The sequence below is a fragment of the Pongo pygmaeus genome, chromosome 19 (genome assembly GCF_028885625.2).
Source record: "Pongo pygmaeus isolate AG05252 chromosome 19, NHGRI_mPonPyg2-v2.0_pri, whole genome shotgun sequence".
Lineage (NCBI taxonomy): Eukaryota > Metazoa > Chordata > Mammalia > Primates > Hominidae > Pongo > Pongo pygmaeus.
The window spans coordinates 92,547,858-92,600,000 of NC_072392.2; the positions used below are offsets into that span (position 1 = coordinate 92,547,858).

At 56.4% G+C, this 52,143-nt stretch overlaps 3 protein-coding genes across 3 annotated transcripts; 2 read left to right on the top strand and 1 right to left on the bottom strand.

Annotated features, from left to right (window-relative positions):
• The first annotated feature begins 1,959 nt into the window (after nucleotides 1–1,959).
• On the top strand, nucleotides 1,960–31,368 carry KIF19 (kinesin family member 19). The gene is made up of 20 exons (XM_054458338.2): nucleotides 1,960–2,131; nucleotides 4,148–4,228; nucleotides 17,379–17,489; nucleotides 18,132–18,219; nucleotides 18,527–18,663; nucleotides 19,726–19,851; nucleotides 20,265–20,459; nucleotides 21,843–21,989; nucleotides 23,240–23,362; nucleotides 24,646–24,811; nucleotides 25,864–26,038; nucleotides 26,170–26,368; nucleotides 27,324–27,594; nucleotides 27,676–27,797; nucleotides 28,278–28,411; nucleotides 28,653–28,758; nucleotides 28,951–29,038; nucleotides 29,682–30,079; nucleotides 30,328–30,487; nucleotides 30,728–31,368. Exons 1-20 carry the CDS (start codon nucleotides 2,093–2,095, stop codon nucleotides 30,856–30,858), a joined length of 2,997 nt encoding a protein of 998 aa, XP_054314313.2. The 5' UTR covers nucleotides 1,960–2,092; the 3' UTR covers nucleotides 30,859–31,368.
• A 605-nt stretch (nucleotides 31,369–31,973) lies between these two features.
• BTBD17 (BTB domain containing 17) lies at nucleotides 31,974–37,437 on the bottom strand. Its single transcript, XM_054458339.2, has 3 exons — nucleotides 37,304–37,437; nucleotides 35,529–35,805; nucleotides 31,974–33,288 (listed from the first exon to the last, which is right to left on the bottom strand). The coding sequence occupies exons 1-3, from the start codon at nucleotides 37,386–37,388 to the stop codon at nucleotides 32,214–32,216; spliced, it is 1,437 nt and encodes a 478-aa protein (XP_054314314.1). The 5' UTR covers nucleotides 37,389–37,437; the 3' UTR covers nucleotides 31,974–32,213.
• A 5,622-nt stretch (nucleotides 37,438–43,059) lies between these two features.
• GPR142 (G protein-coupled receptor 142) lies at nucleotides 43,060–48,154 on the top strand. The gene is made up of 4 exons (XM_054458340.1): nucleotides 43,060–43,303; nucleotides 45,002–45,168; nucleotides 46,061–46,219; nucleotides 47,283–48,154. Exons 2-4 carry the CDS (start codon nucleotides 45,075–45,077, stop codon nucleotides 48,152–48,154), a joined length of 1,125 nt encoding a protein of 374 aa, XP_054314315.1. The 5' UTR covers nucleotides 43,060–43,303; nucleotides 45,002–45,074.
• The last annotated feature ends 3,989 nt before the right edge of the window (nucleotides 48,155–52,143 follow it).

Sequence of the window (52,143 nt, forward strand, 5' to 3'; positions counted from 1 at the left end):
AGGAGAATCGCTTGAGCCCAGGAGGTTGAGGCTACAGTGAGCTGTGATTGCACCACTGCACTCTAGCCTGGGCCACAGAGTGAGACCCTGTCTTGAGGGGTGGGGAGGCAGAAGAAAAAAAAAGAGAAAGAGAGAAAGACCTTGTCTCAAAAAAAAAAAAAAAACACCCCACAAAAACAAAAATAACTATGGGGCATTCTGGGTGGGACTGATGCACGTGGAGGAATAGAAAAGAAAAAGAAAAATAGCGATAGCCCAGTTGACCAGGGGCCCGTTTGATTGATCCAAATAGGTTCTTTTCAGGAGCCTAAAATGCAAGCACAACACACCCCTAAAACTTACCTGATTCTCTTTCGAGAGGCTGAGGTGGGAGGATTGCTTGAGTCCAGGAGTTCAAAACCAGCCTGGACAGCACAGTGAGATCCCTGTCTCTACAAAATATAAAATGTTAGCCAGGCGTGGTGGTGCGCACCTGTAGTCTCAACTACTTGTGAGGCTGAGGCGGGAGGATCACTTGAACCTGAGGGATCGAGGCTGCAGTGAGCCATCCATGATCGTGCCATTGTGCCTCTGCACTCCAGCCTGGGTGACAGAGTGAAACCCTGTCATAAAAAAACAAAAACAAAAACAAAAAACCCGACCCGATTCTTGTCACAGCGAGCCCATTTGCAAACTGTCCAGCCTGCAGCTTAGGCCAAGGAACAGGACAAAACCTGGGATCCCCTGCAGGAGAGTTTGGTTTCCACCAAGCTTTACTTGGTTTATCTATTTATCAAACCCAAGGCTGACGACTGCTTCTTGCTGCTGTTTATTAATAACCATTCCCAACACAGGCTCCTCAGGGGCAGCCGGGGAAGCCAGTCCCAGGGCACAGGCTGGCATCACACTCTGCCTCTGAGGGACCCCAGGCAGTCTGAGGCAGCCCTGGGGACATGAGTGCTTCCTTTCCCAGCCCCTTCCCTGGAAAGTGAACCCCATCGTGGCTTCCTCTCCCAGTCTTGGGGCTGCCGGGCTCAGCTTCGGTGGGGGCAGAGGACACAGAGGATGGACATCAGAATTGGGAGGGGCTCCAACATCCCCCAGAAAACTGAGGTCCCAGGGAGGCAGGAAAAACCAGCTCCAGGTGGCTAGCCGAGTTGGAGGCAGAACTGGGACTAGAATCCTGTTTTTCCAGGGCCTCCTGAGGACAGGAACCTTTCCCCTGTGTTCCCTGGGAGTGCAACCGTTGTTATTGTCGCCAAGAATGGAGGCGGTAGCGTCAGACCTAGACTTTCTTGCACAGTATTGTGGCTCTTCCAGCAGCAGGCGGGGAGCCAGCAGGGCACACGGACCCAGCCATCATGACCTAGATTCTGGGTTCAGGGGTAGAGACTTGTTTGCTAGCGGGGCGCACTGAGTCAGGCTCTTCTGTAGCACACCCCAGGTAATAGAGGTGCTCGCTCCATACTACTGGGCAGGCGGCCTGAGCGAAGGGACAACTTTTTGCCACCCATGCCAGTGGGCAGTGGGTGCAGACACCCACACCAGAGGCACCTGCTGCGATGCACGCGGCGCCCACGGAAACCCGAGGCTACCAGCCGCCGCCCTGGAGACCCCAGAGACAGGCAGACGGGCGGGCGGCAGATGCGTGTGCTTCAAGGGGCAGCGTGGCTGGTGGGGCGCGCCCTAAAGGGCAGTGGCACGGGGTCGCGCCGCGAGCCGAGGGGCGCGGGTGGGCGCGCAGGAGTTAGCGAACCGACACGGAGGCGCCAGGCGGACGCACGGACGCACCGAGGGCCGCAGGGCCGCACAGCCGGGCACACATCGTCGCGCAGCGGCGCAGGCTCGGGGGCCTCCTCGGCGGAGGCGGCCAACTCTCGCCCTCAGCGCAGGGAGGGGCGGGAGCCGGGGGTGGGGCGGCGCCGTCCGGGCCCTCCCCCTGCCCCGCCTCCGGTCAGCGTCCTTAGCCGCTGGCGCGTTGTTGGTTTCGGGTTGTCAGGCAGCGGGCGAGGCGGCGGGCAGCTAGCAGCTGGCGGACGCGACCCGGAGGCGGTGGGGGTGCGGCTGGGCCATGCCCGGTGGCGCGGCCTGAGCCCCTCCACCTGCTGCAAGCATGAAGGACAGCGGGGACTCCAAGGACCAGCAACTCATGGTGAGACCCTTTTAGACCCTCCTCCCCACCCCGCTCCGAGGTCTACTTCAGTAGGCCTCCGGCGACAGAGTCCTGTCCCCTCGCCGCCACCCCACTGAGAGGACAGGCAACGGCCAGGGCCGGGACTCTTCAGAGCAACTTTCCCCAAGTCCTGCAGGATGGGTGTCAAGAAGGGACCATGGCCTTTTTAGACTTTCCTGAGCCTGAAAATTACCCCAACTTCAACCCCACCCCCACCTTTCCACCCTCCCATTGGGAGATCCCGCCCCCAAAGCGTATGCAGATGAATCTCGGCTCTCTCATCCAGAAATGTCAGGGGCAGGGAGGGCTTGACCTAACTGCCCCCAGAAGGAAGGTGGGGGTTTCCCAGTTAACCAGAGGCTGCTCCAGCCCTGGTGAGATCAGGAGTTTAAAGGGATTTGGGGATCACCAGTAGGAAGACAAGGGCCCCTAGTGTCAGGATGGGGCCCGGAGTGCCTGGTTCTTGGGCTGCAACACAGATGCTGTCCAAGTCCGGATTCGAAGTATTTCAGAGAAGTGTTAGATGGCCCCACAGAACCCTGGGGCCTGGGACAGATGGGGAGGTGAGAGTGGGGGCTGTGGAGGGGAAGGTGGAATTCCTGATCATCAGTGGTGCCTGGGCCAGAGCAACAAGGGAGATGACTCAGTGACCTCGAGGCCACCACTAGGCTGTGGGTCGGTGGGTGTCTCTCTCAGCAAGCCCCTTCCTCATCCCCTAATTTTTGAGATCTGGGGAAGGGCCCTCATCACCAGAAGGTGGGCAGTAAGGTAACTGGAGGATAATGGTGCTCCCAGAGTCCCCTACCTCTCAAGGGTGGGCTTGCTTCTCTGAAGAGGAGCCTCGGCTCCAGCCCCCAAGCAAGCCCTGGGCTCTAGGACATCCTCTCTGGCTTTTTAGAATGTGTCTCTTTGAAAATCATTGGCCTTGGCATGTATTGTGTGCCCCAGGGGGCAGGGATGAAGGGTCCTCCCCTCCCGCCAGTGGAATTTGGCTGAAGATGCCACTAAAGGTGACCCATCAGGCAGTGTAGGACCCTCTGAAAGTGCCTTTTTTTGTTTTGTTTTTCTTTTTTTGAGATGGAGTTTCACTTTCTCACCCAGGCTGGAGTAAAGTGGTGCGATCTCAGCTCACTGCCCCCCAAATTCAAGCGATTCTCCTGCTTCAGCCTGCCGAGTAGCTGGGATAACAGGCATGCACCATCATGCCCAGCTAATTTTTGTATTTTTAGTAGAGACGGAGTTTCGCCGTGTTGGCCAGGCTGGTCTCGAACTCCTGACCTCAGGATCCGCCCACCTCGGCCTCCTAAAGTGCTGGGATTACAGGCGTGAGCCACCACGCCAGGCCTGAAGGAGTCTTCACTCAGCCAGAGGGCCATTCGTTCTACCCCCACACCCAGCAGCTGTTTCCCTTTGATCAGCAGAAGACATGCTCCCCACTCCACCCTGTTCTTTAGGGAGATCCATGCACAGGATGAGACCCATTTCACACTGGCTGGAGGACAGGCAGTTGTGGGGGCTCTAGGTGACACTCTCCTCGGCATGGGAATGTGGTCACAGGCTGTTGGGATGATGGGAGACATTCCCGGCTCCATCCCACCTACCAGGCCTCATCCCAGAGCCGTGCCTGCATCTGCCCCTGCAGCACATAATTCACGGAAACACAGAGAGGCTGCTCCAATGCCAGGGCGCCAAGTTCAAGCCCAGGGGAGCTGTGAGTGTTTTATTTGGGAGTGAGGCTGAGGCAGGCTGAAGGAGCAGATGGCTCTCTTCCCTCGGGCTCTCCCGGAGGCCAGGGCTCCTGGGGAGACTCATCCACTCAGACACAGTCCAACACTCTGTGGACCTGCTGCCCTCTGACCTGGGCAGAGTTTTCCTTAGGACAAAGGAGGCCTGAGATGGCTGAATACTAGAGAAGCCAGGGGCTTGCCTGGGGTCTCTCTGAGGCCCAGCATGGTCCTCTCCCTCTAATCCCAGGGGCTTGGTTTTCCCTCCCAGGTGGCGCTTCGGGTCCGGCCCATCAGCGTGGCAGAGCTGGAGGAAGGAGCTACCCTCATCGCCCATAAAGTGGATGAGCAGGTATGCAGGGCTCTGCAGCAGGAGCTGCAGGGCAGAGGTCTGCTCAGATGGCTCAGCTCACCTGGTGAGGGCAGAAAGGGCCCCTGTGGCTTGCAGCACCATCCTTCCTCTACTCACTGAACTCTTGGCTGTGCTGTTGATGACACCACCAAGGAAGCCGGGGGCTCTTCTTCCAGGAAGCCTTCCTAGATTGATCCAAGCACAACTGGGAGCTTCCCTAGCCTGGATGGGCCCTGATCCTTTACCTTTCATATGCTCATTGCTTGACTTTCCCACCCTAATATGCCTGCTACCCACAGAGCACATATATATATGGTCGAGAGCTAAAGCTCGCCTCTAGGGTGTTACGTGTGGCAAAATCCTTGGCTCTCTGTTTGCAATCTTGGTCCTCATGTCACCAGGATGAGGAAGGCAGGGCACACGAGGCAATAAGTGTTTATCAAGTACCAGCAGCATGCTGGGTACTGTGCTAGAAACTGGGAAACTGTGGTGAACAGAAAAGGCCCTGTCCTTTCTCCATTACCTTAAGTCTAGTGTGGAGAGATGAGGCATTCTTCAAAGAATTGCATCACAAACAAACATGAGTTTGCAGCTAACAAGGGCTGCAAAGAAATGCTTAGTGGCATGAGAGTAGGTAAGAAGGGGATACGACCTAAACCTGGAGGTCAGGGAGGGCTTCCTTAAGAAACTGTGCTTGACACTTTGGGAGGCCAAGGAGGCCGGATCACGAGGTCAAGAGATCAAGACCATCCTGGCCAACATGGTGAAACCCAGTCTCTACTACAAATACAAAAAATTAGCTGGGTGTGGTGGCACGTACCTGTAGTCCCAGCTTCTCAGGAAGCTGAGGCAGGATAATCGCTTAAACCCAGGAGGTGGAGGTTGCAGTGAGCCGAGATCACGCCATTGCACTCCAGCCTGGGTGACAGAGCGGGACTGTGTCTCAAAAAAAAAAAAAAAAAAAGAGAAAAAAAAAACCAACTGTGCTTGAGCTGAAAACATAAGGGGTGAAGAAGAGGTCATTAGTAGCGTGCATGAGGGGAGAAATGTTGACCTGAGGGGCTTGCACGTGCAAAGGGCCTGTGGTGAGAGGGACCGGGATGCAACTGGGTAGCTGAGAAAAGGCCAGAGTGGCTCAAGCAGGAGAGAAAGGGGCAAGAGGTGTGAATGGGCTGGGCCAAGCCACATACTCTGTAGACCATGGCCAGGATGTTTGTTTGGGTTGGCAGTTGAGGACTCGTGCTGGGATGTGCACAGCCACAGTGGTGGGGGCAACAGGGGTGGGCTTCGTGCCCAGGTAGGAGCATCGTGCTGGTAGGATGTGCTAATGGCTCAGAGAAGTTGGGTGGCACTGTACAATGCAGAGAAAGGCACATGTGAGCACCTGATGGGCCTGGGCTCAGGTCCCACGGGCTGGACTCATGAAGCCCCGGGCCCAGGATAAGCAAACCAGAGGCAGATGGCACACTTCCAATGCCTGCTTGCCTCTGGGCTCCCCAGGGACAGGGGCCCACTCAAGCCTCTCTCTTCAGCAGTGATGGTGGAACTGTGGGCGCAGTAGAGCCATGGGTAGCAGCGTCCTCATTTCTTTGCCCATATTCCTTCTTGGAAAAGGGTGGGCTTCCTCAAAGACCTTGGGGAAAGCAGGGGATGACTGGGAAGACCCCATCTAAATGGGTCAGACCCAGCTGGAGCAGAATGAATGCACATAAACAGTGGTTCGAGGAGATTCTGCCATTTGCCAGCTGTGCAGCCTGGGGGGTTGCTTCCAGGAGCTTCAGTTGCCTCATGTGTAAGTGGAGACGGACGTCATGATGGCTTCTTTAGAGGGTCTTTGTAGGCTAATGTACGCACATGCTTACCCAGTGCTTGGCACGTAGGAAGAGTTTCATAGATGTCAGTTATCAACGTCTGTTAGAGACTGAAATTCCCCAGGGCTGCTGGATCGGCTCAGGAGAGGAGTCATAGAGTTCAGGAGGAGAAACCTCCTTCCAGGCGAAGCCACTGTGTTTGTCCAACTTGTCCCGAAGACATCAGGTCCTCGGGGTTGGGACAATGCTGACTCTCTCTCTGCTACTCCTGGCTCCTGGCCTGCGTGGGGGCTGCTAAATATTAACTGGTGCTGATGGAAACGCTCCCTGTCAAGGGGACAGCCCATTGTGTGCCCACACACGGCAAACACTGGTTCCTTTCTATCCCTGCGTGTGGAGCCGGAGGGGCTCCCTCTCTGGGTCTGGCCTAATCCAGCCAAGATACGCCTCCACTGCCTCCACCTCCAAGAAGGCCTCTGAGCTGGGCGGTTCTAACAGGGCTGCTCCTTTGTCAGCTGGAGGTGCAGAGAGTCTTGTCTGGGCTGGCACTGAGGAGGGCTCTCCATGCAAACTCCCTGTGGGCTTCTGGCCCTAAGCTCCTTCTGTCCCCAGTGAGTTCAAAGATTGGCTTGCACGAGGGATCCAGCCCAGCCCTTCTAACGGAGGACTGTAGTTTAGGAGCAGCCATAACTGCCAGGCTGGGACCATCCTAATAACAAACACTGTCCCTCTGACAAATAAATGCCTGGCGAGTAGGAGACAAGATACATGAACCCAGGAAGCAAAATGGACATGGACCCCCCTTACCCTTGTCCCCGACCTGAACAGTTCCCCCACCTCGTGACCTTCACCCGACACTAGTGACCCCACAGCTTGCCCACAGCCCTGGCCCAGAGGGAGGCTTGGGGGTCCAGTCCTCGTCAGCTTCACTGATGGGGCCAGCTGGCCCGTCGAAGCTCTGTCCTTCCTCCTAAGGCCTGGAGGCGCCATGGACAGGTGGGTGTATTTGGGAGCTGAGCCAGGACATGTTTGTCCTGAGTGGGGAGAGGTGGACTGGGGATACAGAAACCCGCTGGGCTGGGCCACTGTGAGGGGTCCTAGGATAGCCTTCTTTAGTCTACGCATTGTTCTCCTGGGGACACTTCGAATGAGGGAGATTGTGGCAACAAGGCTTGGCAGAAGGGGACATTCCCACAGGTGGAGAGTCCTCTGGGAGAGGAGCCCAGGGTGCTTGGATTCTGGGGAAGGTGGAGTTTGGATTTGGATTTTTTTTTTCTTGAGATGGAGTCTTTGTCACCTAGGCTGGAGTGCAGTGGTGCAATCTTGGCTCACTGCAACCTCCGCCTCCTGGATTCAAGCGATTCTCCTGCCTCAGCCTCCCATGTAGCTGGGATTACAGGCGCGTGCCACCATGCCCAGCTAATTTTTGTAATTTTAGTAGAGACGGGGTTTTGCTATGGTGGCCAGGCTGGTCTCGAACTCCTGACCTCAAGTGATCCACCCACCTCAGCCTCCCAAACTGTTGGGATTACAGGTGTGAGCCACTGTGCCCAGCCGGTTTGGATTTTTAATGGGGATAGTCCAGGTGCCTTGGAAGGCCAGTGATTCCAGGACCCCATTCAATTCCATTAGTAGTCACAATACCTTCTTTAGAGGGTCCCTGTGGCTAAGGTAGGCACAGTGCATAACACAGTGCCTGGCACATGTCTTCGTAGGGGTTAATAAATGTGAATGTGTCTCAAGGGCTGAAATATGGGATGGTTTCGGGTCCCAGAGGTAAACAAAACCTGGCCCTTGAGCCTTCCTGCTCCCTCTTCCTGTGTCAGAGCGCTCAAGACAGTTCCCAAATGAACACCTCATTTGGGAGTGTGTGTGTGTGTGTGTGTGTATTCCTGGAAGTATGGTGGGAGCTCCATGTCTTAGTAGCTCCTGGGGTGAGATCAGACCCTAATGCGTAAACACAGGAAGTGGGGAAGCACCAGGTGGGCCTGGTTTAATTTACCTCTGGGGCCCCAGAGGAGCCAGGGACAGCCTGAGAGGCTGGTGGGGCCCCAGCGTTCCAGGTGGGGGAAAAAGCTACAGATCAAACAGCCTCCTCCTCCATCCCCCATCCCTCCCAAAGCCTGCAGCCCATGGACCCTCCTCCTAGCTCTCCCAGGCTGTTTGTCTGCAGGAGTTAAGTCAACTGACCATGTGTATGTCCCATCATTAGCAATTACCTGCTACCACCTGCCTCTGCTCCCGGGGTGCTGTAGAGCCAGGTAAGGGCTCCCACCAGGCCTAGCTGTGAGGCCTAGGCCAGGAGGGCTGGGTGAGGGTGAGAAAGGAAAGAGGAGCGAAGGCAGAAGGGCCACCGGGGGAGATCTGGCCACACAGTGCGACTCCTGGGATGGAAAGGAGAAATGTAGGCAAGAGGAGCCCTGGGCTTCCGAGAACGGAGGCTATACAGCCTGGGACTCGGGAACCAGAGCACCCAGGATTTCTCAGCCCTGCCACGTCCTGGCCGCATACTGGTGGGCAAGTTGAAACTCTGCTTCCTCATCAGAAGACAGGAGAACAGGAAACCTGCCCCACCCACCCTGAGAGCTGTCGAGAGGATTAAAGGAGATAATGTAAGGGGGAGCGCAGCCACGCAACTGGGAGACTGTTGGGAAAGATAAATAAAGTATAAGGTGACAGATGTCAGCTGCCTGAGCCTGGGAGTGCTGCGGGAGCAGCTGTCTTTAGCCCACCTGCCTGCCTGGGGGCAGTGAGGTGGGAAACTCCCTGCACACTGACCATCTGGACGCTTCTTGGCCCTGTTTCCCCAAAGAGCTGAGCTGGTGGAGAGTCGCTGGGGGAGGGGGTCAGGATTCTTTACCTCTCCCTGCTTAGCCACCCGCCTGTGTCCCCAGCCCCTCCCAGCCCCAGGCAGCCACTAAAGTACTATCCATCTCCATATTGCCCCTTCTGGACATTGAATTGAATGGAATCACGCAGTATGTGGTCCTAATTTTCTTTCTTTTTTTTTTTTTTTTTTTTGAGACACAGTCTGGCTGTCATCCAGGCTGGAGTGCAGTGGCGCTATCTTGGGTCACTGCAACCTCTGCCTCCTGGGTTCTAGTGATTTTTCCGTCTTAGCCTCCCGAGTAGCTAGGATTACAGGTGTGTGTCACCACATGTGGCTACTTTTATATTTTTAGTAGAGATGGGTTTCATCATGTTGGTCAGGCTGGTCTCAAACTCCTGACTTCAAGTGATCCACCCGCCTTGGCCTCCCAAAGTGCTGGGATTACAGGCGTGAGCCACTGTGCCTGGCTGGTCCTAATATTTTTGAAGTTCAAGTTCATTCACATTATAGCTCCTATCAGAACTTCACTCCTTTTTTGGTGGGGGGATGGGGGTCTCACTTTGTCACTGCCACGTTGAATTCCTGGGATCAAAGGATCCTCCCACCTCAGCCTCTTGAGTAGCTGGGACTATAGGCACATGCCACAGTGCCCAGTTGATTTTTTAAATTTTTAGTAGAGATGTGGTCTGGCCATCTTGCCCAGGCTGGTCTCAAACCCCTGGGCTCAAGCAATCCTCCTGCCTTGGCCTCCCGAAGTGCTGGGATTGCAGGTGTGAGCCACTATATCCAGTCACCTGAACTTCACTCCTTTTGCTGGCTGAATAATGTTTGAGGTGTGGATTCGCCATGTTTTGTTTATCCTTTCATCAGTTGATGGGCATGTGGGTTGTTCTCACTTTTTGGCTCTTGTGCATAATCCTCTAGGTTGCAAGGATCCTTACACTCAGCATCTGGATGGATACAAGGAAGGGTGCTTGTTAACCTGCAGATTTATGGGCCCATTTCCCCACAGATTCTGACTCTGTGCCTGTGAGAAGTGCCTGAGAATCTGCATTTTATAAGCTCCCTGGGTGACTCAGGTGAAGGTATCTGCAGACCCTTTGAGAGACACAGCCCTAGTATATTCTTGGTTATACACACTCCCCATCCTAAGCCTCCAGGTCTCAGAATCCTATAGCCAGGCGGGGATCTGACCAGGACATCGGCCAGGTGTGGCTGTGTCCTAAGCAGCCAGCTGGGCTTTGGTGGCTTTATGAGCTCAGCAGGGTCAACTTTGGCCTTCTCCATCCAGCCTGAAGGCTGACAGGCCCCACGGACACCCTTCCTGGGATCAACGTTGCCTTTATTGAGGACTCCCAGGATGATATGTTTACAACTAGAAACATGGCCAGCAACAAACTCTCCTTTAAAGAAAAAAAAAAAAAAAAAAAAACCAGAAACAGCCTTACAAGGCCTAGAATCAGGATTTGTTGTGGTTTGTTTTTACCCATAAGAATGAAGGGGCTGTGGCCTGGCTCCCTGGGCTGCAGACAAAGCCAGAGCCAGATTATCTGCTGAGGCTTCCTGAGTAGGATACGGGTGTTGGTATAATATGATTTCTCCTCTCAAGGCTACAGCCCTGTTGGTCCTCCTGACTTCCAACCGGGAAAAACTTGAAGCCCAGAGAAGTGTTGGAGCTTCCTAAAAGTCACACAGCAATGTCAAACTGAGCCTCATTTGTGGCATCCCCTCCCTTGGAGATTTTTGCCACTAGCCTTGGAGGCTGCAGGAGGAATGGTCTAAGTCAGTGGTTCTCAACCGGGGCAATTTTGCTCCCAGGAACATTTGGCAGTGTCACAACCGGGGGAAGGGTGCGACTGGCATCTAGTGGGTAGTGGCCAGGGATACTGCTCAACATTCTACAATGCACAGAACTGCCCCCACAGCAAAGAATGATCCAGCCCAAAATATCAACAGTGCCAAGCCTGAGAAAGCCTGGTCCGTGCTCAGCCATTTGGAGGCCAGAAAGAATCCTGTTAAAACTGCAAAGCTGATAAATGCAGCTGCAGCCTAGTAGTGTGACATGCTTTGTGCAAAGTATTTCTCACCTAGGAGATGCTTGGGATGAGCCTGGTCCCCCGATGGGGACACAGCTTATGGATGAGACCTTCTCTCCCTGGCCTGAGGCCCCCACTTCCCTACGGGATCTTGAGTTTCCAGGCTAAAGGACTCCAACTCCGTCTGGAACTCTGGAAAGGTCAAAATCTGCATTGAACTAAGAGCAGGGCTGGGAGAGGAGGCCGTGGAGGTGGGGTCTCAAGCCAAAGCCTCTGCTGAGTTGGGAGCCTGGAGCTGCAGCGGCAGATGGGCTTGGAGGGACAGAGCTCTGGCATGAAGCTGCCCGCCTCCCATGTGAGCAAAGTTGCCATTGAAACCTCCCAGAGACAGGCGCCCAGTATGAGCATGAGAATGCATTCCCCGGGAGGCTGTGAGAGAGAATGCCCACGCTGAGCCCACCTGCATAAGGCTCGGGGAGGAGCTGGCTGAAGCCCCACCTGGGGTGTGGCAACACTCAGCTCCCTATGGCAGGTGAGACTGCCTTGGATGTTGTATTAGTTTGCAAGCTGCTGTAGCAAAATGCCACACACTGTGTGGCTTCAGCAATAGCCACTTACTGTCTCACAGTAGGTGGAAGTCCACAATCAACATGGCAGCAGGGAAGGCTTTGCTCCAGGCCTCTCTCCTTGGCTTTATGCTTATTTATTTATTTATGAAACAGAAGCTCACTCCCTGACCCAGGCTGGATTGCCGTGGCATGATCTCTGCTCACTGCAACCTCTGCCTCCTGGGTTCAAGCGATTCTCATGCCTCAGCCTCCCAAGTAGCTGGGACTACAGGCGTGTACCACCACGCCCAGCTAATTCTTGTACTTTTAGCAGAGATGGGATTTCGCCATGTTGGCTAGGCTGTTCTTGAACTTCTGACCTCCCAAAGGTCGTGATCCACCTACCTTGACCTCCCAAAGTTCTGGGATTACAGGCGTAAGCCACCATGCCTGGCTCCCTTTGTCTTTAGATGAGCATCTTCTCCCTGTGTCTCTTCCTAGCAGCTTCCCTCTATGCAGATCTGTGCCCAAATTTCCCCTTTTCATAACGACACTCGTCATAGTGGATAAAGGGCCCCCCTACTCCAATATGACTTCATCCTTCCTCAACTGATTACACCTGCAACAACCCCATTTCCAAATAAGGTCACATTCTAAGGCACTAGGCATTAGGGCTTCACAACATGAAATCTTGGGGGGACACAGTTCCACTTCTAACAAGCGGGTGCTCCCCACAGCCAGGCAGCTGTTTGTGCACTCATGCCCTTGGAGAAGCATGGTGGGTAGGCTGGGTTCTGAGACCAACAGCTCTGAATCTGCCCAGCTCTGCACTTTGCAGTGAGGCTTTGGGTAATTTACTTAACCCAACTGATCCTCATCTCCAGGAAAGCGATAATAAGAGTGCCCTCTCTTTTTTTATTTGTTTGTTTTTGTTTTTTTGAGATGGAGTCTCGCTCTGTCACCCAGGCTGGAGTGTGATGGCACAATCTCGGCTCACTGCAACCTCTGCCTCTCAGGTTTAAGTGATTCTCCTGCCTCAGCCCCCCAAGTAGCTGGGACTACAGGCGCATGCCACCATGCCTGGCTAATTTTTGTATTTTTAGTAGAGACGGGGTTTCGCCATGTTGGCCAGGCTGGTCTCGAACTCCTGACCTCAAGTGATCTGCCCATCTCAGCCTCCCAAATTGCTGGGATTACAGGCGTGAGCCACCGCACCCGGCAAGAGTGCCCACCCTTAAGCTGTCAGGGAAAACACACGCCAAGCTCTTGGCACTGTGCCTGGCACAATCACCACTCCCCACAAACGAAAGCTTTATTCAACAAACGTCCCTTGGATATCTGCTGTGTGCCAACCAGGGGGGGTTTTAGAGGGAGGCTCAGAGGATGTAGAGGAGCCTCCCTGAGTAGGGACTGCATGTGCTCACGGGGTGGGGGGTGCCTGGGTGGGTGGGGCACGCGTGTGCTGGCCTCTGTGGATGCACACATCAGTTCTTGGATCTGTGCAGTGAAGATCCTTGGCACGTTGAGTGGAAGGTGAAGCTCCAGCGCTCTCTTCCCGACCCAGTGTTTCTCACAAGAAACCCCAGTGATTTGAGCTGAGAACCAGTGCCACAGCCTGCCCATCGCCTCTTTGCCTTGCTCATGTAATTGTCCAAAATTCTCTCTCCACTCCACCTCTCTCATTCTTTAGGACTCAATGCTAGTGCCACCTCTTCCAGGAAGTCTTCCTCTAGGGGTAGGATTAGGTGCCTCCCTGTGCTCTGGCACTTTCCTGGTTATTGACATGATCCTTGAGTGTCGGAAGGCAGGAAACCTGGCCTCCCTTTGCACTCTGTCCCTGAGACCTTGCTCAGCAAGCATGTTGACCTGGCCTGAGCACCCCATGCTGGTCTCCCTGGCAGCTTAGAGCACCTGTCCCCACCCCTCCCCAGCTCAGCTCTGGCTCACCTGGCGGAGGGGCACAAGGGCTCCATTGTGTGCTAGAGGGGACAGGAATAGGGTGATGCTCTCGAGGGTGGGGTGGGGGCTGGAGCCCAGACAGATGGAACCCAGACAAAGCCCTCTTTAAGCGGGGATCATGGCAGCTGTGCTGACAGTGTACTACAGGAGCCTGGTTAGCTAAAGGAACCAAATGCCCAGGACGCTGTGAACTTGGCAGTGTCTGGAGGTTGTATGAAGGTCATGGGTGGGATGGGCATTGGTGCATGCCACTCACCCTCCCTAGTGCTGAAGGCCCCCCTCCCAGAGGGTGCTCGTGAGGCCACTGGTCCTGCCCATGTCCACAGGAACACTGGCATTGGGATGAGAGCAGGAGCAGCTGGCTAGGTTCTGGTTGTGTCCCATGGGGACCTGTACCGGGGAACTCGGAGCCAGGTTTTACCTTCAGTCGGGTCTGACACTAGAGCAGGGCTCATGCTGCTAGCTTTGGGGCCTGGGACAGGGGCCACATCCTAGAAGAGGCTCACTGTGACCACCTAGCTTCTGGCCAGCTGGCAGGGAGCCTGAGTGAGTGGCCTCATTCTTTTCCCCGCACAAAGCCCCCTGGTCCATCCTATCTAGAGCCCTCTCCTGTAACTGGCTGACCTGAAATCCCATCTGATTGGGAAAGACTTCCGCATGAGGCTGCCAGGGTCAGGCCTCCTGGAAAGCCACCTCCCTCTTCCCTCCTCCACTGAGAATCCCAGAAGGGGCCTTGCCAGATACCTGGTGGTCATAGGTTAGTTTTGATGTGTTGAGCACAGGTATGAACCTATCCCAGAAGTCCAGGTGGTGAAGGAAGGGGGTTTGACCCAGGGCATATGTAGAATGCTGGGGGAGTCTGGTGGGAGCCCCGGGGCTGTCATCCTCCTGGGACTGGGCATCCTAAATCCGCAAGCTCGATCTGGGTGGACCCAGAGGGACCCACGAGGATCTCCTGGATCCACGGAGCCCGGCTGTGCTCACAGCTCTGCTGCCTGCTGCCCCCTCACCAGCCTCTCCTCACCCCGGAGCGGCCACCCCTCATGCCTCGTCTGTTCCCAAGCCCTTTTTGGGACTGTCACCAGCCCTGGCTCCCTTGCTGACCCAGGAAGGGAGCATAGCCCCTGTCTCTGCTTCCATGGGGCACCCCTATGACAGCCCACCCTCCTCAGTGCCCTGCCCACTGTTAGGACTCAGTTTACCTCCTTGGACAGTATCTTATCCCCAGTTGAGTTAGGTAGGGCTAATGCACACTGTGGGTGTTGGGGTTTCCTGGAATTACAGGAACTACTGAGGGATGGGGCAGGAACTCCCCTACCTGCCCCATCCCACAAGGCCCCTCGTGGGAGTAGGGGTGGAAGTGTGTGCGTGAGAGGCAGTTTAGGAGGGTAGCCGGAATGCCAGCTGGGACCCAGACTGCCAGGCCCCAGTCCTGGCTCCGCCATTTCCTGGCAGCATGACTTTGTGCCCCAACTTCCCCATCTGAGAAGAATCATCATGATGATTCAAACTGAAGTGCTCAGTCACGATGATCCATTGTGATTATGTGCTGGGAGGACGGGGCTGGGAATGAAGGCTGCCCATGCCCTACCTCCCTCGCCCCTTTCCCTCCCACTGAAAGAGGGGACCGATGAGACACCCATTCCCTACCTCCCTCGCCCCCTTCCCTCCCACTGAAAGAGGGGACGCATGAGATGCCCATGCTGGCTGAGGCTGCTGTCACGCACTCCATTCAGCACCCATGGCCCCAGGGAGCATCCTCCCTTCTCATGAAGAGCACGGTGGTGGCTCATTTTCCCCTGGCTGTCACAAGCCAGGACCCCAGGGAGCCCAGGCGTCCCCAGGCACAGAGCAGCATTTAAAGACGCCAGCTGCCTCTCAGGGGGCACCTCCACAGTGCAGTGGTTGGGGGTGGTGCATGAGGACAGGGACTATGGTCCAAAGGGACCTCAGGCAGGTACAGGGCCCATGGAATCCCAGTGACTTTCTCCACGGTGAGGGTGGGGTTGTGGGTCTTGACTTGATGGTAGAGTCATGGGTGCGGGAAACAGGTGGCCACTCTCAGTCTCCACCTCTGCCCTCTTAACAGCCCCTTGAACAAAGACTGTTGAGCTCTCGGCACATGCCCAGAGCTGTGCCCAAGCACATTACACATTGTTCCAGGGTCTTCCCAGCCCTGCAGGTGGATCATGCTGCTGTCCCATCTGACAGAGGAGGAGACAGAGGCTCAGGCAGGTTACACCAGGCCCGACCGCCAATAAGAGGTCACAGGGGCCTCAGTGACTACCCTGATTCTCCTCTACTGCCCCTGATCCTCTCATCCTAAATCCTCTAAACTCAAGCCCTCCCACGCATCTTTGAATGTCTCCCATCATTTCCATGAATCTGGCATTGTCTCTATCCCCACCCATACCCTAGACTAGGGCCCCCAGCAAGGACACAGCCTCCTTCCTCTGCATCTCTGCATAGAGCTCGGGACAAGGCTGAGTACACAGCAAGTGCACAGGGGCAGAGGCAGGGGCAGAGTGGAGCAGGCCCTGAGATAGTTCTAGAAAATGGGCCCCTTAGTTACCTTTGGAGGAGGGGAAGAACCCAGCCGGGACCCTTCTGTGTCTCAACACACATGCCAGCAGGTGCACACACACACACACCCCCACACACACACACACAGTGCTGCCACTCCTGCCCTGCAGGGAGGGGAGCCCCAGCTGGGATTGGCCCACCCGTGCCCTGTCCTGGCTGCCAGCCCAAGCCCCTCTGCCTCCCCTTCCACTCCCAGCTCAGGCTCAAAGCTGCAAAGGGCCACTGGAGCAGTTCCCTCACAGCCCTCTCAGCCGCGAGCGGAGCTCCCCAAGCCCAGCGTGCTGACCTCATCCCTCACCCAGCTGCCTGCAGCTCTTTGCCCTGTCCCAGGCTCTGCTCTGGAGGGGTGAGGCGGGGAAGGCAGGGCTGTAGTGAGGTGGACAGGAGTCAGTGGACTTTGAACTCAGAGCCTGGTTGGCACCCTGGGTCTCCCCTTGCTGATGTGTGACAACCTGTGGGGTGTGACTCCTTTGGACCCTGATTTCCTCATCTGTAAGGTGGGAGTCATAGCTGGCCTTAGCCTGGGGTCATAGCTGGGGTTAAAAGAGACTGTGTGAGGCCGGGTGTGGTGGCTCATGCCTATAATCCCAGCACTTTGGGAGGCCAAGGCTGGCGGGTCACTTGAGGTCAGGAGTTTGAGACCAGCCTGGCCAACATGGAGAAACCCCATCTCTACTGAAAATACAGGTGGCACGCGCCTGTAGTCCCAGGTACTTGGGAGGCTGTGGCAGGAGAATCACTGAACCCAGGAGGTGGAGGTTGCAGTGAGCCGAGATCACACCACTGCACTCCAGCCTGGACAACGAGCAAGATTCTGTCTCAAAAACAAATAAATAAATAAAAGAGACTGTATGTGTGGGTGCTTGCAACAGGTCCTGATACAAAATGAGCCCTGACAGATGCTGCCCATTCTTCTGTTGCCCTCTTTGGCAGAGACAGCATGGGGGGTGATGTTGCAGTGAGGGGCAGGCTCCCAGGGTCTGGGCATGTGGTAGCCTGGGCATCACCTGTGTGTGCTCTGCTCCCCTGGGGCTGCACCAGCCTTGCAGAGGCAATTGCTCGTTGTCAGGAAGGTGTCCCCTTTGAGCATCCAAGGCCAGGTGATGGCGAGCTTGACCTGACATGGGAAAGCTGAAGATGACAGGAATGGGCTCTGGCTCTGAGAGCTACCTCCAGTGGGACCTGGGCCCTGGACTCCGGCCTCTGGCCCCTCCCATCTCTTGCCCACGTCCTGAGGCGACAAAGGCTAGGGTCAGAGCCCAGAAGGGCTTTGTTAACTCTGATCGACAAAGGGGTTAACTTTGTTAACCTTCCTGAGGGTTGACCTTATGGGGGCCCGGGGATCCCAGGTGACCATGGGCCTCCCTCCGGGGACCTTTGCAGATGGTGGTTCTCATGGACCCAATGGAGGATCCCGACGACATCCTGCGGGCACATCGCTCCCGGGAGAAGTCCTACCTGTTCGACGTGGCCTTTGACTTCACCGCCACCCAGGTGAGGGAGGGCCTGGGCTGGAGACATGCAGGAGCCCCTCCCCACCCTCAGCCCCACTCACGAGGGGCCCTCCAGGGCCCCTGCCTTTGAACCTCAGCCTCCACTCTACCTGCTCACCCTCTGTTCCTTGAACATTCCCCATTCAGGAAGGTTCTCATGCACACAAGGCACACACACCCGGCCTCCTGCACGGACGCACTGGGGTTGGCACTCAAACACCACCCTACACGGTACACCTCACTTGGCTCCTCCCGAGCTGGAAAAGGAACTTGAAGGCCATCTGGTGCAGGGAGGACAGGGGCAGAGGGTGGGTTCGGCGAAGCTGACACCCTCCTCGGGGACCCCCATCTCGCCCATCTGCGGGACGCTCCCAGGAACAGATGTGATGCATCCTCAGGGCTGGGGGCCAGGAGCCAGCTGTGCAGGGAGGCGTCTCAGGTGTCCTGGGCTCTCTTTCAGCCTGGCGTCCCCCACCGTGAGTGTAAGCAGAGACATCCCCTCCCCCACCCTCCACCCCCACTTATCTTGGGGCTGGGGCTCCAGGGACAGAAACCTCTCCTATCAGAGGTCAGGACAAGCCAGTGGGTGCCTATTCTATGCCCCGCCTGTGTCCCGGCCCCTGACAGGTTTCCTTCCTCACAGGAGATGGTGTATCAGGCCACCACGAAGAGCCTCATCGAAGGCGTCATCTCAGGCTACAATGCCACTGTCTTTGCCTATGGCCCCACAGGTGAGGGGAATGCCCAGACCGTGGGTGAGGACTGCAATGCCCCTGTAATCCCCGTCATCCTCCAACTAGTCTGACCCCAGCTGGGGCAGGAATCCAGGATGTGGTCGCTCCAAATCTCACCCAGGGCCCTCCAGCCCCAGAGGCCCCATCCCGAGCCAGGGGCGTCATCCTCCCCGCTCCCCACCACCTCCCTGGCCATCTGAGAGGGCCCAGCCTTGAGGACAAACCCCAGTTTCCAGGAGTGCCTGCCCAGCAAGGCCTCCCTCCCAGCCCCACCCTGGTCACCCTCCACCTTGTTCTGCCCCAGGCTGTGGGAAAACCTACACCATGCTGGGCACAGACCAGGAGCCCGGCATCTATGTTCGGACCCTCAATGACCTCTTCCATGCCATCGAGGAGACCAGCAATGACATGGAGTATGAGGTCTCCATGTCCTACCTGGAGGTGAGTCCCCCAGCCTAGGCTCAGATGGGGCTGGCCTCCCTCCCTGGGGCTGGTCACTGCGCAGCTTCCCAGGGCGCTCATCACTGCTGCCCTCCCGCACGCCTATTGTGAGTTCCACTTTACAAACATCGCAGGCTCATCAGAGAGGTTAGGCAACTAGGCCAATGTCACACAGTAGGCGAGGGAGCGGGGATTCAAACTCAGGACCCTGCAGCTTCAAGGCCAAGCTCCGCCCTGTGCCACGCTCGCCACCTCACCATCCTCATGGGCCCATTCCTTAGAGCAGACCCTGTCTGCCCTGCCAGGCTGCCTCCAGCGACTCTGTGTATGTGGGTACAGTGAAAACTGAACATACATGTACAGTCTGGAGCCTATGGGCCTTTGCCACCCAGCCACAGCCTCCTGGTGCCCACCCCATGGGAGTACTATCACCAGACAGTGATGGGATGTCAGGGGCTGGGGAAGCACACAGAGTCCAGAAGAGGTGGGAGGCTGGACTTCATCTGGCTCCTCCGGGAGCTGATAATCTCCTGGGTGACATCTTAAGGAGGCAGTGAGGCAGAGCACCAGCAACTGCTTGCCAACAAGGTGTTGATTCAGCCAGCAAGACTCACTTTATGGGGTGGGGGTGCCCCCAGAAGGAGCACGGGGGTTGCCTAGCAATGAACAGGGCTCCTCACTGGGTGGGGGAAGGGGGTTCTGGTCATTGGTCAGGTCCCCACACAACTAGGTCAATGTCACACAGTAAGTGAGGGAGCGGGGATTCACACTCAGGACCCTGCCCGGTGCCCAGCCTGTCTGGAAAGGGGTGCTCCTTGGTTTTGAAGCCTCCTGTAACCTTGGCTCCAGCAGCCCGGTGTTTCCTGTGGATGCTGAAGCCCCTGACCCCATAGGAAGGAAAGGGCCTTTCCTCCTAATCAGGGCTCTTCTGAGAAGAGCCTGGGCTCAGGAAGGGTGAACTCTTGTCCCTTTCTTGCTTGAAAGGAAAGGGGACTCGGCCCTGGCCTTGACCTCCTGCCCTTAGTCTCCCTTCCCCCACCCCTCCCCCACCTGTCCCATCAGATCTACAATGAGATGATCCGGGACCTGCTGAACCCCTCCCTGGGCTACCTGGAGCTGCGGGAGGACTCTAAGGGGGTGATCCAGGTGGCCGGCATCACCGAAGTTTCCACCATCAATGCCAAGGAGGTGAGTTTTGTGTGGCCAGCCTGGGGCCACTGAGAGGAAGCTCACTGTCTGAGGGGCAGGAGGGGTGGGGACTGAAGCCAGGGAGCTGCTGCCCACTCAGTTGAGGCTGGGACAGACAGGCAGAACCCTGAGTGGCAGCAAGGAGGGGATTCACACCTGCCCCAATGCCCCCACCACGCTGACCCTGGGAGCGTAACCAGGCAACACTGCCTCTCCATTTGCACAGAGACCCTGACCTCCAGAGAGCCGAGGTCCACCCCAGGCCTCTCAGCACACGGAGCCCAGCCCACCCCAGCCTGCCCTTTCCCAACCGCTCAGACGTAGGACCCTCCCTGCCAGCCCCCTCGGGGATTCCTCTCTTCAGGAGCATCTCCAGCAGTCGCTAAGAGCTGCCTCTCCTCCCTCCCACCCAGATCATGCAGCTGCTGATGAAGGGGAACCGGCAGAGGACCCAGGAGCCCACGGCCGCCAACCAGACGTCCTCCCGCTCCCACGCGGTGCTGCAGGTGGCCGTGCGCCAGCGCAGCCGGGTCAAGAACATCTTGCAAGAGGTGCGGCACGGCCGCCTGTTCATGATCGACCTGGCTGGCTCGGAGCGTGCCTCCCAGGTGAGGCTGGGACCTGGGCTGGGCAGAGGAGGGAGGGTTGACCCAGGCAGCAGCGGAGGGCAGGAACGGTGACTCCTATGCAAGGCCAGCACCACAGGAACAGGGGAGAAAGGTTGGGAGGTGGGGACAGGGACGCTGGCATCTCAGCTTCGTAGGAGTTGGAGCGGGGAGGATGTCGCAGCGAGGTGGAGGGGATGAGTGGAGACTCCCGAGTTAAGGAAGTGAGGAACGTTCCAGAGGAGCAGGGTAGGGGGGAATGGGGTAGGGCATCCCGGGAACAGCCAAGGAGCTCTTGTGGGAAGGGGAAGGAGGATGGGGGTTTCTCCAGGGAAGAAGACTGCGGCTGCCCTAGGGGAGGGATCCGGGAAGGCAATGAATGGGCCCAAAGGAGTAGTTGGAGGCAGGGAGAGACAAGCATCCCCTGACTGGGAGGACTTGGGACACCCTGGGAGAGGACCCAGCCAGTCACATCACGAAGAGGAGAAGGTCCCCGTCACCCATTTCTGGCAGCATCTTTGTCCCCTCTCATGAAGTCCTGCTTGCTGAGCTCTGCAGCCTTGGTGGCAGCACCACCCAGCTGGTGTAGGTCTGGGCTCCCTTGTGCAGGCAATCTTGGGGGTTTAATGGTCACCTGAGCAATGAGGCTGGGTGATGTCACCATTGCTGGCACTGGAACAAATGCAAGGGAAATGACAGCGCCAGAAAGAATGAACAGTCTTTCATCTTTGAACATGTGGGGTTGGATCTGAACAGGGCAGGTTCAAGAAACTCATCCCTCCCTTCCAGTAAAGCCTGGGAGGCTTTCTGGAAGGCACACAGGGGAGAGACCTGGGAGGAGAGAGAGTGCCCTTCAGCCACTGGAGCCAGCTGGTCCCGGCTTCTCCAGGCTGGGCAGAGCCACCTCCTAAGGGGAGCTGCAGGCAGGGCCTCCTCAGCTTTGACATGCTCCTATAGGCCCAAGAAAAGGAGAAGAACCTGCCCTCCGCCACCATGCACATGTGCACGTGCTTCCCTCCTTGCTCCCTGGAGCACCCTCTGGAGCACCTGTGGTCCTGCCGGCTCCCAGCTGAGCTGCCTGGAAAGCAACCTCCCTCCCGTCTCATCCATGGCACTGTGTGTCAGGCTGTGCCACGGCACCTGCCCTGGGGAGAACTGGCCATCTCAGCCCTCCTCAGAGGCTGTCAGCCCATCACTCTTGTTCAGAGGCCTCCGGGTCTCTTAACCTTCTCCAATGCCCTCAATGGCCTTGGCGGGAGGACGTCCACAAGGTCCTTGGGGGTTTATTACCCAGGATCACCAGGTCATTCATTGGTGGGGTGGCTGGGGAGAAACTCAGTCCCCTGCCTCATCAGGCCACACTTGTGCCCTTTGCTCGCCCCCTAGACACAGAATCGTGGGCAGCGTATGAAGGAGGGGGCCCACATCAACCGCTCACTGCTGGCACTGGGCAACTGCATCAACGCCCTGAGCGACAAGGGTAGCAACAAGTACATCAACTATCGCGACAGCAAGCTCACCCGGCTCCTGAAGGTACCAGCCACAGCTGGGCCTGGGCACTGGGCACCAAGGGTGAGGCTGCCAGATTAAACAAATGAAAATACAGGAAACCCAACTAAATTCCAACCTCAGGATACACAGCAAAATTTATTTTGTGTAAATATGTCCCAGGAAATATTTGGGATATTCTTATGCTAAAACAAAGTAATTGTGTATCTGAAATTCAAATTTAACTGGGTATCCTGTATTTTATCTGACAACCCTAACCAAAGGCTGGGCAACGGGAAGGAAAAGGAGCACGTGATACCCCCACCCAGGGCTGTGGGTCAGAGCCGTCTAGATTTGGGGGTGCAGGTGGGCAGTCAGCCTCATGGCCCCACAGGTCTGCTGTTTGGGGGTGGCTTCCTTTGTGCAGGGGTGTCCTTGGCCTTAAATTATAGCAGCATCACTAAGCGCCCACTCCTGGCTGGTCTCTTGAATTCAGTACTTCACTCTATTAGCTCCTTAGGTCTCGTCAACAACTCTATGAGTTTGAGGGATTACATTTGCAGATGAGGAAACTGAGGCACAACAGATTTAGGTAATGTTCCTAAGGGCTCACACTAGTAAGTGCTGGAAGTAGGATCCAGTCAGAGGCCCCCCTGGTCTAATATCAGAGTCACCGCTTACTTAACATTGCCAGCAGCTGCCGTCATGACTGCACCTAGAAGCCGGGAAGGTGGGGACAATTGCAAAAGGACTGACCCCTTAAAAAGCAAGGAAGGCCGGGTGTGGTGGCTCACGCTTGGAATCCCAGCACTTTGGGAGGCCGAGGCAGGTGGATCACCTAAGGTCAGGAGTTCAAGACCAGCCTGGCCACTATGGTGAAACCCCGTCTCTACTAAAACTACAAAAATTGGCCAGGCATGGTGGCAGACGCCTATAGTCCCAGCTACTTGGGAGGCTGAGGCACGAGAACTGCTTGGACCTGGCAGGTGGAGGTTGCCGTGAGCTGAGACAGCGCCACTGCGCTCCAGCCTGGGCGACAGATCAAGACCCTGTCTCAAAAAAGAAAAAAAAGAACTAAAGAGGTGAATGAGCTTTTTTAAGGTTACGCAGCTGGTAATTGCTGGAGCAGGGCTTTCTTTCTCCCAAGCCTCACACCATATGACGCTCAGCAGCCGGGTCCCTTGAGTGTAAAGAGACAGAGAGATTGCACTCGCCAGGGAGGGCATCTTGAACAGCCTGGCAGGAGGAAGGCCTGGGGAGGCAGACCCCGCTGACCACAGCCACCTCCCATCCAGGACTCTCTGGGAGGAAACAGCCACACAGTGATGATCGCTCACATCAGTCCTGCGAGCAGTGCCTTCGAGGAGTCCCGGAACACCCTGACCTATGCCGGCCGGGCCAAGAACATCAAGACGAGGGTGAGGGCCCCTGGACCGTCCACCAGGACACACCTTCCTGGGCTGAGATTCAAGCCCCTGGGCTGATCCCTGCCACCCCACCCCACTCTCTGGAACCAGCCACTGCTGCACTGGCCTCATTCCCTAGTTGATTGTCACCTGTACACTTTCCCTGCACCTCCAAACCCTGCTCCTCTGCCGGGAAGCCAACAGCTCCCAAGGGTCCCCGCTTCCTCCAGTCCCAGGACTGTGGTCCCCCTGCCTCATCCCCTCTTCTCTTCCCTTCCTCGTCTTCAGATGCTCATTTAGACCTTTGCATTTCCAAAGCACCTCTTCATGATGGTCATCACAGGAGGCAAGCTTCATTGAGCACTTGCTCTGAGCTGTTTCACATGCTACCTCCTTTGATCCTCAAAAAACAGCAGTGTTATTGCTGTTCCCATGTACAGATTAGGACAGCAAGGCTTAAGGAAGTTAAGTGACTTCCCAGCGGGCCAGTGATGGCGCTGAGAATGGAAACTAGATCTGCCCCGTTTCCAAGTCCGTGTCCTCACCTGTCTGTAAGCATGTCGGAACCCTTGCCATCCACTTAGAAATCCATTTCTGCCTGTTCGTGTGTGGAGGAGTGGGAGTGGATTCATGTATGATAGCATGTAGGGACACTTGCCAGCTGCTGCCCTGAGGGCTTTAAGTTTTATTCCAACCCCTCAGTCGGGGACAGGAGACACATTCTTGAAACAGCTCATTGATGGTTCAGAATATTCCTAATAGCAGGTAAATGATGCCAATGGTAGGTGCTGGGGCAAGACAGGAACAGGAGGCGGGGGTGGTCTGGTGGGGTCCAGTGGAACTCTCTGGAGACTGTGAGTGGGACCCTGAAGGCTGGGAGGACATTCCAGAAAGGTGGGAGCAGGGAGGGCACAGGTTCCAAAGGCAGGAAGGGGATGGCGTCTGTGGTGGGTATGGGGAGAGCAGGACAGGTCTTCAACCAGAGTGGGATGTTCATGCAGGAGCGGTGAGCCCAGAGAAAATCAGAGAGATGGGGGTGGCCCTTCAACAATGGGTGGAGGAATGAGGACGTTCCCCGCAGGCATTAGGAAGCCACTGAAGGTTGATGAGATCTAGCAGTGAGTGTGACAGGAGGTTGTGGAAGTGGAGGAAAGGAGGCCATTACTGTCACCCAGAAAGACTGGGGGAGGCAGGGGGAAGAAAGGCCCCGCAGGCAGGCCTCGGTGAGTGCACAGAGGCAGGGCCCGGCACCTGGGGTGACTGCATCCCCTCCGCTCCATTCGTGTTCCCTGCAGGTGAAGCAGAACCTGCTGAACGTCTCCTACCACATCGCCCAGTACACCAGCATCATCGCTGACCTGCGGGGCGAGATCCAGCGACTCAAGTGCAAGATTGATGAGCAGACTGGGCGGGGCCAGGCCCGGGGCCGGCAGGATCGGGGTGACATCCGCCACATCCAAGGTGCGCCTGTGGGTCTGTGTGAGTGGCAGCCCCCTCTGGGCAGCCTCACGTTGCTCTGGGATCAGGCCATGTTGTGTTCAAATCCAGAATCGGGCTCTTTCTGGCTGGGTGGTTGAGCTAGGCACTCACCAGCTCTGAGCCTCCTAGCATTCAACTGTTAAATGGGGTTGTGATCTCTGCTTCAGACGTTGCCACAGATCACAACCCCATTTTACAACCCCACCTTGGAAGAGGAGGTGGGATCCCACGAGGGAGAGGCACGTGAGCAATGAGCTGTGCAGGGCACACACTAAGGGCTGTGGCGTAGGGCTACGAGGTCATGCCTGCACCCCCGGAATGGGCTCCGTTTCCTCGTAGACCTGCATATTTGCTATGATGGTTTTCCAACAGACAGTAAAGCTTCTTTTTTAAAAAAAAAAATTACTAATATAAAGAGAGAGGCAGACAGTAAAGATTTTTTTTTCTTTGAGACAGAGTCTTGCTCTGTTGCCCAGGCTGGAGTGCAGTGGAGTGATCTTGGGTTACTGCAACTTCTGCCTCCCGGGTTCAAGTGATTCTTCTGCCTCAGCCTCCCAAGTAGCTGGGATTACAGGTGCCCGCCACCACACCTGGCTAATTTTTGTATTTTTAGTAGAGACGAGGTTTCACCATGTTGGCCAAGCTGGTCTCGAACTCCCAACCTCAGGTGATCTGCCCACCTGGGCCTCCCAAAGTGCTGGGATTACAGGCATGAGCTACTGTGCCTGGCCACAGACAGTAGTTTCTAGGGGCACCTTCTTATAGTTGGCACAGAGGTGCTGTAAGGGTTAGCAGGAGCCCAGTTCATACCAAGGAGCTGGGAATCGCTTTTGGGCAACAGCTTGAAGACTCAATGTGGGAGTGGGGTGTGGGAGGGTGTACTAATCTAGGGGGTCTTCCTGGAGGAAGCAGTTGGACAGGAAGTGGGAGCACTGAGTTGGGAAGAAAGGGAGGGGAGGGCCCCAGGTGGGCCCAGGCTTTGCTAGCTGAACTTGCTCCCCTCCTCTACCTTGCCTACCCTCACGCATTGGCAGCCGAGGTCCAGCTGCGCAGCGGGCAGGGTGAGAAGGCCGGCATGGGACAGCTTCGGGAGCAGCTCGCCAGCGCCTTCCACGAGCAGATGGATGTGCGGAGGCGCCTGCTGGAGCTGGAGAACCGCGCCATGGAGGTCCAGATTGACACCTCCCGACACCTGCTCACCATCGCCGGGTAAGCCCACCCCCCAGGACCCTCCAGGCCCCACCCCTGTGCCTGGGACAGAGGAGCACGACCTGTGGCTGTACACTGTGCCCTGCCCCCATGGCCTGAATGCCCTGTCTCTCTGGGTGGGGCTGCGGCAGCTGGAAGCACGAGAAGTCCCGCCGGGCCCTCAAATGGCGGGAGGAGCAGCGAAAGGAGTGCTACGCTAAGGACGACAGCGAGAAGGACTCAGACACAGGCGATGACCAGCCAGACATCCTGGAGCCGCCCGAGGTGGCCGCAGCCCGGGAGAGCATTGCAACCCTGGTGGGCGAGCAGAAGCAGCTGCACAAGCAGAAGGTGTCCAGGGTTTGGGGGAGCAAGGAGAGTGGGTTTAGGGGACAGGGTGAGCAGGTTTGAGAGGCAAGGCGGAGGGGACGGGGTGGGAGTAGCCGTGAGACTTGGGAACTCAGGCCACAAATGCTGTGTGACTTTGCTAAGTTCTGTAACTTCTCTGTGCGTCACATTCCCCACCTGTAAAATGGGAGCAGTCCACGGTGCAGCCCTCATGGGGTTGCTGGGAAGATTACATAAATGCCTGGCACATACCAAGGACTCAAAAAATGGTAACTAATGTTATAATTAGGGTTTTTCAGGCCGGGCACAGTGGCTTACACTTGTAATCTCAGCATGGTGGGAAGTTGAGGTAGGCAGATCACTTGAGGCCAGGCGTTCGAGACCAGCCTGGCCAACATGGCGAAATCCCGTCTCTACTAAAAATACAAAAAAAAAAAAGCCTGGTGTGGTGGCTCACGCCTGTAATCCCAGCTACTCGGATGGCAGAGGAATAAGAATCACTTGCAACCCTGCAGAGGTTGCAGGGAGCCGGGATAGCGCCACTGCACTCCAGCCTGGGTAACAGAGAGAGATCCTGTCTCAAAAAAGAAAAATAATAAGAATAATTAGGGTTTTCCCAATAACAGATTTTTGCCTTCTGTTCTGGGACATACCCAGACCAAGGGGGCTTTAGGGTATCATGAGCCCTGAGAGGGTCACATGGGCTGGGGTTGAGCAGTTATCCCCCAAGCTGGTTCCAGGGGTGGGTTGCCGTCAGGATGGCAAGAAAGTGGACACTGAGGGGCCACCTTGGAGCAGTCCCTGATTGTAAGGCCCAAGATTCAGCTTTTAGGGTTGGCCTCAGCCTGGAGCTCCAGACAGATGTCTGGAGTCCAGGCGCTGGAGGGGCGAGGACGTGCTGGGCAGGCGGATCGGACCCCTCTCCCCGCTGCCAGGTGCTGACCTGCGCCTCCTGCAGCTGGCGCTGGAGCAGCGCTGCCGGGAGCTGCGCGCGCGGGGCCGGCGCCTGGAGGAGACGCTGCCGCGGCGCATCGGCTCCGAGGAGCAGCGCGAGGTGCTCAGCCTGCTGTGCCGCGTGCACGAGCTCGAAGTGGAGAACACTGAGATGCAGTCGCACGCGCTGCTCCGCGACGGTGCGCTCCGCCACCGCCACGAGGCCGTGCGCCGCCTGGAGCAGCACCGCAGTCTCTGCGACGAGATTATCCAGGGCCAGCGGCAGATCATCGACGGTAGGGCCCACGCCCCCGCGCATCTGAGCCACCCGCGGGGGGGCCGCTGGCACTCGCTGAGCCCTGCCCCTTCCCCGGCAGACTACAACCTGGCCGTCCCACAGCGCCTGGAAGAGCTCTACGAAGTGTACCTGCGGGAGCTGGAGGAGGGCAGCCTGGAGCAGGCCACCATCATGGACCAAGTGGCCTCCAGGGCCCTGCAGGTGGGTGGGCGCCTGGGCGGCCTGAACATGGGCACATGTGCCCAGGGAAGGGCTGATGACCAAGGCAATGCCTTCAGGCAGCTGGAGGGGACAGGACCAGGCTGGCTGGCACCCCAGGGAGTCGACTCCCTTTCCTTCTTACCCGACCCAAAGCCTTGTCGAGGCTGAGTAAGACCCGCATCCCTGGGCACTCCTGGGCATCACTTGTTCCCATCCAGGGTCTGAGGGTCAGGGCTGGCCATCTGAGATATCACAAATGGCCCCAGGTGCCCCCCCAGGAGACCATGCATCAGGCAGTGCCACTGGGGAAGCCTAGCAGACCGCAGCTTACCCCCGAGGACCCAAACACAAGCCCACTGCCCTTCTGGGGCTCCCAGGCCATCTTACAGCCCTTGTCACCCTGTGAGCCTTTGTGACTCTGTGCTGATTTGGTCCAGGACCAAATCTTCTAACTGTCCACCCTGGCTCCCTCCTCCCCAGGACATCTCCTTGCCCAAAATTACCCCAGCAGGAACCTCACTAACCCCAGATTCTGACCTGGAGAGTGTGAAGACATTGAGCTCTGATGTCCAGCACCTGCAGAAAAGCGCCCTCCCTCCCCTCAGCACAGAGAGGTGAGATGGGGGCCACCTGCCCCAGCCGCCACCCTGTGCCCTGTCCCAGAGAGGCCAACCCAGACTAAGGCTAAATGGGGAACACACAGCAGCAATGAGAGGGAGCAGGTGACCCAGGTCTGGAGCCAGGACTCCTGGGTTCTCTCTCCTTTCACACCAACAGCTTCTCCCCTGGGGTGGGGGTGGGACCTCGGTGAGACAGCCTGGTCTACAGCCACTCATCTTCCTCTGCCATCTTCAGTGAAGGCCACCACGTGTTCAAGGCTGGTACTGGGGCCTGGCAGGCAAAAAGCTCCTCTGTGCCCACCCCACCTCCCATCCAGCTTGGCAGCCTGGTGACTCAGGAGGTGAGCTCTCAGTACCCGATGGCCCCACAAGCTCCGCTGCAGCGGGTGCGGGACATGGGGGTGGACAGCAGCAGTTGGGATGGAGCCTTTCCCAAATGGCACCAGCCTGAGGCCCCGCTGTCTCTGCTGAGTGGGGCCTGGGGTCCCTGCTGTGTTTAAGGGTTTCCTCCTCCCAACCACTCCACCCCACAGGCTCCGGCTCAGGACAGCCCGGGCAGCTGGATCAACTCTTCCCCCGACAGCAGTGAGAACCTGTCGGAGATCCCCTTGTCCCACAAAGGTATGTGTGCCCTCTGCTGCCCTGGCCACCTCACCTGGCCTTGTCTAAACTGTTCAGATCACCCAGCCCAAAGCCCTTTGCTGCCCTCTGCACTGCCAAGTGCAACCATGCTTTGGGTGCTACACATTCTGTAGAGGTACCATTGGCCATGAGGATTAGTCAGTCAAGGACACTTAAGAGTCCTCTCTAAGTGAAGGACATTTAGAGAGATGGGGGCAAAATAGGAAATTAGAAAAGAGACACATGGCATGGAGAATGATGTCCCCCACCCCCGCCGCCTCCGCTCAGTAATCACTGTAATAGCAAATATTGATTCAATGTTTACCCCCTGGATAATGTAGGTTGAGCCCATTTTCTCAATTAATCCTGGAAATAACCCAGTGGCATTAGTTTTACCATCTCCCATTTGCAGATGAAAGTGAGGCTCGGAAATGGGCCCAAGTTTCTTACATAGCAAACCCCTGGAAGTGCTGGGATTGAAACCCAGGCGGTCTGGCTCCTACGCACATCTGCCATGTCAGAGGAGGGTGTTGAGAGGTGGCCTTGATCTCGGGTTGGGTGTTGCCTGTGTCCCGCTGCAGAAAGGAGGGTGTTGAGAGGTGGCCTTGATCTCGGGTCGGGTGTTGCCTGTGTCCCGCTGCAGAGAGGAAGGAGATCCTGAGTGGCACCAAGTGCATCTGGGTGAAGGCTGCCCGGCGGCGCTCGCGGGCCCTGGGCACCGAGGGGCGACACCTGCTGGCGCCCGCGACAGAGAGCAGCAGCCTGTCCCTGCACTCACTGAGCGAGGGCGATGATGCGCGGCCACCAGGCCCGCTGGCCTGCAAGCGGCCGCCCAGCCCCACGCTGCAGCACGCTGCCAGTGAGGACAACCTGTCCAGCAGCACGGGCGAGGCCCCATCCCGGGCAGTCGGACATCATGGGGACGGCCCTGGGCCCTGGCTGCGTGGCCAGAAGAAAAGCCTGGGCAAGAAAAGGGAGGAGTCGCTGGAAGCAAAGAGAAGGAAGCGGAGGTCCCGATCCTTCGAGGTCACCGGGCAAGGGGTGAGGCGAGGCGCAGGGGTGGGGTGTGGCGAGGCGCAGGGGTGGGGTGTCTAGGCACTCCCGTAGCAGCTGGGGGCCTGAGGGCTAGATTTCTCCAAAGGCTCCAGGGCACCTCTAGCCTACCCCACACCCGGAGGCACCACCCTCCACAAAGTCTCTGTCCCCAGCCTAGCATAGTAGCTGGGACAGATCCTGGTAGCAGATCCCTCTGCTGCTCTCGGCCTCACCCCACTGTTCAACCATCATAGCTCTCCCGCCCCAAGACAAACCTCCTGGGGCCCCATCAGGCGGAGTGCATCTCGGACCACAGGATGCCAGTGTGCAGGCACCCAGCCCCTGGTATCCGGCATCTGGGAAAGGTCACGCTACCTTTGGCCAAAGTCAAACTCCCTCCAAGCCAGAACACGGGTCAGTATGGGCACGGAGGGGATGGGGAGGGGAGGCCTCCACCAGGCAGGGGAACAGAGAAGACACATCGCATTTCCTGCGCCTCTGGCTGCCCCTTGCTGGAAGCATGGTTCTAGCAGAATACTCGTGGGACTGGCATCCTGGGGTGGTGCCCCTAGAGAGTTCAAGGCCACTGGGTGATGGGAGAGGAGTTGGGGAGGCATTCCGAAACCACTGATCCTGCCTCTTTCCCTGTTGCAGGCCCGGGGGACTCCTCACCCCTGGCTGTTCCCCCCAACCCAGCTGGTGGTTCTCGACGGGCTACCCGTGGGCCCCGCCTGTCCCACGGCACAAGCACCCATGGCAAAGATGGATGCTCCCGGCATAACTGAGGGGCCCTGCCTGGAACTGGCTCTCTCGCCTCCCAAGACTGAATGGGGTCTAGCAGGGCATGGGAGGTGGAGGCTGGGCAGATGGAGATGACCAGGAAGTAGGAGCTCAGGATCTCAGCAGGCCGGGGCTCCTGAGACCCAGGAACTGGGGTGTCTGCCCAACCCTCCCAAGCTTTCAGTGCCACCGGGGAAAAGAGGTGAGGCCAGGGGACATGGCCGGGACGGCTGGGCTCCCTGGCCTCCCAGCCCTGGACAGAATGCTGTTGCCAAACCCTAAACAGCCCTGAGGCCAGCCTCGGCCTTGGAAACGGGGGAAAGCAGCTGGCAGTGAGACGGGGCTCCTGGCCCACGTGTGGGGCACGGCCATCCTGGATGGTTGGGGAGGCGCCGACAGGCACTTCACGTATTACAGTTGGGGATGTGGGTGAGGGAGGGAATCTGGTTTTGTTACTTGGCAGTGGCTTTTTCTCCCCCTTCCTTTTTAACAATAAAATCCCATTTGGGTCTTGATGGTTGTGTTGGAAATTTGGCCTTGTCTGGAATGTGGGGTGGCCATGCCTAAGATTCAACCAACTCCCCCCCCCACCCAGTCCCCATCTACCCCTGGCTCGCTATATAGCACCAACCTACCAATACCTGTGGGAGAGGGGTTTTTCTCTAGATCCTGAGGCCTCTCCCCATGGTGGGGCTAGCAAGGTCCATTATGTCCCTATCCCACCGGCCTTCACACCGGCCCAGGCACCCTCCCAGGAGAGGTCAGGGACTTGGGGCGGCCCAAATGCCAGAAAGTCTCACAACCCAGATGAGGCGGTTGCCCCTCGAGGTCAGGGCTCAGAAACTGCCCAGCTAAGCCTCTCAGCCTCAAAGTGAGGAAACTCCTCCAAGGGGAATGGGGTGCTTCCTGACTCCCCCGCAAGGGGAATGGGGCGCTCCCTGTCTCCCAGGCAGGTGGGTTGCTGTGACCTGTGACCATGTGGATGCTTTTACCTGCCCTAGTTCTGTGTCTGGGTGGGGGGAAAAGCTCAACAAAGGGGAGCGAAACCTCTAAACCCCCTGGCTTGTGGGACCCTCCCTGGGATGTTTTCACCCAGTAACTGAGTGGTTCAATCACCCCCTTACCACTCTGAGCATCGGTTTATTCAGGACCAAGAACGTTCCTTCAAGTCAGCTGTGAAATCAGCTCTTGAAACCAGGCATCTTGTCTACCACGCCTCACCTGGACTCCACCCCAGCCCTAGGGTGGCCGGCGCCTGGCCATCCAGGGGACCAGGCTTGTTGCCACCTCCACGCTCTCCTTGCCCTTCCCTGACCCACAGGGACCACCTAGGCCAGGCCTTTATTCCCAGACCCCGAGGCTACTTGGGGGTCCGGATAAGGGTGTGGTATACGGGCTTGACGATGAGGTGCAGGTGCAGGGCATTTTCCACCAGGTACTCCGAGTTGCGCCGCTGCAGGTCGGCATGAGCCAGGAAGTCGCCGGCCTCCTCGCTGCTCTGGTGGAAGCTGTAGGCGTGGCGGACTAGCAGGCGGCCCTGCTGGCGAGCCCCCACCAGCACGGTCTTCTGGAAGCTCACGCCCGCCGCGTCGCCGCCGCTGCTGGCTGGCGTCACCACCAGCCGCGGTCGGCCGTCCTCCGGGCGCGCGGCGGGCAGCGCTGTGCCCGCGGCGTCCGCGTAAACGGGCCGCAGGCTGACGGGCAGCCAGCGCGGCGAGAAGAGCACGTTCCAGGTGACCCGGCGGCCCGCGTCGTGGCCACTCGGGCCCAGCTGCGTCTGGAAGCTGGTGCTGCGGTCGTCGCGGGCCGGGTTGTTGATGACCCACGGGGCGCCCCAGGCGGGCGCGAGGTAGTTGCGGGGCAGGAAGGCGCTGCCGTTGACGTCGAAGAACTTGGCGTAGTGCAGCGGCGACGCGGCGTGGAACTGGTAGGCCTGCAGCAGGAGGTCGGCCACCGCGGGGCCGTGGCGCGCCAGGGCTGCTGAGCGCGCCTGCAGCTGGAACAGCTGTGCCGGTGGGATCATGGGGTAGCGTATGGCGCGCAGCGCCCTCTCGGCCACGGCAGGGGGCGGCCTCGCGCGACCCAGCCAGGCCTCCAGCGCGTGGAACAGCTCCAGTTCATCCTGCAGCACCAGGTCCGAGCGTTGCAGGAGCTGCCACAGCAGCTCGGGGCTCACGGCGCCCCACTCGGCGCTGGCCGCCACGGCCGACAGGTTCCAGGCCAGAAACTGCAGGCAGCTCTCGCGCAGGGCCTCGTCCCCGGTGCCCACCGCGTAGTGGTACCAGCCCACCGCTGGGCCCGCGCCTCCTGCCAGGTGCGCGCGCATGTAGTCGGCCACGCCGCGCTGCAGGGAGGCCACGCCGTACTTGGTGGCCAGTCTGTGCAGGGGGATGGCCTGGGTCAGCAGCACGGTCAGCTCCCCGCAGTACAGGTACCTGCCGGAGAGACCAAGAGGTGGGGCTGGGTCAGGGCGGTACCCACCTCCCAGCATAGCTTTTTCTGAGACCACAGGGGACCTAGCCTGGAGTTGGAGCTTCACGGTCCGGGTGCAAACACAGTGGAAGCCCCACCCTGAGGCTTCACATGTTTTCCTTTCAAGGACCCTTCTAGGCCATTCTTACTTCACAGGCTCTTCTTTTCGTTTCTGTGGTGATGTAGAAATTGCCTGCACTGACTGTGCCTCTACTAGGCTTGCAGCTCTAGGCTGGAACAAAACCGACGTGGCTCCTGCCGTTGGGGTTTCCAGTCTGGTTGGGATCCATGGCCTGCCTTCTCCTTGCCATGAGTCTGGGCAAGTCACTTAACTTCAATGAACCTTAGGCTAACCAATCACCTAGGAAAGGGGGAGTGGCACACACCCCTCAGGGTTATTGTGACAACCAGAGAAGAATAAAGAATCTTGCTACAGGCCAGGTGGGTGCTAGTGGCTCACACCTGGAATCTCAGCACTTTGGAAGGCCAAGATGGGAGGACTGCTTGAGGCCAGGAGTTCAAGATCAGCTTGGGCAACATAGCAAGACCCTATCTCTACACACACACACAAAAAATGCTAAAACATTAGTCACGTGTGGTGGTGCACACTTGTAGTCCCAGCTGCTTGGGAGTCTGAGGTGGGAGGATAGCTTCAGCCCAGGAGTTCAAGGCTGCAGTGAGCTATGATCATCATGCCACTACACTCCAGCTTTTTTTTTTTTTTTTTTTTTGAGATGGGGTCTTTCTGTGTTGCCCAGGTTGGTCTCAAACTCCTGGACTTGAGCAGTCCTCCCACCTTGGCCTCTCAAAGTGCTGGGATTACAGGTGTGAGCCCCCATTTCTTTTTTGCAGCCTCACCTTTCTTTTTCCTCTCCTACTGTTGGTGATCACTTGTGCTGAGTATCTCTTCCACTTACTTCTGCCGCTGTCCCACGGCTCACCTTTCCTGCCAGTCCCCACTGGCACATGGCACCGCACTTGCCTCTATAGGAGTGCGGCAGCCACTGCCAGCCATCTTCCCCAACATCCATTTCTCCCCTTTCCCCTGCGTGATTGCCTCTGGGAATAAAAGACCACATTTCCCAGGCTCCCTGATTGTGGCCTTGGCCATGTGACTAACTGCTGGTCAATGGGCACAGTTTGGGATTTGCAGGAAGGCTGGTTAAATGCAACTGATTCTGGGTAATGGAAGACCCTTTTTGCCCTTCTGTCTTATCCCCCTTCCTGTTGCCTGGAACTTGGAAGCAATGTATGGAATTCTGCAGGCATCTCGTCTGAGCCGTTAGAAGAGTTACTTTCTTAGACACTAGTGTGAATGGCACCCCCTGAGCAGCACCATGGCAGGAGGCAGGAGGTGGAGAGAGCCGTCTAACTTTTTCAGCTCCCTAGCCCTGTGGTTCTGAACCTGGCCAAACACCAAAACCACAGCGATGCTTTAAAATAAAAAATATTCCTCTATAATGGAATATTTAGGAAAATAAAAAGTAAATAAATAAAATAAAATAAAAAATGATTGCTGGCCCTAACCCTAGACCTGAAACTGACGATCCAGGTTGGGATCCGTGAAACTGTAGTTTGTTTGTTTGTTTGGTTGGTTGGTTGGTTGGTTGGTTGGTTGGTTGGTTGATTTTTTTGAGACAGAATCCTGCTCTGTCACCCAGGCTGGAGTCTAGTGGCACGATCTCAGCTCACTGCAAACCCAAACTCCGCCTCCCAGGTTCAAGCGATTCTCCTGCCTTAGCCTCCCAAATAGCTGGGATTACAGTCGTATGCCACCATACCCAGCTAATTTTCTATATTTTTTGTAGAGACGGGGTTTCACCATGTTGGCCAGGCTGGTCTTGAACTCCTAACCTCAGGTGATCCGCCTGCTTTGGCCTCCCAAATTGCTGGGATTACAGGCATGAGCCACCGTGCCCGGCTCCAAAACTGTAGTTTTTAAAAGCTGTCTATGGCCAGGTTTGGAAACAGCTCTGAGGGGGTTACCAGGAACCGAAAGTGACATCAAACTGCACAGATGACACGGGCAAAGACAGGGAGCTGTACAGTGGAAGAAGGGATGCAGGAGTCACTGTCATCCCAGTGATGTCCGGGGAAATGGACATAACAACCTCTAAGGGCCTGGGCTTCCCTGACCCTGTAGGTGGAGGAGCCGGGGGCTGAGGAAGGGATGAAGCCTCCCCCTAGTCTTCCGCGTCCCCACCTGATGAATTTGTCGAAGACAGCGGCGCAGTCCCGCGGCTCCTGCAGCACCGCCTCGCTCTGGTTACTCAACAGCTCCCGAAACAGCTCACTGTGCAGTCCCAGCAGCAGGCGGTGGGCGTGGAAGACCCGGACCTCGTCGGTGCCCGCAGCCTGCACCCGCAGAACCACATCGCTGGCGTTGCCCTGCCGCAGCAGCTCCTGCAAGCGCTGGAGCACCACCTGGGAGTGGTTGATGGAGGTGCCAGCTGCCTCCCCGCCAACATCGGCTCTCTGGGCTGCAGCAGGAAGGAACACAGCACAGCCTGAGAAGGTGCCCGGGCCCAGAACCTCAGTCAGGGGTGGAGAGGGACCAGCTGGAGACATATGCATGGGTGTGAGCAGAGGGCAAGGTGGGCCTAGGTGGGTTGTATGTGCATACCTGTTCGTGCCCACGAGGCACGTGGATGCATCTGTGCACACACGAACGCATCCTGCGTGGGAAGGTCATGCCAATGCAAACCCCAAGAGGATGCTCTTGGAAGGGGGTGCATTCAGGCAGGGAGAGGTTGTGCTCGGGTTTAGGACAACATGCCCAGAACTCATCTCCATGCTGCCAGCCCCCCAGGCAAGGGTTGAGGAAACTCGTGGTCCCACCCTTCTCACCTCCTAAAGAATTGTCCATCTAACCCCTTGGAGCAGTAGTCAGAAGTGGTGCATTCACTAACAAATATTTATTGAGCACTTACTGTATGCTAGACATTCTCCTAAGAGCTTGGGATATGGCAGTGGACAAAGCAAGCCAAGTTCTTATGCTCATAAAAGCTCATAAAAGCACAAATTGACATATCAAATGGGTAAGACACACACAAATAAGCACTCCAGTTTTAAAGGAGCCAGCCAGGGAACCAGTGTCAAGGCGGGCTCCAGCCCTGCAAAGGCCCTTGAAGGGAATGGGCCTCGGGTACTGGGAGCAGAGAGAGCGTTAGGGAGGCCCCAGCAGTAGCAGGAGAGAGGGGCGGGTGTGAGACGAGGCTGCGGGTGTGGAAGGGAAGCTGTTTTCCAGGCCCAGCCCGGCCCTCTTGGGTCCTGATCTCTGAGACAGAAGCCCATTTTCTGTGGGTGGCCAGCAGGGGACAGGAGAAAGTGCGAAGGGCCAGCTGGTGCTGGAATAGCACTTCCTGGGTAACTGAGCATTGAGGCTGGCCAGGCTGGCCCTTTTCTCATGCTCCAGGATGCCCTGACAGTCAGATGGGGATGTGCACTCCGTTACAGAAACTGTCAGCAGCTTTCCCAAGCCGAGAACAGCGAGGGGAGCCTTGCAGAGGGAGGCGGGCGGGGGCCTGATAGCAGCAGATGGGCCCCGGCCACATGTGTATGCACAGCACACACAGGCCCGTGGTGCACACAGGAGAGAAGGCTCACACAGGAGCAGAGCATCTGTGCATGAGAGGGAGGCCGAGGGACAAAGGGAGGGTGAAAGAGAAGTGGGTAGTGTGTTTCCCAGCCCTGCCTTCCCCAGCTGTCACTTTGAAGGACCTGAATGCTGATGGCGTCCTCATTCAGCCTCTGCCCAGGACAATGGGCAATGGAGGGTCCTCTTGTCCTTAAGACCCCTGCCCACCTGCCTGCCAGGCCCCTCCTTCTTTCAGAGAGATGAGTCAGTGGAGCTGTCCGGTCCACCCCGTGCTCTCCCCAGTAGCTGGACACCGCCCCCTCCTGGCCGGTCGCGTGCAGCCAGGGCTGGGACGACCTGCCGCTCCACCCTGCCGCGCACCTGGCCCACTGCCCGCTCACCTGCACGGGTGACCAGGCCCACCAAGGTCAGCATGGCCCAGAAGCTGCCCCAGGACCCAGGCTTGGAGTAGCCTCTCCTAGGCATCTTTGTGCTCAGCCCCCAAGTCCAATGGAGGGACGGTGAAGCCCAGACCACTCTGCTCACATCCCTCTTCCTTATATAGGATCCAGCACAAGGGGACGGCACCCCCCTTCCTGCTTGGGCTCCCTCCCCCACTCAGCCTCCTCCATGGATTGGTGGAAACTGGCCCCAGCTGTTGCCCAGGCAACCACTTAAGCCAGAGAGCGGCAGCCCCAGGGGCTATTGTGCTGCCTGTGGGCCCCCAAGGGGAACAGATCCGGAGCCCTCCTCCCCCAATCTCCTTACCACCCAGCAGGGCTAGCCGTGCCTCTCCCTGGAAAGTTTCAGGCTCTCTGGAGAATAGGCGAGGGGCTCCAGGACCACTGGCAGCCATTGGCCTGAGGGTCCCCAGTTCCCTCCCCCAACCCCAGGCCTCGGCCCTGGCACAGAGCGCACTTGGCAGCATCGTGGCTGGAGCGCCATGGTGAGCCGGCTGCAAAGGAAGGGCCTGGAAGAGGAGAGGAGAGGCGGCTGAGGCTCCCACCCCTCCCCCACTCCCATTTTGGGGTGGGGCACCTCCTCAGAGAGAAGCTCAGGGATCTCTCAAATAGGGGCCCATGGGCAACTGATGTCAGTTTCATATTCTTTGTTGAAGAAGGTTCCTGGGATGTTGTGGGGAGGGTGATGGGCTGGCAGGAAAGTTCTATGGGGACTGTGACTGTCACCTTCCCCAGGGGCAAGCTGAGCCAGGTGGCAGGGCTGGGCATAGAGCAGATGCACCCTGCCCCATGCACCACTGCATGGGCGACCCCTGCCCAGAGCGGGACTGGCCACCTTCTAGCTCTGCGCTCCAGCCAGCCCAAGGCTGGGCACTGTCTGCCCTGCTATTTCCTGACTTGAATTCTCCTTCCCCAAGTGGCCTCAGGTCTCTGGGTTCACCTCCTTGGAAGGCTTGTTTTACCAGCTTCTGTCTTATTTCCAACTGTAATTTTTCCTTTTCCAGGCCGAGGAAGCATGCCGAGGCAGCATGCCAAGGAGGCATGCTGCAGACCTGGTGTTTCACTCCCACTGTAGGGAAACTGAGGCAGGGAGCTAGGTTGCAGTCTCAGTTGGGTTAGTGCAGAGGAGTGCTCCTCTGAAAACAAAGGCAACAGAGAGAGGAAAGTGAGTCTGGAGCTCAGTGGAAGCGTGTGTGTGTCTGTGTGTGTGTGTGTGTGTGTGTGTGTGTGTGTGTAGGGTAGCATGCTGTGAGTCCTCACCTTTGCAGGGAGCCAGCAGGGTCTGCCCCAGCTCTTCGTGGGAGGGACTCCGTTGAGCTTGGCTAACTGAAGTAGGTGACTCCCAAGGCAGGGCTCTGGGTTGGGGATGAATTGAATCTTCCTCTCCCTGGCTCTCTGGATCCCAGGCGACAGCTCGATGCATTGATTTCTGCCTCTGGCTGGCACAGAGACCCAACAGCTCCACCCCCTCTCTGGAGCCGCAGAGAGAGCAAGAACTGGGTCTGGCACCTGCCTCGTCCGGGTTGGCAGAGTTGGAGCTCTCCAGCCCAGCGGAAACCCCTCCGGCTGCCCTGACTTTCATGCCTGGCTCCCCTCATCCAAATCCACTATCCCTTGCCCACTGGCTGCCCGCCTGCCCTTCCCATGGGCCGTACCATGTCCTGGCTCAACCCAGCAAGTCCGAGTCTCCATGCAGCAGGGCAGCCCTGATCCCTGAGGGCATCCCAGCTTCCAAGCCCAGTGCTTTCTATAGGAATGTTATTGATGGTAAGAGAACCCGCTACTCAGAAAACTGTCATTTGATATTTGTGCCTCTCAACTCCAGCCTCCTTCAGCCTCTGCATCAGTCATTCTTTATTTTGTTTTGCTTTTCTAGAGGCAGAATCTCTCAGTCACCAAGGCTGGAGTGCAGTGACACAATCATAGCTCACTGCAGCCTCAAACTGCTAGGCCCAAGCGATCCTCCTGCCTCAGCCTCCCAAGTAGCTGGGACACAGGCAGTGCCACCACACCCAGCTAATTTTGTATCAGTCATTCTTGAAGGGTAGCCACCTACATTAGAATCTCCCATGCTCCACCTTGGAACCAGAATTTTCAGGGGCAGGGTCTGGCTGGCTGTATTTTCTAAGTACTCCCAGACAATTGTTATATGCACCCCAAGACAAGCACTACCTACTAGAGTTAGATTGGTGGCATTTCAAGTGTGAAGGAAGCTGGGAGGCCCTGGATCATCAAGAAGACCCGGGAGAGTCACCTCTGACTCCCCATCTCTGACAGGTGCCACCTCCCATTATTTCTAATCTCCCTTATCCCTGGCCCTCTTCGAATGATTTAGAAACTAGCTTTCCACATAGAGGCATTCTCTCTTCTCATTTTCTATTTTTTTCTTTTTTTTTTTTTTTTTTTTTTGAGGCGGAGTCTTGCACCGTTGCCCAGGCTGGAGTGCAGTGGCACAATCTTGGCTCACTGCAAGCTCCGCCTCCTGGGTTCATGCCATTCTCCTGCCTCAGCCTCCCGAGTAGCTGGGACTACAGGTGCCCGCCAGCACGCCCAGCTAATTTTTTGTACTTTCAGTAGAGACGGGGTTTCACTGTGTTAGCCAAGATGGTCTCGATCTCCTGACCTCGTGATCCACCCGCCTCGGCCTCCCAAAGTGCTAGGATTACAGGCATGAGCCACCGCGCCTGGCCTCTCACTTTCTTAACAGAGCATTGCTGGAGTGTCTTTGTGTGTGTGTGTGTGTGGGGGGGGTATGCATGTGCACACGTGTGTATGCAGTGCGTGTGTGTGCATGTGCATATTTATATGTGTGTGCGTATTGTGTGTGTACATGCATATGCATGGTATGTGTGCATGCATATTTGTGGATATGTGTGTGGTGTGTGTACATGCACGTGTATGTGTGGGGGAGTGTCCCGGGGTGGGAGAGAGGAAGCTGGATATTTGCCCTGAGCACTTTTTTTTTTCTTTTGAGATGGAGCCTCGCTCTGTCGCCCAGGCTGGAGTGCGGTGGCGCCATCTCAGCTCACTGCAACCTCCACCTTCTGGGTTCAAATAATTCTCCTGCCTTAGCCTCCTGTGTAGCTGGGATTACAGGTATGCACTACTATGCCCAGCTAATTTTTGTATTTTTAGTAGAGACAAGGTTTCATTCACCATGCTGGCCTGGCTGGTCTCGATCTCCTGACCTCAGGTGATCCTCCCGCCTTGGCCTCCCAAAGTGCTGGGATTACAGGCGTGGGCCACAGTGTTTGGCCAAATGTTTGAGAGGAAGGATCCGCAGCACTGCATATATATATATATATACACATATATTGGCCCTGTGGATCTGGGAGCTCCATAATTCCTCGAAGGCAAGTCTGATGAATTCACAAGCCAGCACCATCCCAGAGAGGAGTGTTACTTCCTGCCCCAGATGGGAGTGTTTATAGCCCAAGCCAGTATCTGAGGTCTTATGAACAGGAACCTCAGAGGCAGGATTTATTTTTCGAGTTCTGAGTTCTGCTTGACTTTTCTTTTTTCTGATTTTTTTTGTTGTTATTAGAGATGGGGTCTCACCCTTTCACCCAGACTGGAGTGTGGTGGCACTTTCATAGCTGACTGCAGCCTCAAATTCCTGGGCTCAAGCAATCCTCCAGCCTCATCTTTCCAAGTAGCTGGGACCACAGGTATGAACCACTGCACCTGGCTACTTGACTTTTCTTTCCACAACCCCATGTTGTCTTTTTTTTTTTTTTTTTTTTTTTGAGATAGATTCTCACTCTGTCGCCAGGCTGGAGTACAATGGTGTGATCTCAACTCACTGCAACCTCTGCCTCCCAGGTTCAAGCAATTCTCCTGCCTTTGCCTCTAGAGTAGCTGGGACTACAGGTACCCACTACCACGCCCAGCTAATTGTTGTATTTTTAGTAGAGACGGGGTTTCACCATGTTGGCCAGGATGGTCTCGATCTCCTGACCTCGTGATCTGCCCACCTCGGCCTCCCAAAGTGCTGGGATTACAGGCGTGAGCCACCACGCCTGGCCCATGCTGTCTCTTTGGGGAAGTTTTCCCAATTGTGATAAGTGATCCCTTTGGACAAGGAATCTCTAGTACTGTAAAAGCAATGGAAAACTCTGGCAAGCTTGGGGCCCGATGAGGAGTTGCTGAATCTGCAAAGGGGGTGATCAGACACAGGACTATGATAATACCTCAGAGGGGTGGGCTCCAGACACAGCCTGGCCCTACCTGGCACCCTCCCTTGCCTCTGTAGTGCCTCCTGTCCTGACTTAGGGCTCCCTGAGTCACTGGGCCACTTGGATTGGGGACAGGAAATCATGGGTTTAAGTTCCAGGCCCCATGTACTCAGGGGAGCATATAAAGGTAAATATGAGGCCGGGCGTGGTGGCTCACACCTTTAATTCCAGCACTTTGGGAGGCTGAGGTGGGTGGATCACTTGAGGTCAGGAGTTCAAGCCCAGCCCGGGCAACATGGTGAAACCCCATCTCTACTAAAAATACAAATATTAGCAAGGCATGGCATGGTGGCTGGTGACTGTAATCCCAGCTACTTGGGAGGCTGAGGCAGGAAAATCGCTTGAACCCGGGAAGCAGAGGTTGCAGTGAGCTGAGATTGCACCCCTGTACTCCAGCCTGGGCAACAGAGTGAGACTCTGTCTCAAACAAACAAACAAAAACTTAAATAAGAAGGAATCCTTGGCCAGGTGCGGTGGCTCACATCTCTAATCCCAACAATTTGGGAGGCCGAGGCAGGTGGATTGCATGAGCCCAGGAGCTCGAGACCAGCCTAGGCAACATGGTAAAACACCGTCTCTACAAAAAATACAAAAATTAGCTGGGTGTGGTGGTGCATGCCTATAATCCCAGCTACTCGGGAGGCTGAGAAGGGAGGATCACTTGAGCCTGGGAGTTCGAGGCCTCAGTGAACTATGATCACACCACTGTACCACAGCCTGGGTGACAGAGTGAGACCCTGTCTTGAGGGGTGGGGAGGCAGAAGAAAAAAAAAAGAGAGAGAGAGAGACCCTGGTGCGCAGGCCTGGTATCTCTGGCTGGACTGATCAGGGCTGAAGACTTCAGAGACCAAAAAGGTGAAGGTGTGGCCAGGCACAGTGGCTCACGCCTGTGATCCCAGCACTTTGGGAGGCCCAGGTGGGCATATCACCTGAGGTCAGGAGCTCGGGACCAGCCTGGCTAACATGATGAAACCCCGTCTCTACTAAAAATACAAAAATTAGCCAGGCGTGGTGGCAGCACCTATAATCCCAGCTACTTGGGAGGCTGAGGCAGGAGAATCACTGGAACCCAGGAGGCAGAGGTTGCAGTGAGCTGAGATAGCGCCATTGCACTCCAGCCTGGGTGACAGAGCGAGACTCCTCAAAAAAAAAGAAAAAAAAAGTCAAGATGTGCGGCTGGGTCTTCATGACATCTTTTACCTTGCCCAGGCTGGCTCAGAGGTGTCTGCCTTAGTGGATAGGATCCCTTCCACCGTGGGCTAGCAGCCTTCCTTGGTCACTGACACACACCATGTAGGAAAGAATTGCCACCACCAAGAAGGGGCCTCTCACCTCTGCACAGGCTGTGTGCTGGCTGATGACGTGGCTGCCCTGTGGCTGCCCTGTCCTGTCTGCTGCTGCCACTGAGCTGAACATCTCCCGGCTCCATCTCTTGAACCATGGATCCCAGCGTTGTTAGCAATGAGTATTATGATGTTGCCCATGGATGCAAAAGATCCAGTGGGTCCCCACTTCCCTGCAGGACATCCCTGCTGTCCTGGGTGCAGAAGCATATACTGAGGAAGACAAACCAATGGTGTCCCATGCACAGAAAAGCCAGCATTCTTGTCTCAGTCATTCCAGGTGGTTGAGGTCTCCACAGGTCACACGGGGAAGCTGAGACCTCCGAATAAGACCATCCAAGGACTCCAGCAGTTTCTGCCAGGTGAATCCAGCTGCCTCCCAGAACAGGCCTTCTATGGGGTGGGATTCTAAGTTGCTGGAAGGACGTGCATGGGGCATCATTTTAGCAAACTTAGTCCCCCTCCTCCATCTCTCCCTCTCCTCGCTCTGAATCCAGAGAGCTCTAGTTTTCTGTGTAGCCTGTGTGACAGCCTTGGTTGAAACCACTGTGTTCTGTCTGAAGAATATTTAAGGTTTCCAATCAAGTGTACATCCCTCAAAGAAACAAAGTGGGCTTGTCATGGTGATTCACACCTGTAATCCCAGCTCTTTGAGAGGCCAGGGCAGAAAGACCACTCGAAGCCTGGAGTTCCAGACCAGCCTCGGCAACACAGCGAGACCCCAAACTCTCTCTGTATCTATACATAAAATTTAAAAAACAAAGTGTAGGGACAGGGTAAGCACTCGGTAAATGTTGGCAGAGACCCTCCTTGCCCCTCACCCATGGCAGCTCCTTGAAGAGAGGGTCTGCCTCTTCTCACCCCTAGCCTTCTGCCGAAAGGAGGTGGTGGCCTGGGGCGTCATCTGTGCTACTTGCACTTTCTGGGGCTGGGGTCCCAGCACTCCACCAGAGGACCTGTCCTGAGCGGGCAGCTCCGTCTCCAGTCCCACTGTGCCACCCAGGGTGCCTGGCCAAACCATGGGACTTTCAGGCTTGCAGGGTCAGGATGTGGCCACCAGGGGGCAGCAGGGCCTGCGCTGTGAGTATCCGAGGGGGTGTTGGGATGGGGAGTTCCAGGCTCTGATGTGAGATCTAATTCCCAGAGCTGGGAAGCTCCCTATATTTCCTGCCATATTTTCTGCTGCATTCCCAGAGGACAGGCCGTGGGAGGTGATTCCAGGGGGGCCTGAGCTCTCCTCCCGAGGCCGTCCACGGGGCATCCATGTCCCGGGTGCCTGCTTGTGGACTGCTCTGGTCACTCTTCCTCTAGGGCAGGGGAGCCAGAGCTACAGATTCTGGCCTCTTCTGAGTGCTCACCAGCAACGGCTGGTGTTTATTTGCCAGGGATTGATATTCTTGAGGGATGGTCCATTTCACCAGGGCCAGGAAAACAACAGCTTGCAGGACTGTGGTTTCCCAGCACCGGCTGCTCCCAGAGGATGCCCCACCCTGTGCACGGCTGCCTGCCATCCTGCCCCTGGGGGTAGCCTCCACCTCCCCCACCATGGCCACTGCAGGACCGACCCTGTACACCTGGTCCCCTGGGCCTCTTGGGATCATAGCCCTGTCCGTGGCAGCCTCACCACTCCTACCGGCACAACTCCCCCAACTCCTCACAGAGGTGCCCTACTCTCTTCCCTCTCAGTCTGGATGCTCATAGAGTCAGCACCCTGAGTCCTTCTGCCTGTCCCCAAAGTCCTCAGCCCCAGGTTTGACCCCAGGCCAGCTCACAGAGTACCCCGGGGCAGGAGGCAGCCCCCCAGAACCTCTATCCTGCCATCCCGCCTCTTCTCCTCACTTCCTGCTCCCCCAGTCATAGACACACCTGTGAACCCCGTGCCACCCTCAGCTTGTCTCTCCTGAAGCTGAAGCCCCTGCCCAGCCCGACCCCTTCCCCTGCCTGTGTGCCTTAGAGGACCCTGGTTTGCTCCACCAGCATCTACTCTAGCTCTTTCCCCGGTGCCTCCGCCCACCGATTCCTTCCTCCTCCTTCCCCCGCCCCGCCCCCTGCACTAACAGGCTCAGTGTTTCCGGAAGGATCCTGGGGCAAACAACCACTTGGAGAGCCAAGGAGTGAAAGGTACAGCTGGCGATGCTGACAGGGAGCTGCGGGGACCCTCAGGAAAAGCCACAGGTGACCCAGGACTCGGGGCCCCAGAGCATGGGGCTTGAGGGACAAGAGACAGGTAAGGCATCTTGAAGTGGGGTATGCTGGGGGCAATAAGGTGGAAAGGCAGGAGGGAACAGGAGGCAGGTTAGGGACCTAGAGGATGGAGTAGGGGCCGAAGCTGAGAGTGAGTGAGCAGTGAGCCCCCGGCCTCAGCAGGAAATGAAAAGCTGGAGTTCAACCTGAAAGAGAAGCGCAGTGTGGCTTCAGGGGACCAGGGGCCAGAGTGGACGGTGCTTATCCTAGACCAGCCACCTTACCCCTGTGGACTCAGTTTCCCCATCTGTGGACTTGGGCCATTCCAGCTTTAGTGGTGCTCACCTCTGAAGAGGGTCTCTTTAGTTTAGAAAAAAGGGGGCTCTACCAACAGCCTCTCCTTAGAGGGGGACAGCTGTTGAGTGGAGCTGTGCAGACCTGGGGCCTCTGCTGTGGACCTCCTAGAGAGGTCCCTGTGTGTGGCTGGGGTCACCTGGGCCGGAATCGCCCAGGTTGCTGATTACAAGCACGGCTGCTGCAACCCCGCTTCAGACCCTCTGGTCTGGAGGAGGCTCAGGAGCCTGCACCTCGACAAGTGCCCCCGTGATCCTGTCTCAGAGCCCCTGCTAGGCCGGGTGAGGACCCATGGGGAGGACCCATGGGGAGCAATGGTCTCTATGGCAGCAGGCCGTGCTGCCAGGGACTTCCCATCAGTGGGGCAGCCAGGCCACTGAGGGAGTGGGGTGAGATGGGGTGGGGGTGAGGGTGGTCTTGGCAAGAATTCTCACAGCAACAGACAGTGCACTCAGCTGGGTCTGACTAGAGGGTCTGCACAGAGCAGGGTGACTAGAAAGACCCCAGGTCAGGGCGGGGCTGCGCCCAGCCAGGTTAGAAATAGACCAGAGGCTCTGACTCTGCCCGTCCGCACCTTCTAGCTGGCCAGCCACGAGTGACCCTGCTGCCCACACCCAACATCAGTGGGCTGAGCCAGGATTTTGAAAGCCACTGGCCAGAGATCGCAGAGAGGTCCCCGTGTGTGGCTGGCGTCATCCCTGTCATCTACTACAGTGTCCTGCTGGGCCTGGGGCTGCCTGGTGAGTGGGGAGCTGGGGTCTGGGGACTTGGGCTTGGCCAGAAATGGGGATCCTCCTTCAATGGGTGCCAGTCCTCTGTGTTTGACCCTGAGGCCCTGGATCATAGACCCCTGGTCTTTCCTTGCCATTGTCAGGGGTGTTCTGGGTCACTGGAGGGGAATAAAATTAAGGGGCTAGGACTGGGGGTGCTCACAGCTAAACCCAAGTTTTCCCCAGCAGTGAGCACTCTCTTAGGATAACAAAATTCACACAGGAACTGGCTCAGCTCAGTACAAAGCTCCCCGTGCTGCCCATGCCTTCAGAGAGCAGAGCTTGGGGCAGAGGTGGGTGTGTGGATATAGGAAGGACGGGTGGTCTCGGCCCTGGGGATTTCCCCAAGTCTGGTAGCTAAACCCATGCCTGTGTCCAGGGACGCCTCCATTCTGGAGGACACAGAAAACCTAAAAAGGACTTGGAGGACAATGCCACAGGACAGGTAGCTTTTTTTTTTTTTTTTTTTTTTGAGATGGAGTCTCGCTCTGTCACCCAGGCTGGAGTGCAGTGGCATAATCTCGGCTCATTGCAGCCTCCACTTCCCAGGTTCAAGCAATTCTCCTGCCTCAGCCTCCCAAGTAGCTGGGATTACAGGCATGCACCACCATGCCTGGCTAATTTTTATATATATTTTTTTTAACAGAGGTGGGGTTTCTCCATGTTGGTCAGGCTGGTCTTGAACTCCTGACCTCAGGTGATCTGCTCACCTTGGCCTCCCAAAGTGCTGGATTACAGGCGTGAGCCACCACATCTGGCCAGGACAGGTGGCTTATGAGGACACCCTGCCATGTGCACTTACCTGTGTGTAACCACGGTACAGTCAGTGGCCTGCAGTGGATGGACAGGGCAGAGCTGGCCTGGGTTGCCTTCTGGGCAAAGTGGGGTTTCAGAAGGATCTGGAAGGAGAAAAAAGAGAAGCCAGCGCAGCCTCTGCACATGCAGATGGGGAGGGGTGTTGGCGACACCTTGGAAAGCAGAGTCTGAGCTCTCTTCTGATGCCTCTCCCCTCCCTCACCTCGGCTGCCATCAGTCAGCCTCCTGACTGCAGTGGCCCTGGCGCGCCTTGCCACCAGGACCAGGAGGCCCTCCTACCACTACCTTCTGGCGCTCACGGCCTCGGATATCATCATCCAGGTGGTCATCGTGTTCGCGGGCTTCCTCCTGCAGGGAGCTGTGCTGGCCCGCCAGGTGCCCCAGGCTGTGGTGCGCATGGCCAACATCCTGGAGTTTGCTGCCAACCACGCCTCAGTCTGGATCGCCATCCTGCTCACGGTTGACCGCTACACTGCCCTGTGCCACCCCCTGCACCATCGGGCCGCCTCATCCCCAGGCCGGACCCGCCGGGCCATTGCTGCTGTCCTGAGTGCTGCCCTGTTGACCGGCATCCCCTTCTACTGGTGGCTGGACGTGTGGAGAGACGCCGACTCACCCAGCACGCTGGACGAGGTCCTCAAGTGGGCTCACTGTCTCTCTGTCTATTTCATCCCTTGTGGCGTGTTCCTGGTCACCAACTCGGCCATCATCCACCGGCTACGGAGGAGGGGCCGGAGTGGGCTGCAGCCCCGGGTGGGCAAGAGCACAGCCATCCTCCTGGGCATCACCACACTGTTCACCCTCCTGTGGGCGCCCCGGGTCTTCGTCATGCTCTACCACATGTACGTGGCCCCTGTCCACCGGGACTGGAGGGTCCACCTTGCCTTGGATGTGGCCAACATGGTAGCCATGCTCCACACGGCAGCCAACTTCAGCCTCTACTGCTTTGTCAGCAAGACTTTCCGGGCCACTGTCCGACAGGTCATCCACGATGCCTACCTGCCCTGTACTTTGGCATCACAGCCAGAGGGCATGGCGGCGAAGCCTGTGATGGAGCCTCCGGGACTCCCCAAAGGGGCAGAAGTGTAGAGGAGGGGGCCCAGCTGGGGAGCTCAGGGTGGCTCATGGCCACATGTACTGGGGCCTTTGAGGTTGTGCCCAAAAAACGTTTATCGACAGCTTGCTTTCCTTGGGTGGGGGTGGAGGCTCCTCCTTTGGGTGTGGCTCCCAGGTAGAGAGGAGGACAACTTAGCCAACTCTTACGTTTGCTTCGCCAGCAATCCCTATTTCCTGGGAAGATGAAAGGGCACTGCCAGGCACAGGCTAATAACATCAGTGCTGTGGGCATTCCTTTGCAGGGGGCATTTTGCCTGGCTCATCATGAACGCCAGATTAATGTTGGTTGAATGGATAGAAAAATGGACAGATGGAGGCCGGGTGCGGTGGCTCACATCTGTAATCCCAGCACTTTGGGAGGCCGAGGCAGGCGGATCACGAGGTCAGGAGATCAAGACCATGGTGAAACCCTGTCTCTACTAAAAATACAGAAAATTAGCTGGGCGCAGTAGCAGGTGCCTGTAGTCCCAGCTACTCGGGAGGCTGAGGCAGGAGAATGGCATGAACTCGGAAGGCGGAGCTTGCAGTGAGCTGAGATCCCACCACTGCCCTCCAGCCTGGGCCACAGAGTGAGACTCCATCTCAAAAAAAAAAAAAAAAAAAAAAAAAAAAAAAAAGGACAGATGGATGGATGGATTGATGGATGGATGTGAATTGTCTCCAGTCCACCCCCCTTACCTGGTGCCTGCCTCTCATTCCCTGAATGGATCACCTGTCCAGCTCCTAGTGACAATGCCAGAGTTTGAAAAGGAAGATATCTTCAGGACTTAAGGCATTTCTTAGGCTGGAGGAAACAAAGAAATTGAGCTGAGCAATGGGAGGGGGCTGCTTGGGGGATAAAAGCCCCCAGGGCCAGCCAGAAAGGGGTGATCTTAAATCAGATGTGAGGAGCCCAGGCCCGTGTCTGTCCAGCCACAGGAGACACAGCCCCTTAGGTCTCAAACACCCTGGTTGGATTCCACATTACTCCCTGCCCTAAGCCAGTACAGGTTCATGGGCCCAGAACCAGCACTGGGGCTATAGTGTTTGTTGTTGCCAATGAGGAGAAAGAAAATGGTCTCTTAACCCAGGATACTAGGAGAACAGGAAAGGAGGACCTAGCTGGAGATGACCCTGAGCTTCTGCTGAGCCCCCTGAGCCCACGCCCCTTGGGGAAAGGTCTTTTCCTCCACCACCGGGAGGCGGGAGTTGGCAGAGTCCATCAGAGTCATGAGGAGCTCTGCTCCACACCCTCAGCCACTCCAGGGAGCCTCTCCAGGGCCCCTCTCTCCTCTCAGCACCACCATCCCGGAGAGGCAGCTGGGAGAGATTAGCAGATGGAACTCCCACCTGCTCCAGGCTATGGGTAAACACATTAGCAGCTGCGCTAGGACCACTTTCTGCTTCCTGGTCAGGCTGAGCTGACCTTCGTCCTGAATGGGAGGTTAGACCTGCACCCACCCTCTTAGTGGGATGACATCAGTCAAAGAGCTGTTTGTGCACCCAGGACACAGTCAATGCAGAATCAATGCTTGACTTTCCACTTTGCCTCTCTGCTTCTCCCCAGAGCAGGGATGTCCAGACAGGGAGGTTCAGCTAAACCAGAAAGAGGATAACCTGGGTCTCCAATGCATTAACCATGATTCTCAACTCCAAAAAACTCTGCAAACCAAAACATGTTTCCAAAATGTGCCACAAACACATTCAGCAGCACAACATGACCTGATGTGAGGTGATTTCTGGTCCTGACGTTGTCCTGTGATTGTGAGTCCTGCCAGCCCCACCCGGGACTGTTAGTGGAGTGATCATGCACTGCTGTCCACACCCCACAGAATCGTGATCGAACACGCAACACTAGATCCACACAGCACCTTCCTCTGCTCTGACGTATTCTGAATTCCAAGACATGTGGTGCCAAGTTCAGAGAAAGGATTGAGGACCTGTAAGCCCAACACTTCTGCTCCAGGGTGGTCCACACTGACCCTGAGCAGGTGTTAAGGATGGAGGACCCCTGCACCCACCCACACCTCCATGTGCACACACAGATGTGTCCCCAGGCAGGGTTGATGCACCTGTGCTTTTCTTTGCTTAAGGAGGAGGGGGATGCAAATGCAGGTACCCGGGGAGGGAGAAGGTCCACTGGAGGACCAGATAATGTCGGCCCCAGCCCAGCCTAAGCCTGCCCTACAGAAGCGGGCACGGGAAGAAACCACAAAGTTCCATGGATGAAGAACTAAATGGAACAACCTGCAGAGAGAACCCAGTATCAGGGAAGAGCATCTGTGTCTCCATGGATGGCAACAGCAGCTGGGTCTAGGCCAGAGGCAGGATGCCTTCCTCAGCTGGCTGGGGGCTGTCTTCCAGGAGGCCAGCTGCAAGATTAGCTCAACTGCCTCTGAGCACCAGTGAAACCAGGAACTTCCAAAAACTGTTGGGGAGGCTCTTTCAAGACATGGTTTTGTTTGGTTTGGTTTGGTTTGGTTTTGTTGACATGGAGTCTCGCTCTGTCACCCAGTCGCTCAGGCTGGAGTGCAGTGGTGTGATCTCAGCTCACTGCAACCTCCGCCTCCCGGGTTCAAGTGATTCTTCTGCCTCAGCCTCCCGAGTAGCTGGGACTACAAGCGCACACCACCACATCCAGCTAATTTTTTTATTTTTAGTAGAGACGGGGTTGCACCATGTTGGCCAGGCTGGTTGAGACAATTTTGCATTGAGCCACCATAACCCCAGTGTTAATATTGCTATAACCTCACTTGTACCGACAGGCTGGGGCAATCAGTGACTTTTTCAAACAACCCTGCATATGGAGTATTGTAATGTTTTACAAACTTAGGAAATTGAGGCACAGAGAGATTAAATGGTATGCCCCTAGCCCAAAGCTGGTCAAGAGCAACACTGAGACTCAAACCCAAGTCTCCTGGTTCCTGGTCCATTGTCTGTTCCACCCCACAACTTGCAGGTGCTCTCAGATGTAGAAGATTAGAGGCAGACCACTCTCGGGGATTTTTTGCATTGCTTAGAACTTTCTACTGCTGGACTTATCAGATTTGAAAACCAGTATCACATTTTCCTAATAAAATGCATTAGGTGGTCAGGCGTGGTGGCTCATGCCTGTAATCCCAGCACTTTGGGAGGCAGAGGTGGGCAGATCACTTGAGGTCAGGAGTTGGAGACCAGCCTGGCCAACATGGTGAAACCCCATCTCTACTAAAAATTACAAAAACTAGCTGGGCATGGTGGTGGGCACCTGTAATCCCAAGGACTCGGAGGCTGAGGCAGGAGAATCGCTTGAATCCAGGAGATGGAGGTTGCAGTGAGCTGAGATCGCACCATAGAAGCACCGTGGAACTCCATCCTGGAGATGGAGGTTGCAGTGAGCTGAGATCGCACCATAGAAGCACCATGGAACTCCAACCTGGGCAACAAGAGTGAAACTTCGACTCAAAAAAAAAAAAAAGAAAAAACACATTAGGTAACAGTTTCTTTTTAGCATTTGTGTAACCTTTAATAAAATGAAGTGATAATCGCCTTGGTAAGCATGTCACTGAAATGTAAATGAAAAGGATTATTAAATCTGCCAATCTCTCAACTGGCTTCTAGAGGAGAGAGATACTTAAATGGTTTCAGTTTATCCTTCTTCCCTTCTCCCTCCATAGCCTACCCACTCATCTGCTGAAATATCTTAGCTAAAGAAAATCCTTTTTGAAATTCTGAGTTTCTTTCCTAACAATTCCCACCACATGTTTGATGTGCTGGTTGATCTTACTGTCTATCATTCATCCTTTGTTAATATCTGAGGATGGTTATTGCTCACATATCTTTCATTTCTTCCCAAGGGTATATATGATTTTTGCTGTTTGGAAGTTGGTTGACAAATTGTTTTCTGGACTCTATTAGTTTTCAAGGGCTGCCATAAAAAAATAACCACAGACTGGGTGGCTTAAACAACATATGAGTTTTCGTTGGTTTGTTTGTTTTTGAGA

Coding starts and splice junctions, on each gene's coding strand:
- KIF19 (XM_054458338.2), top strand. CDS start 2,093: ATGAAGGACAGCGGGGACTCCAAGGACCAGCAACTCATG. Junction 2,132..4,147: donor CCAAGGACCAGCAACTCATG/GTGAGACCCTTT, acceptor TTTCCCTCCCAG/GTGGCGCTTCGGGTCCGGCC. Junction 18,220..18,526: donor CTTTGCCTATGGCCCCACAG/GTGAGGGGAATG, acceptor GTTCTGCCCCAG/GCTGTGGGAAAACCTACACC.
- BTBD17 (XM_054458339.2), bottom strand. CDS start 37,388: ATGCCTAGGAGAGGCTACTCCAAGCCTGGGTCCTGGGGCAGCTTCTGG. Junction 35,806..37,303: donor GGGCCTGGTCACCCGTGCAG/GTGAGCGGGCAG, acceptor TTCCTGCTGCAG/CCCAGAGAGCCGATGTTGGC. Junction 33,289..35,528: donor GTCTTCGACAAATTCATCAG/GTGGGGACGCGG, acceptor TCTCTCCGGCAG/GTACCTGTACTGCGGGGAGC.
- GPR142 (XM_054458340.1), top strand. CDS start 45,075: ATGCTGACAGGGAGCTGCGGGGACCCTCAGGAAAAGCCACAGGTGACC. Junction 45,169..46,060: donor GCTTGAGGGACAAGAGACAG/GTAAGGCATCTT, acceptor CGCACCTTCTAG/CTGGCCAGCCACGAGTGACC. Junction 46,220..47,282: donor GCTGGGCCTGGGGCTGCCTG/GTGAGTGGGGAG, acceptor GGCTGCCATCAG/TCAGCCTCCTGACTGCAGTG.